Genomic DNA, 72089 nt, shown 5'->3' with positions numbered 1-72089 from the left:
GCAAAAGCAATTCTTGAGTTTTTGAGCTCGATAAGAAAATAGTTAGATCTCAAAATGTGCAAAGACTTGAATGCAAGTGCAAGTGTTGAAACTACCCTATTAGAGGTACTAGCTCTAATTTTCTTAGGAGGCAAGGGGACCAACTTGATTTTTTTCCCATTGTGCTTAGAAAAATTTTCTAAAATTTCTTAGATATCAAGGAGTAGCTTGGTTTGAGATTAAAGGGGAGCCTCTCTAGCTACTAAGGCAAAAGCAATTCTTGAAACTTTTCACTCGATAAGAAAAGTGTTAAACCTCAAAATGTACAAAGACTTGAATATATGTGTAAGTGTTAAAACTATTCTCTTAGAGGTACTAGCCTAATCTCCTTAGAAGGCGAGGGGACCAACTTGTTCTTCTTCCCATTGTACTCAGTAGTAGGTCTTGACTTTGCTATAATAAGTGACATTCATGTTGTGTAACCAACTCATACCAAGTAAGTAATGTATAGGAAATATATCCATGGAAAGCACGTCACACCAAATTTGATCCTTATATATAGCTAAATTAATTAGAAGCAAACATCTCTCGATAATAGGTATATTGGTTTTGCTACCCAAATTATATTGTAAGGTTGTTGATGTGGTTCAAGTTTGAGGCCAAATTTGATTATGGTTGTTTAGGATATTACATTACAGCTACTTCCCCCATCTATGATAATCTTATAATTATCATCATTACACTTAGCGTATATGTGAAAGATGCTAGTGTGATGCCAATCTTCAAAAGTCTTGGGTAGAACCAAGATAACGCACAACTAGAATAGTGTATTGGGTGGTGTCATGTGGTCCCTCATTATCACTTGTGTGTCATTCAGTAGAATCATGCTTAGCAAAATTATTCCTTTAGTCATCATAATCTTGCTCTACATAATTATCTATGAGTCCATTCTCATCTAGGTGTCAGGTTCTATATGAATACTCTTAGCCATAGTGACCATACTTGTGACATTTGAAACGCTATAGTCTATCTCGAGTGTTATCAATAATAACAACCTTACCCTTGTTATCTTGCTTAGGTGGAGTGACACTAGGCTATGTGAAAGTATTTGTGCAAGTGCATGTAAGTGAGTTTAAGGATTTTCAGGTTATATTCCTAAAGTATTATTCAGCTTCAAGAGATCTTTGGAGGATAAGCTCTAAGAAGTCTAGGTTAAAGTGGGACATTTCATATTGAATGTCTTATCCTAGGTCAGTAAAAAATTTAGCTACCATAAAAGTGAGTTCTTTATAAATATTACACATCATGAGTTCGTGAAAATGAGTAATGTAATATGTGGAGACTTGGCGTATGATTAATTACTTCAAGAATTGGTTCCTAAAATAAGGATATACATATTTTTGTTTAAGTTTAAACTTCATCTTATCTAACTGATCTATAAGAACTATGCCAATGCACTTTAGGTGATACTCTTTACCAATCAAATATAGTCGGGCTAGACAAGTTAACATCATATGAGCAAACCTAACTCTATAGTTCTTTAGTATCTAACACCAATCAAAATATTAGTCCATAGCCACTATTGAGTCCAAGAATGCTTGAGAATCGAGATTCCCATCAAAGTAACATAGATTTAACTTAATCCTTTGGGTTATGTCATCCTCATCATTTTAGTACCTAGGTTTAGGTGCATTTTATGGGTGTCTTAAACTAAGTTATTTGTTATCAGTTATGTGTCTCAACATTTGTCTAAATTAAAATTTTTTATGTGTCTAAATTAAAATTTTGTTATCAGTTATCAGTTATTTGTCTAAATTCATCCTTCAATCTCAGTTATGTGTCTCAACATTTTTAAGACACATAAAATGCACCCATAAAATGAAGGATGAATTTAGACAAAAAATGTTATCTTTATCGAACCAAATTAGGCTCAATTGAAGTTGCTGTAATATTAAAATTATATTAATAAAAGAAGGAAAAAAAAACTTAAAATGAGGCCTAATGGAATTGAGCTCTAAACCTCAAGGTAACCTCTTAAACACCTCTACCCTATTTTGGCCTCATCATTCTTACTCGTCTAATAACCCATGACTCTTTCTCTACTTATTTAGTAAGTCTTTTCACTTTTCTCATGAGAATCATCCAACCTTAACTCTAAGAGAGATTGAAGTAAGAAAATTTTAATTCTTCCCTTGCTATACCTAGGATTTCAGTTTTACAAATTATATATTAAAATTTTTAATTACTTTTGAGTAACCTAAATTTTAAATTAATCTTTAAATTTTTGACATATTTTGTATGAATCTCTTATTATTCTAAAACCTTTAGTAGGATTTTTATTTGAGATTGGTACATAGAGTTATGAGTATCCTAATCTAAGGTATTTAGAATCTCCTATTTTCTGAGAAAGAATTCTATTTAAGCTAAATTGACCCCCTTAGGATATGATTAGATATTATCCTTTTGATATATTTTAAAAGATTCTCTTAGGCTTTTAGATTTGATATTGAGTGAATATCACCTCTATGCACTAAAATATGAGATATATAAATTTAGATAATCCCAACCCAATTTCAATAGAATAGAATAGATGTTGATAGTTAAATTAGGAGAGTAATTCAACCTCTAAATAATTCTATTTTAAGTTAAAATTTAGTGTCTATTTATTTTTTATGTCTCCTTTTTTTTTATAAAATTTTATAATAATTTAAGATTATTTATTATAAAATAATGAAGTAAAATTTCTTTACCAAATTATGTGATGGTTTGATTGATACTAACAAGTTCATTTAATTATGGAGTGAACTATTAGAAAATTAGTGATGGAATTTAGATGAAATTTTATGTTGAGTATAGTCTACTTTATTAGGGATTTTATTAAAAAAATTTCATGAATTATTGCTTTGAATTATTAGAAATCAATAATTCACGAGGTAGGATTCTTAATTAAGGCATCTTATGACTCTATGATCTTAATTTGATAGGTGTACCACTCTCTAGTCCACTTGATCATTAAAGAACATGATCTTGTACTAACATGTTCATTTTTAAGTTAAATTAAGTAAGTATAAGTTTAATTCACTATAAAATAGTAGTTGTATAAATTATCATATTCATAATATATTCTAAAAAGTATGTTCCGAATGATATGATTGTCATAAGATAAGCATGAGCTAAATGTGAATATATATATATATATATATATATATATGATGACGTGCGATGTGGGAGTGCATAGATATGTTACAACGTACGATGAACGCATATGTTATGACGTACAATGTGAGAGCAAACGTATATATTAAGATGTGTAGTGTGAGAGTGCACATATATATTAAGACATGTATATATTATGACATGCAGTATAGAAGTATATATATATATATATATATATATATATATATATATATATATATATATATATATATATATATATATATATATATATATATATTACAATGATATATGGTGTAGAAGTGCACATATATGTTATGATATGGGTTCTAAAAATCCATGAATGTTCTATGTTTCCTACACATGCATATAAGCATTTTGAATTATTTCGACTTAAAAATTTTTCCTCTTTATTTTATATATGCTATATTGTAGGGCTATATTTGCTAAAGAAGCCATAGGATAAAGTGTTTATTATTAAATATCTTATGCTAATGATTTTATAATATTATATACATGAGATGATACATGCTCGTCAAAATGAAACTATAAAGGCTTATACTTAGTGATTACTTACTATAGACCTTATTTTATAATTAAAGATATTAGTACTCACCCAAATGATTGGATAGGGAAGTGAGCACATGCGAGCCTATGCTAGTGCAGATATGGACAATGACCTATGTGCATTTTTACATGTATAACTTTTGGACATATTGTATGGGGTTTTTTTTTGTTATAGGTTATAATTATGTATAAGTGCTAAAATCATTATGTACAGGAAAAACTCTATCATTTTGTTTAGTAAACTAGTATGTTTTAAGATTTCCTACTTTTTCGTTACACTCATATTGATAACAGTAATTAAACTAAAAGTGGTACCATACTTTAATCATGTATGTAGAGTATGGGTATGATTAGGAGTAAAGTGTTATAGATTATCATCAAGATGATCCATTTGCCTCGATAGCAATCGAGTGGCCTTAAGAGCTATCAAGCGCTCTTCAAATGTTTGATAGTGTTCTCTATAATAAACTAGGTGGGCTTCCATAGCCTCAAATTTATTATTGATTTAAACTAATACTTATGTAAACTAATTTAAATTCATCATAGGTTGTCCTAGGTTATGAGCTCATTGGGATGGTATGAGATTTCACTATGGGTTTTTATATAGGTAACATGTGTGCAATCTGGTTACCATGACAACTAAGGCGTTTAAGGAGACTATAGGTAGTATTTTTGGCTATATTTTTTAAGGATAGTTCTCGACTTAAAGGGCTACAAGTAAGCCAAATTTAGATACATTTGAAGATGTGTAGGTATGAAACATAAATAGAACAATACCGACAACGAAAGTTAAAAACCGTTGAAAGTAAATAATGATGCAAGGAAGTAAAATAAGTTATAAAGTACAAAAATGATTGGGGTAAGTGGTGTGGTGTGTGAAGAGTAAAAAATAAAGGGTGTATTGAGAGATAATATAGTCAAAGTGCTTGAGAAAAATAAATAGTAGTAGTGAGAATGTTAGCTCATCTTCTAAACTATGACTTAATTAATTTTTTAATTAGTTTAAATAATATTTTAATAAATTTAAGAAAATAAGTATAAAATAATTAAATAAATAAATAAAAGGGGTTAGAATACTCACTTTGGGTGGAAGGATAAAAAATAAAGTATGCCAAGAGTTAATCCTAAACAAGATATAATCAAGGGGCTGGATTAATCTTATTCCCTAAGTTAATACATCAATTAAGCTTTGACTATAGGAAATATTTCTTTCATAAATAACTCTTAATATAACTTAAAAAAGATATAATACTCTTGGCCTTAGATGATGAAACAATAGTTGAGCGAATGACCTAGTAGAATAGGTGGTGTATAGGGTGGTGGTTGTCGGGGCACATTAATAGTGATCAGTGGTTGATGTTGTTGCTTTGTTTGGTAGTGGTGGTGTTATTGTGATAGTGATCGTGCTGCTACGATGATTGAAGACAAAGAATAAGGGAAAAGGAAGGAAAAGGAAAGAATAAATAGGGTTGAGCCTCTCACGCATGCCAACTCTCTCCTCACTTAAATATCTCACGTAAGATTCTTAGGAGCTATAAGCACTTAACTCTTTATTCATTCATTAATTCTAAAATATGGGATTTACAATACTTTTATAAGGATAGATGTCTCTTGGATAAGTACCACATGCATCCTTTTAAAAGAGAAATGGATAGAGATCCATAATAAAAATAAGAGCATACCATTAGATGAGTACCGCATATCTCCTTCTAGAGGAGTGGTGAGTAGGGATCCATAAGATAGGGACGAGAGTAAACACTTACACATAAATGCCGCATGCCCCTTTTAGAAGAGAGAGGGTTAGAGATTCATAGGATGAAGTAATATGCCCACTCTAAAATCTTCTACCACATGCACTTTAAAATGTGTGCATGATATCACCTATGATGATTCAGCTCAAGCCTAAAGCCCAATATAATGTGTTCTATACCCAAATTCTACTATATATATATATATATATATATATATATATATATATATATATATATATATATATATATATATATATATATATATATATATATATGGGTCCGATGTAATTATCCAAAATTTTTCACATCCTCTTAGACCATTGTAATGATATGATGGTATTCTGATCCTTCGTCAGCTCTTTGCTAACTCTAATTTTTGGGAAAGAAAAAAAAAAAGATGGCAAAAGTGGATGAGTGACACGATGTTGATTCGAAGATATTTACTTTTCTAAAATAATTTAGTGAACCAGTTTAGAGAATCTTGAAAAAAAAAATTAGAATATAATAACAAAACTGAAATTTAAGCCCAAGTTAATTTTTTAAATAAAATAGAACCACCGAAATATGTGGACTAACTGGAAAAATATCATCAGTTCATGGTTAATAATCAACTTTGTAGTTGCTGTTCTATTATATTGACCGAATGGGTCAATATAAACCATATCAGTGATTAGAGGCCTTTGATGATTAGCTATAGTCGATACTTTACATGAAAAATAAATAGCGATATTAACGAGCAATAAAATGGCACTTCCTCGATAAGCGATCGCTGCATATTGCTGCGTAAATTCATGCATTCAAGATTCGTTATAAACAAAAATATTGTATACATACGAAAGAGGAATCATATCATCATATTTAGCAGTGAATACACGCTTTCCTTATCATCCTTTTCTGAGGCAGCAGCAGCAGCACATAAGCAAATCCATGCAGATCTCTCCTGTGGCCACCTTCAAACCCTAGCAGAAGAGAAAAACCCCACTCGAGTCAGCACTGCCCATGAGATCCCCTCTTCTCTTCCGTGTTGCCCTCCTCCTCCTCCTCTTCTTCTTCACCTCTCAAGCTGTGGCCCAGCGAAAGCTGCTGCAATTGGAATGGGAGCCGATCAGAGACCTAAACGATCCATCCATCCATCGTTAAGGTCATACACTTCGCGGTGTCGGAGCAGAGCAGGACGCACCGGGGGCTCGCCTGCACGCTCATCAGCGCGGAGAGCGGCGAGCAGCTCTCGGGGCCTGAGGGGGCGTACTACCTCATCAAGCTCAAGGTGAAGCCCCAAGACGAAGATGTTGGGATCTTCCAGGCCTCGGTGTATGAGTCTAAGACGCAGAACTACTTGCAGCTCATATTCTTCATGCGGCTTTAAGGCTGCCGAGGGAAATGATGGTAGATGATGATGTCCGGTCCGGAAATAACAATGGATAAGGTAGCCATATCTCTCTGATCCAATGCTACAACAGTGTTATCAGCAGCAGCTAGTTTGAAGGCATTAACATCAATTACATGGCACGATGATCATACGTATAGTTTTTGAGGATTTGTAAGGATTATATGCTGAAAGTAGATTAAATATAGGATAAATATAAGAAACAATTGCTTCACAGAAACCAACTAATCATGATTAACTACAATGATATATGTGGATCACTCGTGGTCATTCAATCGTATTTTATGATTGAATTGGAGTATATCATTTGTATAGCACTCCTTCATCATTTCGACTTGCATCATAAACTTGGGTTTTGCTCATATGTCAAAGTTTAATTGACTTGCTCGTAAAAGATGATACTAAAATATATATTGAATTTTTTTCTGATAACTTAAGATCTTAAGTTTTATAATAATCCAATCATATTTTTTTAAAAAATATTTAAAATCTATGTTGCTCATCACTCGACGGTGTTATTGATAATCGAGGACAAAGGTCAGGCAACGAGCATGATGGCAAGGTTACAACGCTGTTGGGCATCATGGCCCTATGCTATGTCATATGATGGATTTATTATTCGGTTGTCGACATCAACAGAGGTAATTGAGATTAACTTTTCTCCTCAAATATCTAGCAAGGGAAAGGTAAAATAAAAGAACTTGTCAAATAATCTTGTCTGTCTTAGTTTTTTTTTTTACCAAAGTGAATATGTATTTCACTTTGCTCAAAATAAATATGCATTTAACTTTTTGGTAAAAAAATAGTCTAACCATTTATCTTGAATCTTGTAATTAGGTAGGGAAGGACATATGCATGTCACATGCGGCCACCAAAGCTATCCTCAAACTTAAATCTTATTATTAGAAGCATTGTAGACTTATATAAGGAATTTGAGTTTCCAAATTTCTCATATTTTTAGCAAAAGAAATCATGTCACAAATTGGTTGGCTAAGTTTTTTAAGGTAAACGAATGTTTTTATTGGTGGGTTATTGGAGTTAGATTTATTTCTTGGTTCGCTTTGATGTAAATGGTGATATTTTCGCTCCTTTCAATAAATTTTAATTCTCAAAAAATAAAATAATCTCTAACATCATCTCCGTTCAATAAATATTAATTCTTCTTTCTAAAAAAAAAAATACTTATCTCAAAATAGTTATTGCCGTGGTTGAAGACGAAAAGATAAAAATTCTATAGGAGTTTGCATCATCAGTGTTTAGGCTTTGACCAAAGTTACCAAATTATCCTTAGAATTTGATAATAATTATATCTCTTTTTTTTAAAAGAATAAATAGTAATGGTGGTTGAGTCTCGAATTTTGATGATGAAATTAATTGATGAGTTTGATGAACTAATATACTTTTAAGATAAGTGACGTAGAAAATAACTTTATCATAGACCTGAATCACCAAATGATCAAATATCAAGCTGAAGAGTTGAACGTTATGTCGAAAGATTATCATGTCGAAATTGGATATTGAGTTGAAGGGTTGATTGACATATTAGATATTAGACTTTGTGTTATAGTTCTAAGCATCATACCATAAGGATTAGATATTATGTCGAGAGATCAGATGTCGTGGGAAAATAGACATGTCAAATGAATGGGCAATATATCGAAAGATAGGACCATGTATATAAATGATTAATGAGTCAACGTCTTAATTAAGGTCATTTTGGATCGATATTAGGTTGAGATATAGCTCACTTGTTATGAAAGTCATTGGGCTTAAAGTAAGGTCGAATTGGGGCCATTAGAATGTCAAACTAATAGCCTAAAACAATCTTGAATAGTGATGCTATTAGGCCTAAGCGGTGGTATTGCTTGAGTTATCTGACAAACGCAAACAATACTTTGTCAACTTTTCCGATGGTAGTATCACCTAGAATAGTGGTGGTACTATCCAAAATTTAAATTTTATGATAGTATGACCATCGAAGTTCAATTGGTGTCAAAAGTTTTGATAGTAATACTACCGAATATAGTCAATAGTATTGCTCATACCTTAAAATTTTTTGAATTTAAATTTGTGACTCCATTTTGAAATCTTTTAGGAACCATAAATATCTCAATTGAGCTTAGTTGATGAAGTATCTATTTCTAAGTTCGTGAATTACTATAGCTTTCTCTTTGGCCATTATTTGGGTCTCTTCCTCCCTCTTGAGTTTATTCATGATACTAAATTGTAGGAGGTGAGAGTTTATAAAAGAGTGAGTATGAAGGTTCTCTCCCAAGTTTGGAAAAGAAAAAATATTATAAAGGGTTATTGATCTTTATCTGTTGAAATAATATTAGTAACGAAAATTGATTACCTTGAGGGAAGAGGAATCGGGAGTAGACATAGGTCAAAAAGACTGAACCACTATAAATCAGCTTGCTTCCTTTTCTTATGGATTTTATTTGTGATTGCTCACTTATTAACATTTACACTAACTTGCACTCAATACTTGATTAATTATATTTTTGATATGTATTAGTTTTTGATCAAAATTTAAAATCAATTAAAAATACATAGCACTAACTCAACCTCTCCTCTTAGTGCCATTAAAATCCTAACAATTAGTATCAAAGTCTAGTTCTCTCATTTGAATTAACATCCAAAAGAGAGTTAATGATATTTGTAGATAACCAAAAGAATCACTCTATCACACGTCCTTCTATGTTTAATAGAATGACTTACACTTATTGAAAAAATAGAATGAAGATTTTATTGTTTTCTATAGATTATGATTTATGAAATATAATTAAATTTGATTTTTAAAAATTTATTAAACAGATAAATGAATAGAATGATCTTGAAAAAAGGATAATTTTCTTAAAGACTAAAGATATTAATACTTTATTTTATGATTTAGATAAAAATAAATTCAACCAAGTTTTTACTTGTGATACTACACATGACATATGACACATACTTATAGTCACACATGAGGGAACCAATAGAGTAAAAGAATCCAAAATTAATCTTTTAGTTTATAGTTATGAGTTATTTAAAATGAAGTCAAGTGAATCTATTAATGATGTATATATCTGTTTTACGGATGTTGTTAATGAATTAAAAAATTTTAATAAAAATTATATTAATTTTGAATTAATAATAAAAAATTTAAGGTATTTTTTATATAATTAGGATCCAAATATAATTGGAAGCTAAAGACTTGAACAACCTTTCATTTAAACAATATATAAGATTTTTAGTAACCTATTAAATAACATGTAAAGCTCATGATAAAGAAAGGAAAACATAAAAAAAAAAAAAGGGAACAATATTTCTCTCAAATCCAAGCGAGATTGCTTAGGTGAAAGTGATAAATCTAGTGTAAAGAGAAGGAAAGATTAAAAGTGAGCACAAGAAAAATACATTCATATGCTATGAATACGAAAGAGTAGGTATTTCAAAAATAAATACCCATAATTAAAGAAGAAGCCATCATCCCAAAAAAGAGAACCCATTCAAAACAATATGGGATAGAAGTAAAAAAACAAATCAACGAAGAAGTAATACATTATACCTTAATAACTTTTGATAATGAGGTGACAAATTTTGTTGAAACCTCTTTATCATATGATAAACTACTTGAAACATTTGTTAATTTATATGATAAATTCAAAAAGATTAATAAAAAATATAGTTTACTCAAAAGGATCATGCCTCACTTGCTAATCAATTTAATGTATTGAAAAATAAGCATGACTATCACAACTTTTATTCCTTGTACTAAATGTGAAAATTTAGAATTATCTTATCTTGAACTTAAATAGGAGTTATTCCAAATATCAATAGATTTGCATACTTTAAAAAAATAAAAAAGGACTTATTTATCATGAAAGAAAAATTAAAAAAATACTTGAAAGATTGAACTCATAGTAATGATATAATAGAATCACTTAAAAAGAAAAATATATTTTTACGATAAACCTTAAAGAAATTTAAAGTAGGAAATGAGTCCCTTGATATAATTCTTACTAAACAAGATAGTGTATTTAGAAAAGAATGAATTTACTTTATGCATAATAGCAATAATGGTACTCATAAGATCACCAAGTTTGTTAATGGACCAACTTCACATATCTCAATAGCACACACCCCATTTAAATGCATATATAATATTTAAGGAAAACATGATCATTATGTTTACTCATGTTCTTTTAAGGGATATAATCCTTCTAAAATTGTTTGAATTTCTTAGGAATCATTTAAATCCAAAGCCTAAAGGTAATAAAGATAATTCTAACCTTAAAGAACCAAAAGTTAAATGAATATTAATATCAATCTTTTTTTTCTTATAGGTTTATACTCTAAGCCAAAACTAGAAGTATAAGAGAACACCTTGAAAACGGACACTCAAGACATAATATGATTGAAGATCTTATATATGTTTCAAATATTATTAGCCAAGATAAATGATATATCACTTTTGGTAAAAACTATAAAGGAAAAATCATTAGTATGAGAAACACATCCAACTTTATGACATAGAATACTGACATACAAGAATCAATTATGTTGTGTGGAGATTTATGTAAGTGTAAGTTCACAAAAATAATTAACAATACATCATTAAAATATTTATTAGTTCATACAACATAAATAATTTGATTTAAAAAATGACATACACTTGTCATAGACAAATACAACAAATATTCTAGCATCCATTTTTCACTAAATATGAGAACAAATTATTTTATCAATTTTTGTAAATATTTTAAAAGATATTCTACATTGAAAATGTTTCTGGGTATAAAAAGTTGCTAATATTACTTTTGATGGATTTACCCAACATAATTTCTTTATTTTAAGGATTTTCAAATATATCATACCGTAATGTATTTGAATATTTTATGCTTATGATTGTATTGAAAATTAATATGCTTGATTTTAAGAAATTTATGGTTGTAAAGGGATAATTCATATTTTTGAGATATCTATTTTTGTGGCATAAGAATATTTTTGATGATGAAATAAATGATAATTATAATATGAAAAAATTGTCTCTCAAAGTCTATGATTTAGTGGGAGTATAATGTTGAAATAGTATGATGATCATTTTATATTTTGTTTCATATTTTTCTTGTTTCTAATGACAAAAAGGGAAAGGATCTTGAGAATGATTTAATTCACGTCTTGAGTTTCCTTGATGTCTTATTGAGTTGACTATTTTGGTTTCATTGATACCTTACTTATAACTATTGAGTCTTTTGATATATTTCATAATACTTTAAAAAGTAAATATCATATTTGGATGACCTATTAGTTTGTCTTACTTGAGTTGATTACTTTGGCTTTATTGATATCTTATATGCAATTGTATTTTAGAAAGTAAATATCATATCTAGAAACATATGAAAATGACTTATCACATAATGAAATAAAAGTTAAAAAATTTGAATTATTTGTGTGCTCCTCCTTTTGCTAATGATAAGGGGGAGAAATATGTGAAGACTTATGACTTGTGAATTTTTTTTTTATGTTAATGACTTATGTTGGATTTTATGATTTCTCTTACTTATGACTTCTTAATTTTCATGGCTTGTAACTTATGTTTCTTTCAACTTTATGATTTCAAGACTTGTGACTTATGAAAGTCTTTTGTGCTTATAACTTATGTTGGATTATATGACTTACCTTATTCGTGATTTTTCGATGTTCGCTTGTGACTTATGTTTTCTTTTTTATTTTATGATTTCAATAACTTATGAATTATGACTTATGTTTCTCTTGAATTTATGATGCTTATAGCTTGTGATTCATGACTTATCTCTCAAATTTTGATATTCATGACTTATAACTTTTATGAATTCATAATCATCATATTTTGAATTTATCTTTGATAACTTAATATTAAAATCCTTCATTTACCATGATATCAGATTAATTTTTATTTTCATACAATTGGATCACTTATATACTCCCTTTTATTTGCTTATGACAAGAGGAGAGAAGATATATGACTAAATGTAATAAAGAGCAAATAAAAAATACTTGTAAAATATTTACTTAATACAATTTGAGACTCATGATGCCATCAAATTAAATCTCATATTTTTATGGTATATAAACAAGTAGAATCTTGTTAAAACCTATCATAATACTATAATATCATAATTTTGAAGTTTTAAATTATCATGATTCTTGTAAAGTTATATTTCAACTTGATATATTTTGATACTCATGATGCAATTATATACTTATGGTATATATATAGGGGGAATTTTGCTAAGTCTCTAACATTATTTTATTATCAAAAGGAAAAAAATATTGAATTTTAGATTTTGATAATGGAATTAATTGATAAGTTTGATGAACTAATATGTTTTCGAGATAAATAATGCAGGAAATATTTTGATCATAACATAGGCCACTAAATAGCCAAATATCAAATTAAAGAGTAAAATATTATGTCGGGAGGTTATCATGTCGGAATTTAATATTAAGTCAGAAGATTGGTCAACGTGCCAAAGATATTACTTCATACTATAGGTTCGAGCATCATGTTAGAAAGATCGGATATTGCATCAGGAGATCGGATATTATGGGAAAGTCAACATGCTAGAGGAATACACGATATGTGAATGATACGAAGTGCGAGAAGATCAATCGATATGCTGAAAGAATAGATAACGTGTCAAAACCTTTAAAGATATGTCAGATGAATGGTTGATAAGTTAAGATCTTAATTAAGGTTATTTTGGATCGGTATTAGGCTAAAATAGAGCTCATTTATTATGAAAGTCATTAGGCTTAAAGCAAGGTCGAATTAGGATTGTTAGAATACCAAATTAATGGTCTAAACCAAGCCTAGGTAGTGATATAGCCAAGCTCAAATGGTAGTTAACCTTTTCGACGACAGTATTACCTAGGGTGATAGTAGTAGTATCGCCTATGACGATGGTAGTATCGTCGAAAATTTATAATGGTAAGACCATTGGAGTCTAGATTTGCAGCTCTTGTCAAAAGTTGTGATGATATGATGTAATCAATAGTATCATTCATACCTTAAAATTTTGAATACTTAAATTTTTGGCTCTATTTTATAGCCTTTTGAGGTCTACAAATACCTCACTCAAGCTTGGTTGATAGAGCATTTATTTTCGAATTTGTAAAGTGTTGTAGCTTTCTCTTTGAGCATTATTTGAGACTCTTCCCCCTCTTGAGTTTAATTATGATACTAAGTTATAGAATATGAGAAGTCTCTTGTAATAGAGTGAGTGTGAGAATTCTCTCTTAAGTTAAAAAAAAAGGTATTGTAAAGGGTTGTTTATCTTAATTTATTAGAAATAAAATCAGTAGTGAAAACTGATGATGGAAGGAAAATGAATCGAGAGTGAGTGTAGATCGTAAATATCATACCATTGTAAATAGATTTACATTCTTTTTCTTACTTATGAATTTTATTCATGATTGTTTACTTATTATCATTCACTTTGACTTATATTTAATAAGTGATTAATCATATTTTTGATACATATTATTTTTAGATTAAATTTAAAAATATTAAAAATATTACAGCAGCAATTCGCTCTTTCTCTTACTACCATTAATCTTCTAATAATGATGACCCATAAATTGTCGAATACAAGCTGAAAGTAAACTATCCATGTTCAATATTTGATAAGCTATTACTAGCTCACGATTCTTCTAAAATTTCAGTGAAAATGACAATTGTAGTTTTAAAGATGGGGTAAAGGTAAAACATTTGTGATTCGATGAAAAAAGAAAAAAAGAAAAAAATATGTGATATATCATAATCTATATGAGTGTTTCTTAAACTAAAAATAAATAGATATTAAAATTCTTTATTGCTTTAGACTTTCATGATTTTATGTTTTGAAGAGATGCACAGTCCATGTATATACTTACTTTGGTCATGATCGTGATATTGACATTTTGGTTTTCTTTTATTAGGACACAGATATGCGTTGATCATTGTGATCACATCGAGCACTACGGGCACTAAAAATATTTTATATATTTTTATATCAATTATTACAGTTTTGAAAGTGTAGTGGTAAGTAAGGGTGATAACATATTCAAGATTAAAAGGGTGTGGGCCCAACCATGTTTGTGACTCAAGATGGACTGGTATGGGAGTGGGGCCCGTGCTTGGAGTGCGGCTCAAGATGGTCCAAATCATTAGCTAGTTAGGCTCGCGTTAGACCTGTGGTTGACTTGATTCGAGTTAGGCTCGGGTCGAACTCTCCATACATACACAGAAACAAGGAAAATTCTCGCTATAATAACACAATGGTTAAGCAGAAAATTAACCGAGAAAAATTAAAGGAAAAAAAGCATAAGAGGCCATCCAATTTCTCTGTTCCAACAAATAAATTAATATGTGGCTACAAAACAGATATCCAAGTGATGCCCTACATAACAAGCCTCGGCATCATCTACACTACCTGGTGTTGCCTCACACCATATCCATTTGCACCATTAACACCATGGTGGGACTTCTCCGAGCTCCTCGACCTCCGCCTTAGAACTATAGGCCATGTCACAGCTTCCAGAACCAGTGCGACGCCGCCGAGCGTCGCGATGACACCGATGTAGGCGTGCTTCCACTTCTTTGCAGGATCCAAGATGTCAAATCCTTCGAATATGTTCACAATACTCAAGATTATGATGCAGTATCCAACCGAGTGGTGGTACACATTCCAGTATATCCTGTACTTGTGCTCCTTGTTCGGCCTCAGAAGCAATGCAAACACCTGCGCAACCAAACGATCTTGAGTTGCAAAGAGATCTACGGTGTAACTGTTTAACGAGAGGATTGATCACCTGTACTGTTGCTAGGCAGAAGAGGGCAATTGCGATGTCTCTGTGCTTGTGGTACGTGATTCCAACGGACTCGCTGCCGAGCTTGAGGCCAAGGCCCCATCCTGAGATCCCAATTATGTATGCCGAGCATTGGCAAGCAACATGGAGATAGAACCAGGCAGGGTCTGCTGCTTTGAACACCTTCACGTGCCTCGCCATGATGGCTCCAATGGGCATCAGAATTCCCCAGCCGATTGCATTCAACACGCCGTGGATCTGCAACCCGACCCAAGTGCATGAAATATACATGATACAGAGAACGATCATAAATGAATTGCTCAAAAGATCCTACAAATTAGCTGTGCAACTTACGTTCTTGCGGCGCAGCCTCGAATTGCCTCCGGCGGAACCCGCCTCGCCGGAGAGGAAATCCAGGTTGTTCTTAGACAACAAGTTGTCGCCGGCCGGGTGGCCGTTGGGCACGCCGTTCTGCAATTGCGTCGACGCCTGCCACGCCGTGTTCAGCTTCGTGCTGTTGTTGGGTAGCTCCAGCGTGGCGAAGATGGTGTAGTACCCGTTCGCGTACTCCGCCTGCTTGCTGTACACCGGGAAGCTCAGGTTCTCGTCCTTCACGTCGCTCGCCTCCACGTTGTAGCCAGAGAACTTGGTGGTGTACACCGTGACGGCGCCGTTGGAGCCCGGAAAGGCGAGGAAGGCGTTGGCTCCGATCATGCCGCTGCCGGTGGGATTGACGGCCCACGCGACCCAGCCGGAGGATGACTCCGGCGCGCGGTAGGCGACGTCTACCGTTCCATTGGAAGAGTGGTAGTTCCAGTGGAGGGAGGCACCAAGGTAGGGGAGGGAGTTGCAGGAGGAGTAGAGCCTGTTGCCGGAGAAGGTCTCGCTGACACAGCTCTGGGCTGTCGAATAGTGCAGTAGAGACAAGAAGAGGCATAGGGAGATGATGGCTGGCTTCATGGTTGGAGCTCAATTGCTTCTGCTTTCTGTTGATGTGTTGCAGTGGGCTGCTTGTGGAACGGGGAAAGAGGAGGTTGGAGTGTTTATATAAAGGATAAGGAAGAAGGAAAAGGGTGAGGGGAGGTGGGGGTTGTTGGGTAGTGTAGAAGTTTCTTGCTTCCACTACATGTTTTCTATATTCATGTTAGGGTATTAATGGTGGATGCATGCGATTGGTCCCACGATAGTGGAAGATTATATGAAGTAATAAATCAATGTAATTGCCTGTGCACCTCTCTCTCTCTCTCTCTCTCTGTACTTTTTCTTTATCCTGCTCTAAAACCTACCTCATTGAACAAGTATGAGGATCGAGTCATGTATAGCTGCAACCTCCATGGCCTACCCATTCAAAGCTGGTGCAGTAAGCAGGCAGGCAAACGCCAAGTGAAAGCTGATGAAGAACAGTAACAAATCTAATGCAACAAAAAATACTATATTATGACTCTTTTTCTTCTTTCTTTGTTGCTGTCCCAATCTCTTTTGATCAGTGCTGCTGCTGAAGCTTATTCAAAGTTCTGGATAACTTTTCGTACAGTGTTCTCATACTTGGAAATATATAAGAACAGTTGATGTTTTCAACAGGTGAGTGTTTCGCCTACCCACACTTTGCCATCGCGTGTTGTTCTCCACCTGCCATCGCCAACCCTGCACTTAAGGATTTGACCTAATCTCCCATAAATTGAAAGCGTCCTAAGTCACGACAACCGTTAGACGAGAATTCGACGGTGATGGGGGCTTTGCTACAAACATTGCTTCCAAGAGTAGGTCAACAACCCCACCACAGAAAAGACAGGCCTGCCACGAAGCATCGGGGGCGTGAGTCCTGCACTCACCTAAGACATGGGATTCGTCCTCCCCAGTGGGGTCCAATTGCTTAGCCGATCAATACCAAATTGATAGGGTTTTAACCTCAATTATATTAAACTATTAATGCTTATCTAAAAAGGAGGTTTAAGATCGAACTGGTTGAACCAGCAGATGACAACATGAAGAAGAGTGGACTGACTTAGCCCATGCATGCTACAATGTTCTACATGGATGTGGTAATTGAAGGCGGCTAAGTTGGAGCAAGTCAAACCAGATAGTCCAACCCTACACTTTCACAAGCACTTGGTCCAACCTTAGTTGCATGTAATCTTAGTAAATGCATGCTGGCTAAGTCGATTAAACCAACGAGGTGTTGGATGAGATCATCTAAATTTGCTTCCATTTCATTCTCATCTTTGAATGAATAAGTTCCACGTGCCAGTGTTCCATGATGAATCATCTCAAGTCCATTCGCTTACGATGTAGTTGACTTTTTCATAGTTGATAAGATTTGTCTAGGATCCAACTTGGTCTCCCTAGACCCATTAAGCATCAAGTGATCTAAACATCATGTGCAAGAGATGAAGTTTGAGCTGGTTCTATAGACATGTGGTCTAATAATAGTTTGAAGGTCAACTTTTTTTCCTTGAAACTTACGAATTGAATTTTCTAGATTTTTGGGACTATAAACAAACTTTAAAGTAAAAAAGATAAAAGATACATACATAAAGCTAAGAATGACATAATTATGGATTCATTAATCTTATACACGAACTAAAATGCAATTTGAACTATGTTATAATCAGTATGAGCCTATGGCATTCACATGTCTAAGGTGACAATTGACAACCTACCAAACTAAAAATAAGGAATTATTGAGTACACAACTTAAAGAGTACCCTAGATCTAAAGAAATACATTTAAGCTATATATATATATATATATATATATATATATATATATATATATATATATATATATATATATATATATATATATATATATATATATATATATATATATAAGTGTTACTTTGGATTGCTTTTGTATGCATATGTTTTGTTTTTTTTTATTTTTACATTCTTCTTGTTTCTTCTCAAATTTGTTTATAGTTTTCCAATTCAGCAAATGTCATTAATTATTTGCAGTCAACATATGTGATGTATGTGATGTTTACTTCAATACCTAGCCTAAATTGGATATGGTGTGGGTCCAATATTTCGTGAGAAGGAACACTGGAAATACTTGTTATGATCTGTGTTCTTGAAGATGTCATCCAAAGCATGGAAGTTGACCCAGCAATGGTTGCTTGCAGATGTTTTTGACTCCATGTTCTTTGCTGAAAATGAAATGTGGTGCGACCAAGCCAATCCCGCAGCTTTGGAAGCAGCAAGACGAGTCTTAAGAAATGTAGAAGCGAACCATGAGCAACAAAAAGGTTGTATTTAAGAAACAAATAATGTTCATTAGTAGATCCATGCCAATGGGTCTCACACGCATATAAATAAAACTAATTACATATTAATACCTATAATTAATCTCTTTTAGCATCTTGATTCTTATGCTTTCAAAAGTTATATTGAAATCCTCGTACTTACGAAAGTGAAACATTAAGATCTTATACAAGGTTAAAAAGATAATTTTATAAGGTTAAAAATTTAAAGTAATGAATTAAATATTTTACTTTCATAAGTATAGAAATCTTAATATAACTTTTAAAAATATAAAGACTGAGATACTAAAAATAACTAATTATGAATGATAATATATAATTAGATTATATAAACACTCTCAATCTTCTATTTTCAAAATAATTCGACTAAACATTAAATTTTCATTTCATCTATATGTCCCATGTTTAAAGGACTCCAATCAAAAATAATTTTTCTGTATCCCACTCATATGTACCTCATGCTTGAAATCTAACAAAATATTGGCTCAAAATAGAAAAAAAAACCTGTAAACTGATGAAGTCAATTGTAATTTGATCCGACATTCTATCCGAATCATCAATAAGCATGTTTGAGACATTATGATGCTCAGAAAACTCTGGAATATGATGAGATCATGCATGAAGACATTAGCAGTTAATGCGGAAATGACGCAGGCCATATAGCATCCTTGATTAGGTAAAGAAGCTGTGTTGAAATCTCGTGTCCTCGAAAAAGAGAGTTGCTTAACTTCAATACCTACTACCACCATTGCGGCAGTCCATTTGCCTGCCTTTTACTTGTTCTTATCATAACAAGAAAAAGCCGAAAGTGTAGGTTTTAAGAAACCTTAGGAATCACTAACCCTGCACCAGCTACTACTACTATCACTTTCATGATTGTTCTACTCCTCTACACCCGAGTGCTTCTTCCATACTCCTCTTATGAGAGCTGTAAGGTGGCCATTTCTGCAGCAAAGATGACTCAGAAGGACGATTAAAAATACCAACTCTATCAGTGATAGTTGCACAAAAAAGCAATGTTTATATTTCATCAACAGCAGTAATTACTTGACAAACACACAGAATATCTTCGTCAAATTGAAATAAAGGCAAAATCACAATAAACATATTGCTACTGACCATTTTCCTCCTTATAAAAGCTACAGACATTGTGTGAGAGCAATTTCTGTATTTGCTGGTAAGATGGTTATTGTTCACCTTGCCTGCTTATACTGGAAGGACAAAAGATATAACCTGTTGGCCAATCTCAATTACTCCTTTTTGTGGCTAATCAACCATAATGTCGTCAAAAAATTCATTGAAATACCACAATATAGATAGTTCACATATCAAATTGGCTGGTTTCAATTGTATTATTGTCATGATAATGGTGAAATAAGTTGCATAACATTAATAATCAAACAAAATAGTTTTATTAGTCACATTGGAGGAGGTTACCTCAAAATTTTTTCATTGTCTAGTCTATATATAGGCCTACAGCTATCGATTAAGGCATAGACATCCATGAAGTTCCATAAGACAGATTATAAGACACCAATTATTCTTGAGTGTTCTTCATCCAAAAGCTTGTTCTTGGACAACTATAGTTGGAGGAAATTTTATATTACACTACATATTCAACGAATTATTTTCTAATTTATCCATATCCTTTTTGGAGTGAAACACTAAAAGACCATTGTATATATCTTAAACAAGATTCTATCTAAAATTGTTTCTAAGACTCCTTTGAGTTATTGAAATGGTAAAAACCAAAGTCTAAGTCATTTAGATTTCTGAAGTTGTCTTGTTAAAGTAAAGACTTATGATCATCATATAAAGAAACTAGACTCTGATCAATGATTTTTTTATTAATTATGCTATTAACTCTAAAAGATAAAGATTTTATTATTCCTCTCAGACATCTATAATTCATAAGGCAAGAAATTTTAAATTTCTTGAAGATCTTCAACTCTATGAAAGCATTTTTTCTCAAATACAATTTAAGAAAATAAAGATACAGCATAAGGAATCAAATGATAATGTTGGTTTGCTTCCAATTAGCCAACTTTATCACGTTGAGAAATAAATTCATACAAAACAAGTTCATACAAAGCTTAATACTTCCTAATTTACAAAATGAAAGGGATATTATGATATTGAGGAGATCTTCAAAGTTAAGATTTTCATCCGAATTTAATGTTAGACTTAAGGATGATCTTTGGTTGTTTTCATAAGCCATGAGTAAAGATAGACTCTAAACTTGTGTATGGTATCATGAAAGAGGAATTAGAGTTTATGGCCAGAAATCAAATTTGAAATTTTATCGAATTACTAAAAGGGGCTATACTCATTAGTTGTAAATGGGTATATAAGACCAAAAGGAATGCCTCTAGAAATATCGAGAGATATAAAATTTGACTTGTAGCCTAAGGTTTCACAAAAAATGAAGGCGTTGATTATCATGACATATTCTCCCTTATTTCTAAGGACTCATTTAGAATAATCACGACTCTTATAGCTTATCTTAATAGAGTTACATCAGATAAATATAAAAATAATATTTTTAAATGAGGATATTGAGGAAGAAGTATATATGGACTAGCCTAAAGGTTTTTGTGATAAAAATCAATTAGTTTGTAAGTTAAATAAGTTAATACATAGACTAAAATAGGCTTTCCAATAATGGTACACTAAATTTTATCATGTTATCATCTCTTTTCGTCTTATTAAAAATATTATGAATTATGTTAAGGTCAATGGGAGCAAAATAATTTTCTTAGCCCTATACATTGATAACAACTTATCTGCAAGTAATGATTTTGTTATACTGTATAAAACAAAGTATTTCCTTTCTCAAAATTTTGAGATAAATATTTAGGTGAAAACTGTTATATGAATGATATAGAGATTCATAAAAATAGATCTAAAAGGTTAAGACTATCTCAAAAAGTCATATTAAAAAGATTTTACAAAGATTTATAACATAATAATGTTCCCCTTCAATAGTGCCTATTGTGAAAGGAGATAAATTTAATTAAAATAACATCTACAAAATCATTTAGAAAAGAAGCAAATGAAAAATGACCCATATGCATCCAAAGTTTAATAGATAGATAGGTCTTCACATAACATTATATAGCATATGTAGTAGGGATGCTGGGCTAGACATAAAATTAGTCTAGGAATGACTCATTAAAAAGCTATAAAGATGGTCATGAAGTATTTGTAACGAACTAAGGATTATATGGTGACTTATAAACATTTTGATTAGTTTAATATGATCAAATATTCATATTTAGATTTTGATGGATGTGCAATATATTTTTCTATTAGCTCGAGGTGCAATAACTTTGAGAAGCAACAAGCAAATAGTTGCTTCATCCACTATGCAAGTTTAATTTCTTCGTTGCTATGAAGCTACTACACAGACTTTGTGATTGTGTAACTTCATCTCGTAATTAAATATTATCGTTTTAATTACTCAACCTATAAAGATGTATTATGAAAACTCAGCCACTGTATTCTTTTCTAAGAACAATAAAAGTATACAAGTCATAGCAAACACATCAATATAAAGTATCACATAAAGAAACATGAAGTAGATAAATGATTGTTGATCCTATGACCAAAGGTTTACCGGCAACACAATATAATTGTCATGTGGAGCATATAAGGATTATTAGTTCATTTAGTATTTGATGTGATACATTACTTTTAAATTCTTATAAATAAAATATTTTTGTGCACATAACGTATGCATAAATTGACTCATTAAGTGTTCATTTATACATTGCAATACATGAAAGGAAACACAACTGCTATAATTCATGGATTATTTTGCTAACAAAGCAAACATCACAAAACAATCCGACATTCCAAGATTTTTTTTTCAAAAAAATAAGATATATATATCGGATGAGGTCTTGAAATCTTAACCTTTGATAAATAAATCTAGTACATTATATTTTCATTAAATTTAAAATCTTTCTAGGTGTATATATCCCTTGAGTTCTTCCTTTCAAGCCAATTCCTTTCTTTAACAGCTCATGTAACATCATCAGTCATTTAATTATTATGTATTGATTTAGAAAGATGCAAAAGAGAGAAAATGAAGGCTACAATAATAAAGACTGAAGAAGTTTTTAGGTTCCCATTATCATCCTGTATGATGAGAAGAAACAGAGCCTTTCTGTTGTCAATAATGATAAAAGATACATCCAGTTATTTGAATCAAGATAAAGGTCATCACCGATTACTGTGGTCGAGCTCACCACCACAAAATGTGTGTGGGATATATTTCAACTATGACTATAATTCAGCAAAAAAGAGTTTCAGATTTAAGCTCATAGGCAACCATTTGTTTCATTCCATAAAGTCAACACCCATCGAAGCTTTGAAATTGAGTCACAAGGTAATCTAAGTGTTAGATTAACAAAATTTTGGTCAGAAAGATGTATACTCCCCCCCCACACACACACAAAGACAATAAATTGTGATTTGTTAATCATGAGAACATTCAAAATCATCAAGGTATTATATTATAGATCTTAATAGAAAGCCAACTCACTCCTTTCTCATTATTTCGGAATTGTAAGACAATATGTGCACCTTAGCACCCTAATAAAGGAGTCGTAACCGTGAATCTTCTCCATCTTGATGTCTCACACAGCAGTCCAGATTCATTTTTGCTGGAGCTTCCAAGACATCAGTGACCACAGCATAGGGATAAAGGTCTTTGTCCACAGAAATGTTGCAGATGCAAGAGTTCTAAAACAAACAGTCAGCTACAATAGAAGGTTTAACATAGTAAGAACTTACAAACGATGAAATCCATACCATGTATGCATATCAAGTTGGTCACCGCTAAAGAAGGTTTAACATAACACATATTTGATAACTAATAACATCAAGTAGAAGTTGAGAAAGGACAAGGAACAATTAAACCCAATATGATTCTGTCTTGACATAAGAGAATCATATGAGCACTATACAAGTTCAAATAACTCGTTGAACAGCAAGAAAACTTCCAAATTAGTTGATCTTGCCCAATGAAGGAGTCTATAAAGCTGTTTGGATGGTTGTATTTATGGACGTGCTGCATTAGCTGATACCTGGATCTACAACAATAAAAAAGAATGGCGGAAAGTAAGAGCCTGCCTTACATTTATGAATTTGCTGTGTTACAGATGCAAGTCTTTGCAACTGCAGGGTCACTCGTTTGGATCCCTGCATTTTTGCAATGGCAGGCTGATATCAATTTCTGCATAGCGAAATGAAAGGATGTGTGAAGGAAAAAAGAAGATGCTTTCTCATGCAAACATGTTGCTGCATGATTAAAATTTGTGACCCAACTGCATTTTAAGAGGAACGTTCTTCTGGAAAACGCAACCATCCAAGAATTTCCTGCATCCGAAAGTCCTGTACCACTTGATGGAATGCAGGGGAAAGCACTCATCCAAACAGCTTCTATGTAAATCTACCTAGGTGTTGATATGGCTGGTGGAAATTGGCCTGAGCGGGTGGGGTTTGGTGTCATGATAAGATTGCTCCTCGGTGATCAGCGTGACCTCAAGTCTCCCCAGAACCCTGCGGGAACTTTGTGCCCTATGCTGGCCTTGGTATATGAATTTAATCAACGAAAAAATTATAGAAAAGGATTAAACTCGATAAAAAAATCATTTTTTTCATATATAAAACCGTCATTCATTTCAATTATGCTCGATCTATAAGTCGATACACACTGACAAAAACATTTGATCATGCATAGAAGATAGCAAGCATAACTGTGTTTAGTTTAGTAGAGGCAACCAATATGTTGGACGAATTGAACAAAGATGCAAATTTGCCAGAAGAACAACTATCCAAAAGGTAAATGTTTCAATACCTCAAAAGACGAGGTCATCAGATGCAATTGGGCCACCTGCAGCATGAACCAAATCAACAACATCAACTCATTTCACGAGTCATTCAATTCCCAGAAGCACAATGACCGAAAGGGAAAGAAAGATAGGAAGGGGGAGAGGGGACTAGGGTTAACTACGGAGGAGGTGCACCTGGTACTTCCGGTAGAGGGTGAGGGTTCCTGCATCCACCGGTAGGGAACCTGGATCTCACTTCCTCCCCACCGCCACCCTTCCTCTCTCCCCTTGTCGCTCGCAAGCCTAGACACCTCCGCTTTCCGTGCAGATGCCGCATCGTATTGAGATGGGAAATGGGATTTGCATAAATGGGCTAATCAAACCCAATCGATCGAACCAAATTAGAACGATCGACCACGAGCCGGAGGTAAAATTATCCTATGTAATCGATAAATAGCTTTTCTCTAAGAGAAATTAATATTCGGTTCTATTTCAATGCGAAAGGAGAGTAGTAGATGCAGATGAAATGGGAGTTTTGACGAGTAAAAACAATTGGAGAGAGAGAGAGAGAGAGAGAGAGAGAGAGAGAATGCACTCAACATATAGTCAACGACAAGTGTTGGGTATAAGAGAGTTGTTTAGGCCGATCCATAGACGATGGATGGTCTTATAGTCAACGACAAGTGATGGCACTCAACATAGAGTCAACCACAAAGCCTGTTGGTGAATGCACGTGGTTTGCATTCCATTTGCCCCTCGGATATTTTCTTCTTCTTCTTCTTTAGGTAGTATATGCCTCTCCCCACTTGACTGTAGACCATTTGATACCAGAGCTTGCGCCGTAGAGAGGCAGATGAAGTGCTACCAACCATTGATTCTGCAAGTCAAGTGGATGACAACCCACTATTCTTGGCAGCTTTTGCCTCTCCCATGCCTAACTCCCCACAATACACTAGCCACCATCAGCCTCACTGACCTTTCTGTTTTGGAAATTTTGTATTAGATTGTATTGACAAGAGCCAGCTGCTACTCAATGATGGAGATAGCAAACCTGGAGCTTGGACTTTTTGCCTTTGGAGCCCAGACCCCACCAAGGAAGCACAATCTTGATTCTGGATCATTCCTCTCGAGTAGATCGACTGATTCGCTTGAAGAAAGGACTCGATGTGTTGATGTTTCTAATTGAAATTTGCTGACTTTTGGGAGAAAGAGGAAGACCTGGTTCCGCCTTTGAGGTCATCCTTTTGCCCCTTTGTCCCCTTGGGAGTCTGCCGCGATTTGAGTTCCGCTTGAAGCCTTTCGGTGCGCATTCGTCCCGTTCCGCCTCGGATTCCGGTGCTGGTGCTCGCTCTCGATTAAAGGTGGGGTTTTGGTGTTTGTGCTGTGGGTCGCTTTTACTGTTGGTTGTTGATTGGTCCCTCTTGAATTCAACATGCGCTAAAGTTTTCTCCTTTTCTCGGGGCTTCTCCGTCCAAAGTTTGGATTTTGGGACTCGATTTCTGTGTGACGTTTGGATTTTTTAGGCTCGAAGGGCTCTTCTGAGGTACAGAACAATCTGGTCCCGAGGGCTTGACGATGCTTTGTCATCTGGGTTGGATTTGCTCCGAAGATCTCGGAGTAGATCGCTATTACCACTCCAACTGCCAAGTTCTTATTTTTCCCAGTGTTTTGCAATCCTCAATTCTTATATCAGTTCTCTCACTGCAGTCTTGGTTCTTGTGCTTCGATTTCTTGAGCGAGAAGAGATATTAGCTTCATCCTCAATTTTTCTGTACTGTATTTTGCTAGTGTTTCTGTTCCCAAACATTCCAATCTTAGTTCTTGTTCCAGTTCTGATCGCAGTTCTTGATCTGACTTCTTCAGCTTAATTCTTCTGGTGTCCTTGCAGGCACTGCTTCAATCGATGGACTCCTACCAACTCTTCTCAGCGACCTCCGACTCCCCCACTGCCGCTGCTGAGCCCGGGAAGTCGAAATCGGCGGCCGTCGTCCAGGACTCCACCACTTTCGACGGCGAATTCGATCCCCAAGTGTTCATTGGGTTTCTCGAGGTCTTCATTTACCAGGCTCGCGACATTCACAACATCTGCATCTACCATAAGCAAGATGTTTATGCCAAGCTCTGTCTCACCAGCGACCCCGACGTCGCTGTCTCCACCCGGATCATCAACGGCGGGGGGCGGAATCCGGTCTTCAACGAGAATCTCCGGCTCAGTGTCCGAACGATCGAGTCATCGCTGAAATGTGAGATATGGATGCTTAGTAGGGTGAAGAACTACCTCGAGGACCAGCTGCTGGGTTTCGCGCTGGTGCACCTTTCGGATGTCCTCTTAGCTAAAGCCAAGTTGGTGCAGGAGTTCTCCCTCTCATCTACCGATCTCTTCCATTCTCCTGCGGGCTTCGTTCAGTTGTCGCTCTCTTACGTTGGTGCTTCCCCGGATGTTATGGCAATCACGTCAGTGCCAAAAACTGTGATTACTGAGGCTAATTTGCCGGATGCAGAAACTGACGACTCGATTCCCTGTGAGTATGAGAAGATTGAATTCCCCGACCTGAAGGTGGCTAATGAAAATCAACAGATGGTTTCTGAGTACTTCGGGCTACAGAGCACTGATATGGAGACACAAAGTTCAGAGAGCTTGGTGACTTCAGAGAGTGGCAACTGTGTCGACGATGATGCAGGGGTGCGCCTTGTGGAAAGCTTCTCATCCACCAAGAGACTTGGATCTCTTGATTCTGATAATGCACTGAAAAATGACACTACCATAAGCAGTGTTTCCATGGCTGAATATTCTCCTGTAACACTTCCAGTTGCATCTCAATCCATCTCTGATGTGTTGTCAGTCACAGCATCTCCAAGCAGAAAAGATAAGAGCTCAGAGGTCACAGATGGTGAAGCTGATTCATCTGCGCCATCAAAGGTTGAATTCATGAGACCAATCATCAGCATAAACATTGAGCCAGAGCAGACAGTGGTTCAGCAGGATATTGTTGATATGTACATGAAAAGCATGCAAGAGTTTACAGAGTCATTGGCTAAGATGAAGCTTCCCATGGATATGGAGACCAGCAGCAGCCCGAGTGTGGAGAATGGTAGTCCTGATAGTGAGAGGAAGGTGACAACACCAAAAGGAATTGGCTCCAAAGTTTTCTATGGAAGTAGGGCATTCTTCTGAAAGTATTCCTCTCGAGGTATACAAGTTCCTCTGCAATTGTCAATTAAATAATCAATTTGCTGTCAGATATGTGCACATTGTCTATGTGGTTTAGTCCTATCAGAAATATTAGATGGCATGGCCATTACAGACTCTGTTTACTATGCTTGTCATGCTCTGTTTGGTGGTGTTATGATTAATATATTATTGTTTCTGTTGATCCTTTTGTGGTTGTTATCTTCACCATGCTATTTACTTTGGAAATTGAATGAATATACAGAGATGCTATATTAATTAATGTCTTCTATATGATATCAAAGTAGCAAGGTGCTACTAATTAATTATCCATCATTGATGGAAATACTTCTCTATATGCCACTTGTATAGGTCACAGAAAATGCAAGTTATAAATTCCATGTCATAAATTTCAGTTCTTGGGACAAAATTGAGATCACTATGATTCTTCGGATGCTTAATTTCTCTTAACTTGGTTATGGAACCAATTAGGTGGTAATTTTCTCTTAATTTTCCTCGTTTTGCATATGTTATAATCTGTAGATACATCTCATGATTAGTATGCGCTGTGTTGAGTTCTTTGAGTTAAGAGTTGTTTGTATCTGCTCTTTTACTTCTTTAACCTGGACATCCTTTTGTCAGTATCCAATTGTCTGATCACTATCAAACAGTTATGATTCTTGTTAGTCAATTTTGATTTTTGGATGTTCCTTTTACACCAAGAAAGCTAGGGTAAGTTGATGATGTCATCTTCAGCTTCTTTGTGCTCTGTATTACTATCCTGATATCGTAAAAATCCAAGTCAAAGTTGAGAAGAACAATATGATTTTCTATAACCATCACGAGTGCTACTTTATCCAAATTTCTATTTCACAATCTGATCTGTATAATAATTTACTAGAACTTTTATTGATCTAAGTGATTTTCCACAAACAAATAACAAGGACTGATCTGCGTTATGGTGCAAATGATTTTGGTTGCTTAAAAAAGTATCAACCAAATAATGTAAAATGACACAGATTCCATCGATCAGGAAAACAATATGTACTCCCTTAAGTCAGTTGATTATGGTAAATATTTTAATTGAGCTCTAATCATGTTGGAAATTTGTCACCAACACATCTCTAATACATGGAGAAAATCAAATTTTATCTTGTAATATGTTTTCTTGAAAGAAAATTTAGGATATATATATTTTTTTGTTTTTCGATGATGGCCCTGCTGACTCTTTTCCACAAAAGAAATAACAGGAATATAACATCATTAACAGCAGGTCTTATAGGACCTGTAACTAATGCAAGCCCTGCATGATATCATCTATCCTTGGAAGATCCTCGGATTCTTTTTCACAGATTCTGAGAACACCAAATTAAAAATGTTGTAACTCTCAGGCCCCAACCTATAGTTCCAAATTCTTGTATTTATTTAAGTTCCTTTCTTACTAAATCTGAATATATATGAGAATAACAACATTAAATTACTTGTTTCAGATCCTATTATATTTTCTTTCCCATTTATGCAGAAGCAGAAAACAATACTGTGATTCATGGCTCCATTTTATGCTTATTGTGAATTACTTTGCCATGGTCCCTTATCTTTTCCAAATAGTAAAGAACTTACTGGGATTCAAGTTCCACAATAGGTTATATCGCATGCTAGTCATGTACATATCATTGAATTAATTCACAAATGGTTCTGCCATCTTTGCTGTAACCACAAGTCTGAAAGATTGAAGATACATCAAAGCATCATTCTTTTTCTAGAAATCTAGATGACCAGTTGAAAGAATTTTATTCGTTAATTTATGTTAACTTACCTGGTTGTTTTGCAGAAACCGCTGAAGATCTCTTCGGGTGGCACAGTTATTGGATTTGCCTGTGTGTACTGCAGCTGCTGGCAACTGCTCCTCAAATTTCATGTTCTACTTATTTGATCAAATCAGAAACAGGAGTCTTATTTTTCTTGTTTTTGGGTTGGACCAGTTCTCTTTTTTCCTTGTCAAATACGAGGCTTCGTATCCGCGGTATAATTTTCTGATGCTTGTTTAAGAACTTCTAAGCATGAATTATACAACTCTTGTATCTCTTTACTAAGTACTAAGCTCTCAAACATCAGAATCTAATGTGCACTTGTTTCTCGAAATCTAACATGTCATGCAAATGTCGATATGGTTTGCGGAGGAGAAAAGAATTCAAAATGATCAGATATTGTATTTGCCATGTGGCAAATTCATGGATTCACATGTGGAAGATCGAAATAAGAAAGGAAACCTTTTTTCATTTATTATAAATTGGTAGTTAATATTGAACTTGTTTTCATTTGTCAATTTAATTCCATGATCTCCCTTCTCCTATCCTCCTGTAAAATAAAAATGCGTTATATGAACTTATTTTAATCATGTCTATAAACCCTTGTTTTAAAGGAGACATAAGAACAAGAAAACAAAAACAACTTTCTCTCCTTGCAAACTGTTCATATCATAAAAGTCATTGTTATCCTTAACAAGACACTGAGAAAAATGGTTGCATCTCGATCATCTGAAGAAAAAATGGCAACCATATTTGATCTAAACCTGCACAACAAGAACATCCTATTGTTATTCTCATAGCGTACTCAAGCAACATTATGAGTAGCTGCACGCAAAATACTTGTACAAGTGCTCATTATGCTAATGACTCTTGTTGAAAGACCATGCTTTAAGTTCGATAGTGAGAATAATGTGAGCTATAAATTCTTTGGTTTGATTTCTTGATTGCACGTATTATTCTTGAATGGTTTGATCATCAAGTTTGCAGAATCAATTTCTGAAATGTACAGGCAACAAAATATAGTGACTAAAAATTGCCATGTCCCATACAAGAAACCCAAGACAAGGAGAAAAGCCAAAAAGCCCAAAAAAATATGCACCATGAACATAGACATTATAATTTGGAGAGATTTCTTAAATAGAAAAGGATCTTTGAAAATTAAATATTGATTCCCATATAAATACCTTATGTATCACAAAGTTTTGACATAAGAGTGAAAGAAAAATACTTTTAGGTGCTCCTAAATTTTTTCTTTAATATATTTAGAGAGATTTTAAATGAGAAATTATACAAGAGACACTATTTTTTATAGAAGATGATGATCATGATAAGATTTACATAACTGACTTTAGAAAATCTCTCCTAACGGATAGATCATACAAGAAAAAATATTTTCCTCTAAATCTATATAAATACTACTCACTTCTATCAAATTTTAATTTATCAGTTTTGACCTTAAGATAAGTCAAGAGGAATTTCTTATCTTTTATTATTCTCAAACAATGAGAAATTTGAGTTTATCTCCATAATTATAAACAAAGGGTATGGAACTGCATATATCTATCTTATGTTCATTATTTCTAAATATTTGCTTTATTTTTTATTCTCTGTACTATTCCTTTGACATCAGTCTATTTTCTCCATACTCATCATGGTGCTGGCACTCATGGAAGTTTAATACATTTTTCAATGAAATCAAGTTTATTTTTCATTATCCCTTCTTAAAATTAATTTTTTATAAAAAAATTATAAAAATACTATATTCTGATTGACCCTCATTTTCTTTAAAAATAATATAATCTTCTATCTCTCTTATTTTACATTCATCTCTTATTTCTTTACCACTATAGCCACAATGTGGAAAATAAAGATGCCAATGGTGGAATGTCCATATGAAATTTCACAATGTGGAGTCGTAAACATCCTTATACAATATCAGAAGAAATCCAATCCAATCCAATGGAGATGTTTGGTGAGAGGACATCAATATGATAATGATATCTCATTCATCCTTTTTTTTTGGTTTCCCCCTACAGCTATTGTCACAACTAAAGGCTTTTATCCAATGATATGTGGTGCAACTTGTTTGGTCTATGCAATTGAGAAACAAATACATATAGGTTATAGAGAAGGCAGGAATGAGTGAATGGGTCTCAAGAATTAAAATTTGTGATATAAAAAAGAAAAAACCGAAGAGAAGATGAATTATAAAATAGATATAAGCTGTGGAGAATTTGTATGTATTATATACATTTAACATTATTTTTTTAATAAAAACTCATAATTTTTGTTATACTATTATTTCCATACTATTAAGTACAAGGAAGCTTCAAATGTTGTTTCTTATTCCTCTTATATAAGGTTCTAAAAGGTTATCGTTTTAAAGTCTTCTTATACCTTGTTTATCTTAATTGTACTTGTTAAGATTCAACAGAAATTATGTAATGGGGACTCAGAAATATGCCATAATCATTAGTTCTAAGCATCCTTGTTTAGAACATTATTCATAAAATGTGCAAAACATCCTTGTTTACTCTCAAGAAGGCAAGCCAAACGATCATTAGTTCTAAACATGTCTACTTATTCAAGCTTAACAAGAAATAATAAAGCTAAAAGTCTCTCCATGCAAATTATTCATGAAAGGTGAAAAGCACCCTTGTTTATTCTCAAGAAGGAATGCACTGAGAGGCATTGCCGAGATCCGAGAAATGTTTTGATCCTCCTATAGCGAAATGGAATGGTCACCTTATTTGTGATCCACCTGCATTACAATTTAATAATATTAATTGTCATAATCTCCATAGCATACTCGAGCCATATTGTAAGAAACTTCAATAATAATAATAATAATAATAAGACTTTGATTTCGGTATATCACCTCATGGGACCTAAGAATCCTTCGGCTTGATTTCATACTCACAAATCTTGTGCTTGATACATTTGATCATCATATTGGCAGAATCAATCCCTGAGCAGTTGTTCAATCATCAAACTGTTGATGTTGGAATCTACGATATGTATTAGATGAAAGAACCAAAACAAACCTGCAAGATATGCACCATGGACATAGCCATTGTAGTGCTCGCTTGTGTGTTCACCAGTGAAATAAACCTTTCCAATTGGTGCCTTCACAACATATTTTTTCGCATTACTCATTGCAATCACTGATATCTACTTATGAGAATGATATGTGACAAGTAAGTAAATTTACCCTGATCTGATCATACTCATAACGGTTGACACCAAGTGGCCAATTGGAGAAGGCGCCCTTGAAGAACCTATCAGACCACCACCTGGGAACAAGTATATCTGTGGCCTCGGGAATATGTTTCCCGAACATGTTCCTCAAGACCTCCATAGCTTCTGCCTTGGTTTGGGAGTCTGGCTGCTGCTCTATCCTCCTTGATTCCTCATCTGTTACCGTGACCAGTAGAACATTGGCTCCTGGGTATTGCTTCTCGAATTGCTGCAGCATGCAAACATGATTCATGCATGGTGTGGCTAATATATATCTACACTAGCTTCGCTAGATATTGCTTCTCGAATTGCTGCTGCATGGAAGCATGATTCATGCATGGTGAGGCTAATATATATCTACACTAGCTTCACTAGATTGTGTTCATTATTCTCAGGAAAAAGTAGCTTATCCTTTGTTCTTATCTATGTTTCTAAATGTAAAAGAAGTATAAGATCATTAGTACCTGCCACACTGGATAATATCCTCTTCTTTCATTAGCATAGAGAAAGAATTCTGTCCCATTTCCCTCAGGCCAAAACTTGTAAGGAAATTTGAGAAAGATCTTGGTGTATACCGCCATATCGAACTGGTACATTGCAAGGATCTTCCATTGCTATATTTCAGAAGATGATGTTGAAGGTCATATTATCCCAAAACAAACAATGATAACTAAAACATTTAGCTTCTATAAACTCCAAGAAAGGAAAATTACAAACATATTATTATGTACAGTATCGAAAAAAACTTACAGGCAAGTCTGGCTCAAACTTGATGAGTTTGGTTTGAAGAACACCAATGCTAACTGAAACAATTACATAATCTGCTTTGTAAACTGATCCATCCTCTGTGACAACAACTACACCACTTTGAAAATGTCGTATACGTCTCACTACCTGTAATTGTTAAGCAAATAGAATTTTGTAAGACATAAATATTTTATAATAATAAAATCTAACTTCTATTGTGAAAATTTTGAAAAAGAAATCCTAATTTACTTCTTTTTTTTTGCTTAGTGTCTCTTGTTTCTTACTTTCCGAGGATATTTTTTACCATATATAACAAAAATAATTTTTTTAATTATCTCTTCCTTCCAATAGAATTGCTTGAAGTCGTGATTCAAGACCAGTTCAAAATAATACTATACCTTATAATTTAATAAAATATATATTACAAAATAGATAGTTTTATTAAAATTTAAAATAATTATATAAAATAATATAAGAATACATATGAAAAAAATGGTAAATGCATATAGTCAATCAAATAAAATGAGGAACCATATGAGTAACTACAATAAAAAAATAATACTAACTGTATATTTAAAACAATTTTAGTCAATATTCTAAATGTTAATAAAAAAATATAAAATTGTAATATTATCTAATTATCATATACACCATAATAAAGATTTGCATCTTATAATATCAATTAAATTTTTAGTTGGGCTTTCACTTTTAGTAATTTAACATGATTTTAATTAAAATATATCAAAATTAATAAAGATATGATAACAATCAAATTATTTGTAATGTTTCTAAAATATTAACCTAAGAAATCTTTATAAACAGCTAAAGTTATGTTGTTCTTAACATAATGTTATGTTATTTTGTCATAATTTTTTAAAAAATACAACTCTATTTTAAAATATATAGTGTCGCGAGTATTCTTAAACTCCAAATATCAACCACTCTTATATATAACTTTTCTAAATGTCCTGCAGGCTACTTCTTTGTCAGCTTATTCTCCTAGTTTCCTGCTGCATATTCTCTTGGTTTTATGATATCAATGTTTAATATATGACTAGATAGGTAAATAAACGATATATATATATACAGAACAAATAAGATAGTAGCATATGATAAACAATTTGAAAAAGGAGAAGCTGCTGATGCTCCTTTGACTTGAATAGATGATTGATATGGTGATGGATTCGTAAACTGTAGATGGGAACATCGTCATGCTTCAACCTAATCATAGTGCATCAGCGTGGCGACCAAGAGAGATGTCAAACAATGCATATAAAACACTTGTGATAAGATAAGAAAAGACTGGTTCTATGGAAGTACGCACTCTCCATGGAAGAATGTAGAGATAATAGATTTGATCTGAAAAGTCGACAATGGTCAGGGAAACCTTTACTTATGGGACCAGAATTTTATGAGTTCACCGCAGGATTCTAGTCTATTGCATGGTAGCCATGACAATAAAATAAGTACAAGATAAGTCCATGACAGTGGAAGAGTGAAGGCGCTTCCACGCTGTTCCAACAAGATAAAGGACAAGATAAGTACAAGTTAATGGTAGCCATGACGTTCCAACAACAGTTGCATTTAAATACGCAAGTAGAAGAAGTGAAGCCTCAAACGGAACCTAAAACCCGTAGCCGAGGTGTTAATATACCATTAAGTTGCAGATCGCAAAGCTATTTGACAATAAGATAATAATGAATCATAAATATGACAGCTGTGTTGGTAGAAAGATAAGTCTAAGAAACATGGAATAGTCATTATATTCTAAAAACTGATGCATTAAATGAGAATTCCCTTCAAAAAATTTAGTTCACTAGTAATGTTTAATACAGTGATAGATTATTTTCCTAATCCTTCAATGAACCTGCAGAGAGGCACCAATGGGTATTGATAACATTTCAGTACTTTTATATACTATTACAGTCTTATTTTTTCCCCACTCTTACACTATTAAGATTCCTCCTCTACATTTTAAATGTTATTTCCACAATGAGTTGCAGCATAAACATATCTTATTTAAGATAATATAGATCAATATATACTATAAAATATAATATAATCTAGTTTATTTATCATCTAGAATGATCTTCTAAGGTCATATATATATATATATATATATATATATATATATATATATATAGAGTGTGTGATTATAGATCTGTCAAGAAACGAGTACTGTGGAGTATTTACCTTTCCAAGGAGGAGACGAGGATCTACAATGGTGCCGTTCTTGGCCGTCCTTAGGAACTGGCCGGCCAAGTCGTACACCAGACTCTCGTAGCCTCGTTGGTCCGCCACAAAGTAGACGTCCTCCCCAAAGTTGGCGAACGTGGGCAAGGGAACAGTATTCTGGAGACTCGTCACCCTCGGTGGCTCCGCGAACTCGTAGTCGTAGGTGTAGTAATCCACCACCATTTCCAACGCGGTGGAAGGAACACTGCACGCATGCAAAACCACACAGTCATGCGTGCGGTTTAAACGACAGAACGGCATGCATGTGTTGGCAGAGCGATAGATTTACTGGTTCTTCAGGCGTTGAGACGTCAAAATGGAGACGTCCTCGCGGCCGCTGGGAGGTAAGGATGCGGAGAGCTTCTCTCCAAAGCTATTGACCTTGGCGGCCTCCTCGATGACCTCGTCAACTTCGGAGCTCTGGTAAAGCCCACCACTGAGTACATAGAAATTAAGCAGATGGCACGATGTTAGGGAAATGGTGAACAGAAGAATTAAGAGCATGAAATATATGGCTAGATTTGGTTACATCTCATTGTAGGTGTTGGAGGAGAGGTTGCTGTAGTCTGAGAAGAAGTTCCTCAGGTGGAGCTTATTGGCCATCTTCCAAATGGGGTTCAACTCAGGGCCGTTCACTCCTTCCACCCAGTTGGCTCCCATCTCCACGTTCATCCCTGCGAAGTTGACTTTGCGCATGCGGCCACCGATGCGGTCCGTGGCCTCCAGGATCAGTATGTCCTTTATGCCGGCGTCCGACAGCGTCTTCGCGGCAGAGATCCCTGCGTAAACCGGCATCAAGTTCATTAGATGCTTGAAGTACATGCATCGACTGCACCAAATGCTATGATGCGAACGCTGATTAATATTTTACCAGACATGCCGGCTCCGACGACGATGACTTTTGGGCCGGCCGCCGCGACAGCTCCGGCGAATACATTGGAAACGAGCAGCAGAGCCACGATAGCATCAAGGGCTCCCATCTCTGTCGCTCTCTGTGCGACCTCTCCCTGGCTTTAGTTGTACAAGATAAGGATGCGGATTGTGCAGCAGATAATTGGACTTATATGGAGGGAGATGCTCATCATGTGACAGCTCTGGCTACGTATTCTTTACTGTGACATGGTGCCTTCCATAATTAGATCAGGAGATGTTGCTGCTACCAGCTTAAAGACACTCCCACTCCGTTCACTCGAAGTCAGATCTCGATGTCTGCAGCACTTGTTTTCACCTTTCATTTTTCCCTTTTCCCAAGTGAAAAACTTGTATTGCTTCAAAGTGCATGCGAATACAAAGTTGTCATCCATGTCACGAGTTAGAAGATAGTTTCATATCTTCCTTCCTAAGGCATCTCATGAGAACTCTATTTAACTAGGTCATTGTTGAGCTTATTTTCTAAGAATAACATGGTCATCATCCCCCATTCATTACTGTATTGCAGCCTTTCCTTGGTTTCAGCTGAATCAGAATCTCGGGAAGATGTTCATACCGTGAGATGATAGGTCAAGCAACATTTTTCTTTGTTTAATATATTTAAATAAACGTGCACATCACATGGTTTGTTTATAGATTATTCTTTATTCAATATATTTAAAGTACATGCATATCACATGGTTGGTTTACAGGTTACGTTATAAGAGACTTGAGGATACTTCCAAGGCAAATACATTTCATATCATATACAATATTACATCCATCCTTTATTTATCTAAACGACCTCGATGTTATTTAGATGTCTATCATATTCTAATAAATATAATTAATTAATCAAGTACATTTTACCATAAAAATCTTTACTATTGGACCCCTATTTATTTTTACCTTGCGCGTATTTTTTTCGCTTAGATGAAAGCACACTTAGACTTTTGGACTTAGTCAGAATACATGAATCGATTGCGGTTCGATCTAATTTAATAAAATCTTATTTAATCAAGTCACTCATGAAATTAAACTAAGTTACACTCAATCATCAAACCTATTGAAATAACTGCAATTTCGATAATTAACTATCATAAAATTCTCAAAACATTGATATCTTTGAATATGTCATAGTAATTCTTTGGAAGTTTGGATTGATTTAATAGAAGTTGACTAAGTTACACTCGAAATTAAATTAAGTTATACTCAATTACGATTTTAAAAATCTCATATTTTAATAATTAATTATCATAAAATTCTTAAAATCGTAAACACAATAATAAAACCTATTCAAAAAAACATCAATTTTTTGGTTAATTTATTATTATAAAATCTTATAAAAATAGAAAAGTGATAATAATGGCCTTAGAATCACGGCTAAATTGTTTGGTAGAAGTTTAATTTAGTTTAGTGAAAATCGATCAAGTTACATTTGATATTGAACTAAATTACACTCGATCACAAAACCTATTAAAAAAATCTTTAGTTCAAGTAAAGAAGAGGATACTATCTCCTTACATTTCAAGCATATCCTAATGATGCTATAATGTGTTAGCTACTATAATGATTCTATCAACACACATCTCCTTACATTTAGAAAAATAGACCAACAAAGGGTTAGCTCCACTTTTGCTATGAATTAAACTTAAAACTATCTAATTTAACTCAAAAATAAAGATGCTAATGAAAGATCATATTATTTAATGATCGAATATCCTAAGGAGTAATAAAACTATCAAGTTTGGATCATAGAGTCATGAGATACCATAATTAAAAACCATACCTCTTGGAGTGCTGATCTATAATAATTCATAGAAATTTTTTTTGAAAAAATCTGTTCTAAAATAGACTAACCTAAAATTCATCTAAATTCTACTATTAATTTTTCAACAGTAAACTCTATAATCAAATGAATTAGTTAGTATCAATCAAATTATTAGACAATTCTGTGAAGCAATCTTATATCATTATTCTAGCTGATCAAACGATATTAAATTATCATAAAATTTTATAAAAAACTAGGAGATATATAAAACTAAATATATTCTAAATTTTAGTTTAGAATAGAATCATTTAGAGGCTAAACTATCATCCCTATTTAACTACTATCATTTATCCTATTATATGAAAAATGGGTTAAAACTTTATGAACTTCTATACCTCATATCTTGATGCACATAAGCCATATTCACTCAATTCCATACTTGTAAAACCCTTCAAGAATCCTTTTAAGAGATATGAAAAGATCATGATCCAGTCTTATCCCTAAAAGGATCAATTTAGCTTGAACAAAACCCCTCACAAGAAATAAAAGATTCTACATGCTAAAGAGTGATAGATCTATAACTTAAATCACAAAACTTAGATTTAAGTTGTTCTAGAAGCCATAGAATTCAAACTTAACTATACAAAACATATAAACAAATTAGATCTTAATTTGAACCCTAGATCAACCACAATCAATAAAAAAAATAGCTTACAAATTATAAAATTAAAATCTTAGGTATAGCAAGGGAAGAATTAAGTTTTCTTAACTCAATCCACGTTAAAACCAAAGTTCTTAAGCTTGAATGAAGAAAAGACTCAGATTTGAGAGAGAATAAGTGAAGAATTAAAGAAAGAGGTCGAGATAGTGAGGTGGATGATGCCAAAATAAGGTCTGTTGTTTAGAGCTGTTTAAGATGTATCCTAATGGTTATGGGTTCAATCTCATAAGCATCCTTTAATGTTTTCTTTTATTTTTTTTCTTTTCTTCTTCTTTTGGTATAGTTGTAGGATTAACATAGCTTAATATGAGTTTAATTTAAATTGATATAAATAAAGGGTTTTCACTCTTAAATTATATTTTTATCTCACTTTTTGATATCAACATTTTTCCGGCAGCACTCCTCTTTAATTTCTCATTTTACTTATGCATATGTAATTAAAGTTGTCATCCCTTAGATGTTTAAATCTCAAAGTCACTTATTTTAATTATGGTTAAACTAATTCAAACCTTAACATTCACTTAAGTCATATGACAATTCAACCGTCACTTCTAATCATTATATGCATGATTATTACTATAATTTAACCTCAAGTTTATTAGTATACTTATACTTATTGTACCAAAGGATAATGCATTTTTGCTATAAAATATGCTTACGATAGACATTGATGTTTATAGAAACTCAACCAATATTTTGTAGAATACAGTGAATAATATTTTTGGAAAGTATATACTTCAACTTTAAAAGCTAAAAATATAAACATATTATTTATCATATTTATGAAGTATATATATCATAAATCATATCACTAAATAAGGATTATATATATATATATATTATTTGTGTTTTTATTGACTTGCTAATTGTGATTTAATATATATAAGACTCGGACACTGTATGCTAAGAATAATAAGCACTATCTAGTAAAGCTTGCGTAGATATATGTTAGCCTCACCATGCATGAATCATGGTTGCATGCAGCATTGTTCTTCTAGTCAGAATAACAGATGAGGAATCAAAGGAGGATAGAGCAACTGTGAGACTCCCCAACAAAGGTAGAAGCTACGGAGGTCTTGAGGAACATGTTCAGCAAACAAAGATAGTTGGTAATTTGATAGGTTTCTCAAAGGAGGCTTCTCCCATTAGCCACTTGGTGTCGACTGATAGAGTATGATCAGATTAGAATAATCTATATATCATATATCATTCTTATAAGTAAATATCGATAATTACAGTGTGTAAGGTTAACAAATACGTTGTGAAGGCACAAATTGGAAGATTCACAAGTGAGAGCACACAAGCAAGCATTATAATGGTTGCATCCATCGTGCATATCTTGTAGGTGAGTTTTGTTTCTTTCTCCTGCTACACTTATCTTGATTTCTTACCTAAAAAATAGTTTAGATTTAAAGATCAATAGTTTGATGATTGAACAACTTCTCAGGGATCTTAGTGTATCAAGTACGAGACCTACGAATACGAAATCAAACCTAAGGATTCACTACAATAAAATATATTTCTACCTACGGTTCTTACCTGTGTATATCGCTGTTGATTGTGACTATAGAAAGATATATTCCTGTCGTTGAGAATCATGGAAATAAGTGACATCACGTAAAGATATAATTTATGAATTTTATAATTGTAAGTAAATATCCACAAGTTATTGTGGTAACTCAGTTGCAGTAAGATGTTTTTTTCCCTATAAATGACAATCACAATATATATTTATATATTATTGTAATTACTCAATTATAATAATAGATAGTCTTATCGTGTGAAATCCACAATAATGGTTCACTTATTAGTGTGATTGTTTAACTATAGTAATTAATACATACTCTTACCGTATGAAACATAATCATAGTAACAATCTACATATTACTACTCTTATTCAACCAGATTAATAGATACTTGCTGTCGCAGTATGAAAGATAATAGTATCTATCCACACATTAATTGATACTACTATGAAAGATAACATAGGAATTATCCATACTTCTTTCACGATAACAGCACCCAAATGACTACTTTTGAATTCTTTGACATAAGAAGATGAAATTCTTCCATCAACTATATTAATTTATATAAAAAACATAGTACTTACATTCAACTATATCTAATTTCATACACAAATTCAAATAAGATATCATTTATTGGTAAATTTTGAGTAACACAATAAAAAAATAAAATAAAAATAAAAACAGGGTTTCTAGAGCTCCTCTTAGAGTCTAGCACCTGCATGGAGTGAATAATAACAATTAGATAACTCTTTTATAATATAATATAATATAAATAAAAATAATATATTATATAATAAAATTTAAAATTTTACTTCGAGAAGCTCTTTTATTGAGAAGTATTTATAATTAAACTTGCATTTCTTCCATTATCTCGAGTATTTTCTTCGAGATTCAACAACAACACTGAGCTTGTGGTTTTCAAAAATATATCATAAATCACATAAATTGATATTTTCAGTAAACATTTTATATGATTTAAACCTAATTGACAACATTAAATAGTAAAGGAAAGCATGAAATATAGTCATATATATCCTAATCCCATGACACCATAGTAAAATTTCATGATACAACAAATACAAGATAAAAACAAAAGCAAGTACAACACCGTATGAAGCACCTTACCCATTCAAGACATTATGCCTTTAAATTCTTCATTTTCTGCCTTTAAGAATATGTTCAGCACATACTCTTAGCTTACCTAAGGCAATATATATATATACTGGCAATCATAATTCATTCTCATGATCAAATAAAAAATGGGAAGGCCAATGACAAATTCGATCTTTCCAATGACTTAATTAGCCTGTCTATGAGTTACGTTGTTGAAATAATATGGAAATTATAACACCTAGTAGTATTATTTACCTATAATGCTGTGGGTGGATTACAAATAAGGCGAACGAACTTTGTAAAGGGCGGATCAAAATATTTTTAGCATCTTGCCAATGCATCTATCTCATTTTTTTATATTTTATATTAAAACAAAAAATTTATTTCTCAAGTTTATCTTTTAAATATTTTTAATGCTATAGCCAATTTGAATTTATTTGAGCCCATTTAAATTTTATCAAACCAAACTTTGAGCCAAATCAAGAAAAAGATAAGAAGGCGAATCTTTCCTCCTTTCAGGGTAAAATCGAAAGCAAAAAAGAAAAAAAAAATACAATCAAAAGGTTGAAAAAAAATCACTATATCCAAAAAATAAAAAAATGAGGCGTTCTTTGTCAGTGGTTTTTTTCTATGAGAATTCACCTATTATATTCATGATTATTTATGATAACATTGTTATTTATGTGTTGTCACAGAACATTCATTGTTAATCTTTTGTGTCTTTTCAACGTGACCTTCGTCTATATTGAATCTTATCCTCCCTCTATTCTTCTGCACATTCTTTCATGCTTACCAAAAAATGTTTTTTTTTATCATATTACAAGTGTTTTTTATTCATAGGTGAGAGGATAAATATTCGTATCCAACGAGATGGAATATTGTATTTATTTCATTGCCATGGTTACCGTGCATTATTATCTTATTGGCACACTGCAGATCCAGAAGATTGGATTAGAATTTTGCGATGAAATAGAAAGAAAAAACGTTTGTCAGACTATTGTTGATCTTTTGTGTCTCTTCAACGTGACCTTCCAGATTAAATCAATCTATCTATTCCACCCTCTATTCTTTCATGCTTACCTCATTATAATAATGCTTTTTATTCACAAGAGATAGGATAAATATTTATATCCAATTAAATCTCGACATGGAATATTATATTTATTTATTTCATTGCCATGGTTACGATGTATTATTTATTACCTTATTGACAAACTGCAACTCCAGATTGGATTAGAATTTTGTGGTGAGGTAGAAAAAAAGATCATGATCCAATAGATAAAATGTTTGTCAGACCATTGTTAATCTTTTGTGCCTCTTCAACGTGACCTTTCAGATTAAATCTATTCCTCCCTTTATTCTTCGGGACCATAAAATCTTTCTTGTTTATCTTATTCAAAGTGTTCTTTATTCACAGTTGAGAGGAGAAATATTTGTATCCAATAAAATCTCGACACCAAATATTATATTCATTTCATTCTCATGGTTACTGTGAATTATTATCTTATTGGCAAACCACATCTGCAGATTCGATTATAATTTTGTGGTGAAATAGAAAAAAAATTATGATCCATTAGATAAATTGTTTGTTAGACAATTGTTGATCTTTTGTATCATTTAACGTGACCTTCCAGATTAAATAAATCTTTTGATACATTCTTTCGTACTTACCACAATATCTTTCTTGGTTTTAACGATCAACCATCATGTCAACAAAAATTAAATAAAAAATATCTAAAAATTATTTTTTATTAAAACAAATTTTCCCTGGCGACAGTCTATAAAAGGATAATTTGAGTATAATTATCAAGATTTGACTCTTTTCACTTGTGCCTTTGTATGATCTCATTAGAAGTCTAACCTAATCTGATATTGATTTGAGTATGGATTGACATCATATCACATCTAAAAGTATATAATCAATATCTCCATAATACAAATTAGATTAAAACTAAATTAGACTAGTCAATCCCTCCTAATCTATCATTGACATCATCCTTCAACAGATTCACTAATCTAAAGGTATCAGGTAAATGCACTTTGATTAGGTTGGAAGATGTTGAAGTTACCATCACTAATAAACAGATTCACTAATAAATAGTCTTTGGCTTTATTTTTTTAAAAATAAAATAACATTAACATTAGATCATATAACGTATCACTTTTGTGAAGAATATATATATTAACCCATTCCGACTTCTTTGACTTTTTTTATTTAATTCAACCCGATAGACAACGTTGAGTTTTTCATCCTTGCGGGAATGAAGGGATACAAGTATTAAAATTACAAGATAAGATCATACCTCATGTGTCCAATAACTCTCCTTCTCATGTGAGAGAGAGTCTTGTCACACTTCACACAATTGTTGTTCCTCCATGAGTAAACCATGCTTACACCAAGAATTATAGGGTCCATGTTGTTAAATAAAAAACAAAGAATTAAACGCTCGATGCTAAACCTTGTAACCTAACTCCATACGAATCAAGCGTTGCAAATGTGCTTTTCACGGACTAAACATAACTCCAGCTTCTTGCATGCATCACATTACCTTCTTCAGATAAAGTCAAGGGAGAGGTTCCAACAAGAGTGAGAAATGGCCAAGGTTGGTGTCGATGGGTATTTTATACGAAAAAAAATCTCTATTATTATTATTTTACCTAATAACATCCCCATATTAGTTTTTATTCAAGGGCATCATTTTAAATAATAAAAAAATTATGAACCAAACCAATTAAACTAATGGTATATGAACTATTCAAAATTGAATTGATTTTTAATCAATTTCCATTAAAATCACCCCACCATTAACCTTTCTGTAACTACAGCAAAGGGTGGACAGCGATCTCTCGTCGGCTTTCCTTCCTCATCATTGGCATCTCTTCTGTTTTTCTATCTGCTGTGATGACATCTCTCAATAATAATATCTCTTCCGTAATAATGTTTCCTGGAACCCATCATCTAGCTTAAGTCACCCTCGTCGAAGCAAGGACTCAAAGCAATCATTCTTGACAAAGTTTCATCCTTGTTGACGTCTCCTCGGTATACTTTCTCCGTGAAGCCCGATGGAACCTCCTCGGCCTTAAGAGTTCTCGTTTAACCTAAGGTCAATTTCAACTGAATTAACTTAAACTTCTATAAAACTATTTTATCATGATGCTAAGATGATGATATTTTTTATCTTTTGATGATATGATCGAGTGTAACTTAGTTTAATTTTGTTTATAACTAAAACAACTATAACAAAATCAATCCAAACATCCATTAAACTATATGGCTATGATGCTAATATGATTATTTTTTTTATTTTTAAAATATTTTATGTAATTTAATTATCAAATTTTAGATTTTTTTATAGATACTATGATCAACTATAATTTTGTTTAATTACAAGTGTAATTGGATCAACTTTAATTAAAGTAACTCAAACTTCCATGAAACTATTTGGCCATGATACCAATATGATTAGTACTATTTTCTTACTTTTAAAATTTTAATAAAATTTAATTTTGGAATAATTTTTTTTTTGAATAGGTATTATGATCGAGTGTAACATAATTCAATTTCAGTATAACTAACTTTTATACTGAATTCTAAAATACTAAACCAATCCAAACTTTTATAAAAATACTAGAACATAATTATAAAATGATTAGTATAACTTTTATTTTTTTTAATAATTTACGATGATTAATTATCAAATTTTAATATATTTTTAATAATTAAATATAATTTAGTTTAATTTCAAGCATAACTATTATTATTTTTTATTTTTAAAAATTTATAATAATTATTTATCAATACTAAAACTACTATAACATTTACAAGAGAAGAAAATGAAACATATTATTTTCTAAAATAACAAAAAACACTTTTACTCGATGTGCATTGCTGAATCGTAAGCCAATCCATCCTGATGATGGTTACACCACTTTTCTCTTATATTTCTCACTACCAGTAATTATTAACCAAGTAGAATTTAGTAAAACATAAATATTTTGTAATAAAAAGATCTAATTTCTAATGAAAAATTTTTGTGACAAAACATTCTATTTTTCCTTTTTTATTTGCAGAGTGCCTCCTATTTCTTTTCTTTCCACTTAGGGTTTTTTCCACATACGATGAAACTCCTTAAAAAATAGACGACACTTTTTCCTCTTTTTCAATTTTCTATTCCTTGTAATAGAATCGGTTTAAGTCATGATTTTAGACCATTCAAAACAATAAAAATCATTTTAAATATACATAAAGTATTAAAATCGAAATAATTCTTTAAAATAATTTTAAAAAATATATAATTGGAAATATTTAGTATGAAAATAAAATATGAAAATAATACTAATTACACATATCTGTAAAATAAAAATAAAAAATAATTTAATAAATTAAAGATAAATAACAAAAAATAATATAATTATAGTGATATGTCAAATAACAAAACAATTTTGATCAATATTTTATATGATAATAAAATATAAAAATTATATTATTATGCACCTTAATAAAGATTTTCATCTTAGAATATCAATTTAGTTCATATCTAGGCTCTCACTTTCTCTACTTTACCATAATTTTAATTAAGGTATCAAAATCAATAAAAATATAATAAAAGGTTAAATATATAACCTAAGAAATATTTATAAAACTATACGATTCTATTTAAAATATAGTGTAAATAGTATTCTTAAACTCCAAATCTCAACCACCCTTATAGATTAAAAGAAAACCACTCTTATGGATTGGGGGAACAGCATCATGCTTTAAACAAATGATAGTGCATTGGTGTGGCGGTCAAGGGCGAGTTTTCCTATTGGAGAAAAACCCATTTTCAATAAGATAAGAAAAGACTGGGCTCTTCTATCGAAGAATGCACTCTCCTTGAAAGGATGGAGAGATAGTTGATTTGATCTGAAAGGTCACCACGAAGAGACGCAAAAGGTCACCATTGGTCTAAGATATATATTTTTTATTGGACAAGAATTTCTTGATTTCACCGTACCATTCTAATCTGCAATAAAATATTAATGCATGGTAATGATGACCGTGGAAGAGTAATGGTGTTCCGACAACGCGTGCATTTAAAGACGAGGGTGTGTGATGAATGATATTTGCAAAGAGACAAGTGACAGCTCAAGCTTTGGAAGACGACAATTGCCAATGGCCAATTATGCGCTGCATGCAGTAATGCTACTAGTCAAGACGATAATAATGAATCGTAGACATGACAGCTAAGTTGGTAGAAAGATAAGTCTTAAGAAAGATAGAAGAGTCACCACCAGGTACATTTAAATACTCAGATCCCTTTGCAAATAGAATTCCACGAGTAAGGTATACATAAAGTGAAGTGAGCGTCCACTGCAGGTGAGGCGAATATAATGGAATTTTTTGGAAAATTTATATATATCTGTGTGTCAAATTGCTAATGCTTATATTAAATTCCTTAAAAAATACTTTCTATTCAATCTTTCTATTCTTCAAAATATTTAAAATCTTATTAATATAGTTAAATAAAATTTTGATTGTCCTATACATTAGGGACTAAAATCAAACATGGGTCTAACTTTCGAACTCATGATAAGCCTAGTGTTGGAAAGCAAGGGATTTGGGAGAGTCATCCTTAAAAAAAAAAAAAGGTATAATGCTTCTATAATTTCTAAACAATTAGAGATTTTGAGGATTAAAGAGTAGGAACAGAATATTTTGTTTTTCATAGAGGTTCAAGAATGCACCATGAGGGGTTCATTTATAATGAATTGAGGTGATCATTGAATTGGTGTAAGAGTTAATATGAGGGGCAATTATGTGAAACAGTCGATCATTATTGACTTACGAAATCATGTGATAAATCATCAGAAATATAGAATATATGGGTAATGTTCATGATGACATCAAGGACAACCACCTATCATGTAAGGTTGAGCGAACCTTCGTGCTGGCAACGAGTTGTTGTATAATGGTCATTCGATCAATGTATGACCTTCGAGCTTAGAGTGCTTAACTTGATAATCATGTTGGGGTTCTTTTAACATATCAAATATGGATCAAATAATTATTTTATAGAATCAAAACCGAATAGATCCAAAATAAGAGATTAAGAATGTTTCCATAAAACTTATCAAATCCATTATAATATGCATGAAATCCTACAATAATTAAGAAACAGATTAATACGGAAGTGTACCTGATGAATCCATTAGAGTATTTTCTGAATTGATTGGTGATTTAGTCTTCCAATTGCAGAGTAGCTTTTGAACTTTAGATTTCTCCTTGACGGGTGAAGAGAAACTTCATTCGATACTGCAACCGGGGATCATAACCTTATTTATAGTCATAACTGATGAATCTACAATTATGATTGTATTCATAATTGATGAATCTACAATTATGCCTCAAGAGTTTCATATTCCTAACTTATCTCGTCATTAAGTTAGGAACATGATGGTATCCACACAATTAATTTTCATAACAATTATGTCCCTTAGCCAAATAACTTTACTTTAATTGGATCACTTTAATTTTGGCTAATCAAAATAATGGCTTAACGCATTTAATTATACATGTGTGACCCTTAAAATTCCAACAATCTCCCACTGAGTCACATATGTATCATTATAAATGTGCTATACTTTATGAGCTCAAAACTGTTGCCATTATTAAACAAGACATACAAAACAATCTCGTCCATTGGCCATATTAATATAGGACCAAAGCGGTCTTCGCTATATCAATCATAGCTAAACCCATCAATGATCACTAATATTAACATAACCAAATGACATAGATCAATTATGAAATGTGTAGCATGAAAATTACATGAATGTGATCTGTACATGTCAATTTTCAACTGGTCCATCTTTATCTATATGAGATCATTAATAACTTTAATAGCCATAATGTACAAAGTATAATAAACTGAAGCTTTATTTCTGATCAGAAAATGTCTGTACAAATACAGAATCTGGCATAGAACATACAACAAACATATGACAGGCTCCCACTAAACTGAAGTTTCCTCAAATTCTGATATACCCATATGAGCAGTATGCTCATGAAAAAACCTTGAGTGGTACATCTTTTGTGAGAGGATCTGCCAACATAAAGTTTGTTCCTAAGTGTTCTATAGAAATTTATTTACTTTGTACCTTTTCTTTCACAACTAGGAACTTGATGTCAATGTGCTTTGACTTAGTCGAGCTCCTATTGTTATTAGAGTATAAAACAACTGATTTATTGTCACAGTATATCTTTAGTGGTCTTTCAATCCCTTATACTATTTGCAGCTCTGTGACAAAATTTCTCAGCCAAATTCCATGATTGGATGCCTCAAAACATGCTACAAATTCTGCTGCCATAGTGGAAGAAGCAATAAGAGATTGCTTGGCACTACGCCAAGAAATCGCCCCACCAGCCAACATATAAATGTAGCCCGAAGTGGATTTCCTACTGTCTTGGCATCCAACAAAATAGGAGTCAGAATACCCAATGATCTCCAAATGGTCTGATCTCCTATATGTGAGCATATGATCTTTTATCCTCTTTAAATATCTCATGACTCTTTTAGCTGCCTTCCAATGATCCATTCTAGGATTGCTTAAGTATCTGCATAACACTCCAACAATGTACGCTATATCCGGATGCGTACAAATCTGTGCATATATTAGATTTCCTACAGTTGATGTATAGGGAATCTTATGCATTTCTTAAGTTTCCAAATTTCTTTTAGGACACTAATTGAGATTTTTCATGTATTAGATACATGTATCCATATCTAGAGTAATCATCTATGAATGATATGAAGTATTGTTGACCATTCCATGAAGGTGTAGGAAATGGTCCACAAATATCTGTATGTATCAATTCTAAGACGTCTATAGCTCTATATACACCTGATCTCCTAGGTTTGGTTTATTTACCTTTAATGCATTCAACACAAACATCTAGACCTGATAAGTCAATGGGATCAAGAATCCCATCTGACACAAGTCTTTCAACTCTATTTCTAGAGATATGACCCAAACGTTTATGCCATAATATACCAGAATTTTCAATTTTACATTTAGTACCTCGCAATTCCGCATTCAAGGTTTCATGATAGGATGCTATAGTATCAAGTAAATATAGATTGTCATAAGTCATAAGTGAACCAGTTCCAATCATATTTGAATCTAAAGACAAAGTAAACTGATTGTTTCTAAATGAACAAGAATAACCAGATTTGTCCAAATAAGAAACAGAAATGAAGTTCCGTCTAACCAACAATATAACAAAAGTGTCTTTCAAATTCAAATAATATCCAGTACACAATAACAATCTAAATGTGCCTATAGCTTCCACATCTACCGATTTTCCGTCCCCCACATAAATGCTTCTCTCAGCATTATTAGGCCTTCGGTAGCTTAGGCAACCTTGCATTGATACACTGATGTTAGTTGTTGCACCGGAGTCTAACCACCAAGTGTTTCTAGGTACTGAAGTTAAATTGATTTCTAAACAAACCAAAGTAAGGAATGTTCCCTTTTTAGCATGCGAAGCATGATATTTAGCACAGTCCTTCTTTAAATGCCCAGATTTCTTGCAAAAGAAACAAGTATCATCCTTATTTTGTTTCTTCTGTACTGGGTCCTTATCAGCCTCATTCTTTCCATATTTGTATTTTCTTTTCTTGCCCTTAAAGTTGGTTTCGTTTAAAACCAGTACTAAATTGAGGTTAGCAGATATTTTATAAGAGAACCTAAATAAGAGAACAATAGATAACCAGAAATTATGCTCATATTTATTACCATAAACTTAAGTAAATTCAAATAATGATTTAACCCATCTCAAGATACCAAGTGCAACATTAATATCTTGTCTTTGGACTTCAATATTAATTGCCAGTGATAGTCTTGTTGTAATGATCAAATACTGATAATAAGGCATGTCAAATGAAAAACTCATCTTTGGATTGATTTATCATTTACATGTATAACTTTATAATTATCACGTATTTACCATTACATGTATAAAATCCTGCCAGTTATTAACCTTCTTTTGGGCCGGATAATTACCGCATGGATGTAAATACACACTACATTTAATATTTTCATGAGAAATGTTATATATGAGAGGTCACTTTGGCGACTTCATATATTAAATTACTCAATCTAATATTAAACAATCACTAATTGAATTTAGACCATATTAGTCAAATTGGCTTGATCTTAATTTGTTAGCTAAAATATTTAAAGCATGTAAATCATTCAATTTATGTCAACAAACAACTTTATAGAACCAATACTATGTTTAATCCAACATAATATTGCAACAATATTATTAAACCAACATAATATTACAACAATATCTAATTAATTAAATTCATATTAATTAGATAAAATCCAAAAACAATATTATTAAACCAACATAATATTGCAACAATATTATTAAACCAACATAATATTACAACAATATCTAATTAATTAAATTCATATTAATTAGATAAAATCCAAAAACAATATTATTAAACCAACATAATATTGCAACAATATCTAATTAATTAAATTCATATTAATTAGATAAAATCCAAAAACAATATTATTAAACCAACATAATATTGCAACAATATCTAATTAATTAAATTCATATTAATTAGATAAAATCCAAAAAGAATTTGGAAAATTTATGCCTTATAGTGCAAAAATGAATTTTTTTGCATATTGATGAATAGGAAAAGACACGAAGTGGAAAAGATAATCCAAAATTAAACTGATATCATATCAGAAAAAGGCATTGAATTGAATGTGAAGCATGCTGTAGCATGATTACATAAAACCATAATCTTTTCCAACGATAGAACCAAATCACTTCAAAATAGCATGATTACATAAAACTATCATCTTTTTCAACGATAATAGAACCAAATCACTTCAAAATATTGATGAAAACATCATTAAAATATATGAGAAAATAAGCTTAAATGTTCATCAATCATTGTAGGATGGCTCTAATACCACTTGTTGGGGTTCTTTTAACATATCAAATATGGATCAAATAATTGTTTTATAGAATCAAAACCGAATAAATCCAAAATAAGAGATTAAGAATGTTTCCATAAAACTTATCAAATCCATTATAATATGCATGAAATCCTACAACAATTAAGAAACAGATTAATACGGAAGCGTACCTGATGAATCCATTAGAGTATTTTCTAAATTGATTGGTGATTTGGTCTTCCAATTGCAGAGTACCTTTTGAACTTTAGATTTCTCCTTGACGGGTGAAGAGAAACTTCATTCGATACTGCAACCGGGGACCATTACCTTATTTATAGTCATAACTGATGAATCTACAATTATGATTGTATTCATAATTGATGAATCTACAATTATACCTCAAGAGTTTCATATTCCTAACTTATCTCGTCATTAAGTTAGGAACATGATGGTATCCACACAATTAATTTTCATAATAATTATGTCCCTTAGTCAAATAACTTTCCTTTAATTGGATCACTTTAATTTTGGCTAATCAAAATAATGGCTTAACACATTTAATTATACATGTGTGACCCTTAAAATTCCAACAAATCAACCTTATATACTAATTCACTAGTTTTGAACTTACAAAAATGCTATGGAATCGAGACTCAATTCCCTTTCTACCGTTTCTTCATCGAGTCTTACTTGTGTTGAAGATCTTGTCTAACCAAATGACAATGAATTTGTGATATTATCTTATAGTATTTGCTGAGAAGTGACAGAAGAAGTCGAGAGACTCTTCTATGGATTAGCACGTTAGATTACGTAATCTAATATAATAGGCAAGATATATTATAGATATGATTATAGTTATCAACTAATACAAAGAAAGTTCTTTTATGATAGGATTTCTCTAGAGATGATTTTGATAGGATAGAGACTTATAATTATTTATTCTAGACCTTTGATTCTTGTTTATAAATAGATATGATCTCTTAGGAACTCAATACGTGATGTGACAAAATATGACGTTAAGTTATACATTGAAAAATTATAGATCTTCCCTCGTTCTATCACTTATCACTATACTATAAATATAGGAAGAGAGTAGAAAATGAGTTTAGATCTCTTAGTAGATTGACATTATTGCTTCTTTTAGATTTGATAATGGTGTGCTTATAGTTCATATAAAAAGTTTTTTGAATGACATCTAATCATTATCTTTGGTCTATAATTATTTAATTTTAGTTTCTAATATTAAAATTTATTATATAATAGTATAATTATATTTTTTATACTTATAATTGGTATCAAAATCATATTGTAAAATCAAATACCTTATATTATAAAAATATGTCAGGTTTATTTTATATTTAAATTTATTTATTAACACATTATTCCTCGGGTAGACTATATTTGTTTGTCGGACTATTTAGAGTGGTTGCCACCGTGGGCAACAACTACCTTGGGTGGTGTTGCTGTTGCCTAAGACGGTAGGATTTGGCCAGAGGCGATGTGTGCGTGGCAATGTTGGCTACATACAGTGGCACAAGAAGTGCTGATGTCAGCTGTTGTGTGTGGCGGTTACCATCATGAGCGACGACTGTATCTTATGTGCAACGGTGCTACCGTGTGTGACGACGAGCTATGTGTGCAGTAGTCGTGACTTCTAGTCGCGGTTGGTCATCGCGCATCAAATGACTATAGTGGACAGAGCATCACAGCGTCGCGATACGATGACCAAACCGAAGCCTGGGCAGTGGTCACGCAAGGCTAATGGCGTTGCCAGCGGGCTGCGTCACGTGGCTTGCGGCTGTGCTATGTTGATGGAATGATGCACAGTCTGTGACCATAGGGCAATGGGGCCACTAATAAAGACCAATGAATGTGTGAGCACAACCACGTGTTGTGGTGACCGTGTGGGTTTCTCCGCACTGTCGCTGGAGGACATGCGACATCTGCGGTGGGATGGGGATGGAGATGAAGATGTCACCAAGGTCGTCGGTCAGCCGAGTGAGAAGGGGCGTCCGCTACGGTCGTAGACGATTGGCGTGGTGGAACGCAACAATGACGGTATGAGAGTTTCTTTTTTATTAAATAAAAGGATATCTTTCACCCTTCAAAAATTAGATAATTCTAATCAGCATCTTTTTTCTTTTTTTTTACCTTTTAGAAATCGAATAGTTCTAATTTATATCCTCTGCTACAAAATTGTTATTATACCTTCATGAAATTGATTATTTTTGGTTGATATCTTTTATTTATAATTTTGCCTTTCTAATTTGGTAATATTATCTTAGTAAATAATAAATTATATCATAAAATATGATTAATATTTCTATTAGAATTAAATTTTAAAAAAATAAATTATAGATATTTCATTATTATCCATGTGATATAATTTATTATTTTTAAATTTAATTACTTATGTTATTTAGAAATTCTAATTTTTGTTGGATATTTATGTGGTTAATAAATACATGAGAATGAAAGAAAATTATGAAATGATATCTATTTTTCACATAAAAGGCACAGGTCATGTTTGTCATAATTATAGCTATCATTTGAGTTTTTTTTTAATGTTGATTATAATTCAATAATTATTACGGTTATTATTTTATTATTATTAAAATATTTTGACATAAATTAGATTAAAATTTTTTAGTGAATATTATTTGTAACTTACATCCCTAAGTTTTATCTTATTAGTTGTCAAAATTATCTAGAATGGTATAATTATGAGATGTAAATTAAATAAATATTTTATTATTTATTAGATATTTTTTAAATTATATTTTAAATTATTGTATTTATCTTACAATCATCAAAGTGACTCTTTAAAATTTGGTAACATAATTTGTGTGTCGAATGATCAGGAGTTAAAAAAAGAGATAATGAAGGAAGGATCTAAGAGAACTTGTGGTGGAACGATATGAAAAGAGAAATTGTAGAATATATTTCACAATGTATTCTTTGTCAGCAAGCTAAATTTGAGAGCCATTGCTCATATCTAAATGGAAATGGATGGATTTTGTAATAGCTTACCAAAAACTCATAAAGGAAATGATACTGTTTGGGTGATCGTGGATTGTCTAACCAAGTCAGCACATTAGCCAAGATATATATGGATGAGGTCGTCAGATTGCATAGTGTAGCATGGACTATTTATTGTATTAGATACAGATCTCAGGTTTATCTATCACTTTGGAGAAGCTTGTATAAATCTTTGGGGAATAATTTGAATTTCAGCACAATCTTTCATCTACAAACAGATAGTTAATCATAAAGAACTATACAAATTCTTGAGGACATGCTTAGATCCAGATCTTGTGTGATGGATTTTGACATATTTTGAGATGCAAGATTATCTTTAGGAGAATTTGTCTATAAAATTTTTTAAGAAAGACTAAATTGCAAAGGGATAAATTTTCTTTATCCTTCAGCACCGCCTCTTGCCACCATCTTAAACCAGCCACCATCGCATCAGAGATCAGAAAACTAAGGTATGATTTCGAATTCTCACGTTTTTCCTACTAATTAGATTGATATATAGGATTATTAATTAACTAATTTGAACTTTTTAAGTTAGTAGGATCCTTAATGACCTTAATTAACATTAGCTTATTATTAAAGTTGATGTTTAAATTAAAAAAAATAAAGTTAATTTGTGCTTTAGGCTTAAGTTGTAATTGTAATATGTAAAGTTAATTACTTGAAGTTTGCTGTACTTTAAGTTTCTGATAAAGAAAAAGGAAACAAAGTTAACCTGTAATTGTACTTTAAGCTGCTATTTGTGTTTACAAAAAGAATCTCAGGTAGTGATACCTAAGAATAAAAGAGAGATAAAGGCAAGCTGGACCTGTGCTTATGGTTTAATTAGGAATTTTTAGAATAATTAGAAATGGTAACAGTAAAAAATGAAGAAGAAAATAGAGTAAAATCAAAATAATTTATAGATGATATTTTTTTTAATATTTAATGGGTGATCAGTGTATAATATTTTGTGTGTAATGGGTGATTAGTTTTAAATGTTATATAAATTGTTAGATTTGAAATAAAAGAAAAAAATTTACTCAAATATTAGTTTTCTAAATATATTTAATACGTTATATTGCATAATTAGTATGGCTACAATTTGGACCTACCAATGAGGGTTATATATTAGTTTTTGTTATGAAACTAATTTCTTTTGGGCGAAGGATATGTGTTACCTATATCATGAGAGTTAAATATGAATTTTGGGCTTTGTCGTGATGATGCAATATAATCGTAACCGTTAGTTTTCTGACTGTGTTTTTGACATGTACTCTTAGTTAGTGATATTAATTATGAATTTAGATATGCTTCATTAGATATATCATTTAAATTATGAATAATTGATCATTGTCGACGACGATGCAGAGGTATGCCTTGTCGAAAGCTTTTCATCTGCCAAGAGACTTGGATCTCTTGATTCCGATAATGCACTGTGAAATGACACTAGTGTTTCGACGGCAGAATCTTCTCCCGTAACAACTGCAGTGGCAGCTCAATCTATCTCAGATACGTTGTCGGTCACAGCATCTCCGAGCAGAAAAGATAAGAGCTCAGACAGAGGTCACAGATGGTGAGGCTGATTCATCTGGGCCATCAAAGGATAAAGTCATGAGAACCAATCATCAGCATAAAACATTGAGCCAGAGCAGACAGTGGTTCAGCAGGATGTGATGTAGATATGTACGTGAAAAGCATGCAGGAGTTTACAGAGTCATTGGCTAAGATGAAGCTTCTCATGGATATGGAGACCAGCAGCAGCCCGAGTGTGAAGAAAGTAGGGCTTTCTTCTGAACTGATTCCTCTCAAGGGATGCAAGTTCCTCTACAACTTCCAATTAGATGATCAATTTACTACAAGATTGTCAGATAATATATACATGTTCTATGTGGTTTACTACTGTCAGAAATATTAGATGGCATGATCATGACAAACACTCTTGTGTTTTTTTCTTTTTTGATAGAGGTAAATATGTATTGATGCAAACTATGAGGAAAACACAGACCTAACAGCTACATCAGTAGCTGAATCACAAAAAAATGGAGATACACAATTTCTCCCAAAACTGGCAGCCCTATCTGCCATGCAAGTGCTCTCTCTAGGGATAAACTCGATACTGCTTACAGACAACCTATTACAAAACATAACAATGTCTCTTAAAAGAGACCGAAGGAATCAGGGAACTGGAAGTGTTCCTTGGGACAAAATGCACTTGACTCTGGGAGTCGGTTCTGATTCGGAGCAGTGAAAGATTCAGCTCCTTGCTTTCCTTAACCCGGCCAGTAGAGCACTGCGAGGGCATCCTCCAACACCAATCGGTCAACCCTACTTAATGATAAGTCTAGAATTGAGTTAAACATCAATTTAATTAAATTATAAAAAAATTAAATTTGATCAAAATCAGAACTTAGATCAAAATTTAAGTTTTCTCAAATTGGATCAAAACCTAATTGATTGAATTTCAATCCAATTAGGCAATCAAAACAAAGTCATGATAAAATCTGATCAAAGTATTTGATTAAAATAAATAAAATTAGTCAATTTTATAATTGAGGATAAAACTATAATTTTAATTAGGATATACAATAAAAATCTCTAATTTATCAAGGGCATAATTTGAAAGTAAACTTAGGAACACATATTGAAATTATTTGATTTATTATGAGTAAAATTATTCTTTTAATTAAAAACCCTAATTGTCACTCCCTTTTACGATCGCTACATGAGGTGCAGTCACCACCACCATGTGTAATCGTCGCCTATGTGCAACCTCCTCGCCCATGTGTCGTTGTGTGCATGGGCTATTGGATGACTCCCAATGTTGTCGTGGCACGACTATGCACTCACATTGCTCAGTAACCTTGTTGGCCTTCGACATCCAATGACATCGCAATAGCATTACTGCAACCGTCACAATCGCTGCAAGTAGTGGCAGTGCTGATGCAATCATCACACATAGTTGCATAGGTAGTGGCATTGCTATTGCCATCACATGACTGTCGCACCTCATAGTGCTTGCACTAGGTACATAACTACTGCCTTCAACTGGGTTGATAACCACCAAAGGTCACTACACTTAATAGTATTATTATCGATAAAAAAATGTTGATAATGGTCCATTGATTAAACATGAGTAATCTTGCATCGCTCGCAAGTAGGTGATAAGATAGACTAGATAAAAAAGTAATTTGATAACACAAACAAATCATTCATATATCGTAAATCAAAACTGAATAACACATTTTCACACGCGAAAGGTACTATTAAATAGATCTAAAATACTTAATTTCATAAAATGACTTTGATACCAATTATTACTATAAAAATCATCATTATACTTCTATTATGTGAAAAATTATAGTGTCAAATAACAATAGATCAAATTTACGATGTGTACATTTTGATACCATTCAGAAATTTTTTATCTAATCCATGGACGCACCATCATCGGATTTAAAGGTTATAATGATGTTAATATGCAAAGAGAACTAGATTTGACTTCTTCTTTCTTTTTATCTTTTATAGAATCACTATAAATAATAAATTAAGAAAAAAATAATAAGAAAAAAATTATAATATCTTATATCTCCCGTTATAGGTTTCACTTGATGTCACATGTCTGGAGTACATGCTTTCACCTTTCATTTATTTCTTTTCCCGGCAATAAAAAATTGCATTACTTGAAAGTGCATGCGAATACAAAGTTGTCATCCATGTCAGGAGTTGGAAGATAATTTCATGTCTTCCTTCCTAAGGCATCACATAAAAGCTCTATTTAATTATGTCATCGTTAAGCTTATTCACTAACAATAACATCATCATCATCGCCCATTCTCACTGTGTTCCACATGTTTTAACAATAATTTCATGTCTTCCTTCCTAACGCATCATATAAAAGCTCTATTTAATTAGGTCACTGTCACATGTTTAACCTTTAGCTGACAAGAATCTAGGGAAGACACGATGCTCATCCTGTGAGGGGTCAAGCTACCTTTTCTTTGTGTAATCTATTTAAAGTGCATGCATATCACATGATCTGTTTATAGTTTAGGGTATACGAGACTAGAGGATAATTCCAAGGCAAATATATTTAATATCGTATACAATATTACATCCATACTCTTATTTTTCTAAGTGGTCTCGAAGTAATCTAGATGACTATTATATTCTAATAAAAATAATTAATTAATCAATCATATTTTCTGATAACGACACCAACCTCTGCCATTTCTCACTTTTCTTGTAACCACTTGCATGGCTTTAGGTGAAGAAGGTGATGATGCATGCCGGAAGCTGGACTTACGTAACCTAGAGAAGATGTTCATATTGCCAGAGCCCTCAGATTCTTTTTCATTGTTTAGTCTGTGTAAAGTACATGCGCAATGCATGATTCGTTTGGAGTTAGTTTACAAGGTTTTGTACTGTACTACACCCATGATTCTTGTCATTACATTGCCATCCTTTTTAATCTCTCTTCTGTTGGGAATAATTTTGTTTTTACTCTGATCAGGAGTCTTATTTTGGGTTAGAAGTTCGAGATTTATTATGAATAAAATACATTTATCTATTGCGCGGTAGCTAAGAGAGAGAGAGAGAGAGAGAGAGAGAGGGTTTCTTATGAATAAAAACACTTGTCATAAACACTTGTGGTAAGATAAACAAGAAAGATTCTGTGGTAAGCATGAAGGAATGTACCCAAGTATAGAGGGAGGAATATATTTAATCTTGAAGGTCATGTTAAAGAGACAGAAAAGGTCAACAGTGGTCTGACAAACATTTTATCTATTGGATCATAATCTTTTCTTTTTTTTTATGTCACCACAAAATTGTAATCCAATCTGGAGATGCCGTTTGTCTATAAGATAATAATGCATGGTAACCATGGCAATGAAATAAATAAAATTTTTCATTAACCTTAATTCCCATTTTTTATTTGATCATGAGAATGAATTAATGATTGTCAGTATATATATTACCTTATATAAGCTAAGAATTTGTTCTAAACATATGGATAAGGTGCTTCTTATCATGACTTTTACTATGAGATTAGGGTATATAAGTATATTACATGTTTTCTTTACTATTTATTATTGTTGTCACTTAGGTTTAAATCATATAAATTATTATTGAAAATATTAATTGTATGTGATTTATGATATATATGTAAACCTCAAGCTCAAAGTTGTAATTCTTGTTGTTGAAGAAATGTATGTTTAACTATAAATATTTATAAATGAAAGAGCTTCTCGGACAGATAATTTTACTAAATAAAAGAGTCATCTACTTTGAGAGGAACTCTAGGAATCCTATTTTTATTTTTTTTTCTATTATTATGCCACTCAAAATTCGTAAAAAAATTATCTCGTTTGAATTTCATATATGAAACTATATATATACTTCAATATCGGTATTATATTTTTTTATATAAATTGATATGGTTGATGGAAGAATATCATATTCTTTTGTGAAGAAAGAATTGTGAGCTATCACAGTGATTGTTAAGTGTGACGATTGATCAATTATTACAATGTAAAAGCATTATGGTGGTTATTCAATCATAGGAAATATGGATATTATTACTGTGATAAAAGTATCGTTTGAATAATAGTAGTATTATGATTATCTATGGTAGGGTAAAAATATCTACTAATATAATTAAATAACCACAATAATAAGTGTAACTATTATTGTGGATAAATAAAAATAGCTATTGATATAGCTAGAAAAGTTTATTGTGATTGAAAAAACATGCATTATCATAATTGAATTACCACAACAATATATAGACATTTACCTGTAGTTAAAAAATCTGTAATTATTTCTTTTCACGATGTGACTTATTTCCAAGGTTTTTAACCTTAGGGCTATATGTTACTACAGTTACAAACAACAGGGACATACAGGTGAGGAGCAAATATAGGAATATGTTTTGTTGTAGTGAATCCTTGGGCTTGATTTTGTACTCGCAGGTCTTGTACTTGACACACTTGATCATCATATTGGCACAATCAATCCCTGAGAAGTTGTTCAATCATCAAACTATTGTTCTTTAAATCCAAACTATTTTTAAGGTAAATGTAGAAGAAGCAAAACTCACCTGCAAGATATGCACCATGGACGTAACCATTATAATGCTGGCTTGTGTGCTCACCAGTGAAATAAACCCTTCCAATTGGTGCCTTCACAATATATTTGTCAACATTTACACACTATAATTACCGGATATCTATTTATAAGAATGATATGTGATATATATATATATATATATAGATTACCCTGATCTGATCATACTCGTATCGGTTGACACCAAGTGGCCAGTTGGAGAAGGATCCCTTGAAGAACCTATCAGACCACCATCTGGGAACGAGGATATCTGTGGCCTCAGGAATGTGTTTGCCGAACATGTTCCTTAAGATCTCCATGGCTTCTGCCTTTGTTCGGGAGTCTGGCTGCTGCTCTATCCTCCTTGATTCCTCATCTGTTACTGTGACCAATAGAACATTGGCTCCTGGGTATTGCTTCTCGAAATGCTGCATGCAGCCATGATTCATGCTTTGTGAGGCTAACATATATCGACACAAGCTTCGCTAGATTGTGCTCATTGTTCTCAATAAAAGTAGGGTTAACTCTTTGTTGGTCTACGTTTCTAAATGCAAATAGATGTGTTGATAGCATCGTCATAGCACCTGCCACACTGGATAGTATCCTCTCCTTTCACTGGCATACAGAAAGTGTTCCGTCCCTTCTCCATCGGGCCAAAACTTATGAGGGAACTTGAGAAAGATCTTGGTAAACACAGACATACCGAACTGGCATATCGCGAGGTTCTTCCATTGCTACAATTAAAAAGATGATGTATAAGGTCACATTATCCCAAAGCAAGCAATAGTAGTAACTACTACAAAATCTACAGGAGAAGAAAATAAAAAATATATTATTTTTTAAATAGCTAAAAGGAAAAAAAACTTACGGGCAGGTCTGGCTTAAACTTGATGAGCTTGCTCTGAAGAACACCAATACTGACTGAAACGATTACATAATCTGCATTGTAAAATGATCCATCCTCGGTGGTAACAGTTACACCACTCGTAGAGTGTCTTATATCTCTCACTACCTGTAATTATTAATTAAGTAAAATTTAATTAAACAAAAATATTTATAATAATATTATGAAAAATTTTATGAAAAAAACTCCCTAATTTCTTCGTTTTTTGCATAGTGTCTTTTATTTCTTTTCTTTCTATATAGGTTTTTTTCCATATGCAATAAAATTACTTCAAAAATAGAGGATATTTGTCACTCTTTCAGTTATTTGTTCCTTCTAATACAATTGGTTCGAGTCATGATTTTAGACCAGCTCAAAATAATAATTTAGTTTAAAAATCAATATAATTTATAGTTGAAAATATACAAATTATCAAAATTAAAATAATTATTTAAAATAAGTTTAAATAAAAATAGAAATATTTAATATGATAAATGCTTGCAAAATAATAAGATAAATTGAGTAACCATATGAACGACTATAATAAAATATGGTATAATGTAAAACTAATTATATATTTAAATTAAAAATAATTTTATAAAAAAAACATAAATAAAAATAATTCATAGTGACATTTTAAATAAAATAATTTTAATCAATATTTTAAAAATAATAAAATTTAAATTATAATATTATCTATATTTTCATCTTAAAATATTAAAAATTAAATATTCATGATGAGTTTAAATTAAAGTAGTCAAAGTTAATATATATCAGGTCAAACACCAATTCGACCTAAAAACTTAAATTATTAGATTGTGAGTCAAATTTAATAGATGTCACTTGACTGTCTCAATATTTTTCAATGTAAGACTATTTTTTTAGTTAATCTCTACTCACACATTAATATTTTTTGATATAGAATATCAATTTAGTTCATATCCAAGTTCCTAATTTCATTATTAATTAATTAAAATATGATTAAAAAATCAAATTATTTGTAAGTTGTAAAATATATAAGCTAATAAATATTTACTGATTCAAAAAAAAAAACACACACACACACACAGAGTTATGGATGGGAACATCATCATGCTTCAACCTAATCATAGTGCACTAGTGTGGTGCCATGGAAGAATGGAGAGATAATAGAATTGATCTGAAAGGTCAACATTGGTCTGAGAAACCTTTATTTATCGGACCAGACTTTTTTTATTTCACCGCAGGATTCTAATCTGTTGCAGTTTGGCATAAGATAATAATGCATGGTAACCATGACAATAAAATAAGTACAAGATACGTTCATGACACTGGAAGAGTAATGGTGTTCCAACAACAGGTGCATTTAAATACGAGGGTATGTAATGATGTTTGCAAAGAGACAAGTGAAAGCTCAAGCTTTGGAAGCGGACAATTGCCAATGAACAATTATACTTGCAGCTCACTGTGCTACTTGGCAATAAAATAATAATGAATCATAAACATTACAGCAAAGTTGGTAGAAAGATAGGTCTAGGAAATATGGAAGAGTCATCAGATCCATACATACATACATATATATACATGTATGTATATATATATATATACATGTATGTATATATATATATACATGTATATATATATATAATATGTATATATACATGTATATATGTATATATGTATATATATATATACATATATACATGTATATATACATATATCCCTTTCTCTCAAATTGATATTTTTTGTATTAATTCCTTAGAAAATAACTTTCTATTCAATCTTTTAATTCTTTAAAATATTAAAAAATTATCAAAAATAATTAAATAAGATTTTGATTGTCTGCTTATTCACGGATCTAAATCAAACATGAGTTTAGCTTTCAAACTTGTGATAGGCTTGGTGTCGAGAATAAAGAGATTTAAGAGTTATCTTACAATAAAAGCTCTTATGATTCTTAAGTAGGGATTCAAAGGATAAGAGTAGGAGTAGAGTTCTTTTTTACTTTTAGAGAGTTTTGAAGACACATCTACAGAGGACCTTTTATAATGGATTGAGATGATCATTAATTTAAAGTAAGAGTTAATATGAGTGGTGATTATGCGAAATAGTTGACCAATCATGGAGTTATTTGTTGAATAGTCAGACATTACAATTATGGGAGTAATGTTCATATTGACTTCTAAGATGACCACTTATCATGCAAGGCTAAGTGGACCTTCATGCTAGCGTAGATTCGACGTCATTATAGGATGGTCATTCAATGGACGTAGGACCTTCAAACTTATAGATCTTCAACTTGGTTATCCACCCTATATATCAACATTAGAGTCGAGACTTGGTTCCCTTTCCACCATTTCTTTGTCCTGATATGCATCAAAGATCTCGTCTGCTTAAATGGCACCAAATCTATGATAGTATCTTGCATCATTTGTTGAGGAGTGTCATGGTTGACATTATATTGACATTGAGCTTATTTTATGTGTGTTATAACATATGCTTCAGGAGGTTTATCTTATTTCCTTCCAATCTAAAGTGTTGCAAGATCCAAGGGGCTCCGAGCTCCAATAAGAAATAGAAAGAATTTTTTTTAATATGTTTTCAAGGAGGGGGTGGTCTTTTAGTCTTGATTAGATTACTCAAATATTTGTTGATACTCACTTGATGATGGCCATAGTAGACAATTTACTTGAATATATTGAGCTTGTTTGATTCACTTGAATATCTTAAGCGTTATCTGAATTCACCACCATTGTCAAGATGAGAGAGAAATGACTCATAGTAGTTAAACTTAGTCCTAGTAGCTCTATTAGAATGCTTAGGAATTCAACAATCTATGTCTCTTTAGCTCCAATTAGTCTCTTCCTCAAGTCCTCTAAGATATCTCAATCAGTGACCTTAATCTGGCTATTTGATTGAGGATTTCTTTATCATTATTTGACTTTAGATGTTGGGTAGGCTCTTGACGCTAATTTTAGGAGCACCCCTATATTTTCTTCATAGGGCACTTGCTCAATCTAGAAAGAAAGACAAGTATGCAATTAGCAGCTTGGCCTTAAGGAGGTATTTTGCCATGGTAGAAATGCAAGCTTCATATCTCCTATTGATATGGTTTACTACTAGCTAAGAGACACTATATAATTTTTAAGTATTCTATAGATATGTATTTGCATCAATATAACGAAAGCCTCGTATTTGGCTTCATTATTAGTTACTTTGATTACAAATCGGAATGCATACTCATGTATCCCCACTCTACGAGATCAAGTCAACCCCTCCCTTATTGTTGTTGTTAAATTATCGATATGAAGCATCTAGGGCTTACTTAGCATCTAGTATCAACTCTAATGAGTAAGTCATCTCAACGATGAGGTTGATTAGTGCCTGGGTTTTTATGCTAATTTGGGGACAATAGGATGTATCGAACCCTCCTAACTTAATTGACTATTTTATGAGTCAATTCAACTTCGATAAAATATAGTGGAGAGGTTGATTTATTATTATATAATATAGTGCCTAGAAGTAGGAATAGAACTTTTGAGCAGCTAATAACAAAACAAATGCTATTTTCTTATAAGTGGGGTAGCATTGCTCTATATACTTTAAGATGTGCTTGACGTAGTGAATTAATATTCAAACCTTATCCTTTTCCTAAATCAATTTAGAGCTTATTATTGACTAAGTTACCAACATGTAAATGTATAACTCATCGTCAGAGTTAGGGCTCTAAAGTTATGGAGAATTTGAGATGAATTGAGATATATCTTCAATTTATCAAATGTCATCTAACCAATCCAATAAAAAAATTTAGGATGTCTAAGTGCCTCAAAAAGGGTAGGCATCTATCGCTAGTTTAAAATGAGAAGTGATTCAAGATGACAATGCTTCTAATTAATTGTTGAATCTTTATTACTAAAAATTCAAGACTTCATATCAAGGATAGTCTTGACCTTCTTTGAGCTAATATCGATTCCTCTATTCCTCTCTAATAGATTATGAACTCTAGAAATTTGCTTGATCCAATGCCAAAACTATACTTTAGAGGGCCTAATCACATTCAAAACTAACGGTGATGAAAGTTCCTTCAATGTTAGTCAAATGGTGTCGACCTCTTTAGTTTTTGACCAACATATCATCAACATGGATCTTCATGTTACATTCAATTTTGAATATTTTATTGATGATTCTTTAATAAGTAGCATCCACATTTTTTAGTCGAAAGGGCATAACTTTATAACAACTTATTGAGTCTATCGTGCATCTACTTCCTTAGCTTCTATCAAATTAGGTGATGTTCTGATCAATATTGAGTCGGTATGCCAATATAGTTCAGTCAATGGATGGTCTGATCTAATAGAGCTGGATATAGAGGCACTTCAATCCTAAAGTCTACGACTTTAGGATGACTCTACTAACCCACCCCTCAACATGTTATGACCCAAAGAAGGTCAAAGCTATCCCGGATATAGTGACAACTCTAGTAAACCTACTCCACTTCATACTTGTGTCGACTTATTCCATCTTATGGAGATAATAATTCACTATAGTGGTCCTTGTTGCTCCATTTCTGCACTAAACTGAAACAAGAATTGCATATGCATCATTCTCCCCAACTTGTAAGTTTCCCACATATATAACATGAGGAATACAGAAATTAACAAGTTTTTTATTAGTTGTTGAATCAAAAGCACAGAACGAAACATCGTGGCTTAGTTCATGTAGGTGATAGGTTGACATGAACTAGCCTAAATCTTTCTGCTACCCACTTGAACACTGATAGCAAGATTCATCCATCAGCAGTTGCCCTGACTTCCTTGAGCAGGAGATCATAATGTGACTGCACACTTAGCCTTATAAGATCCAGTTCCCACATCTTCAAACTAGGGTTGCAGAGCCTCAAACTCTCTACTGGTGGATTCATCTTGCCATAAGTGTTTAAGAGGGTATCATAAAGATTAAGATAGGTTAATACTATGTATCATCTGCATGAATATGAATTGTGGTAGCTGCAGTAATTTCTCCTATACTTTTGATTCAACAACTCATTAGACATTTATAGAAGATGAAACAAGCTTCAGAATAATATGTGTAAGGTTAGAATAATGACATTGGTTTTATTGTTCATGTGTCTCATGTCAACAAGTAAATGCCATTAAGTTTCTTATGTCAAGCAGATGGATATGAGATCAAAAGAGAATTATACCATATTTTGCGCATAAAATAAGAACCTAAATTCCCGACAATGGTCGACCGTAATATAATGTAAAAAAAACTAAAAAGTTCCCTTGTCTTATTTTTTTTTTTCCAAGAATTTAATTCCCATGTTTAATACAATGGTAAATTATTTTCCTTAATACTTCAAAAGAAAATGATATAGAAAATATCACATCACTACCCTATATTGTGCCCACTCTTATACACTTTTAAGTTGTTTCCTCTATATTTTTAATATTATTTTCCACAAGGAGCTGCAATGTAAAAATATATAGTCTGAGATAATTTAGGTCAAAGAATATTATAGAAAATATTTTCTAGTATTTTTATCAGTATTTCCTAGGACCTTATTTTCTATCTTAAATTAGAAAGAATAAAAGGTTACTTAAACTATATCATCTACAAAATTTTCTTATCACTTAAAATAAGAAAAAAGCTTGTTTTGATAATTGGACATAAAATTGGAGATATATATGAAGCATGACATGAAAGTGTGTGCTGACTACATATTATCAATCAATGTGAAGCATTTACCTTTCCTAGGAGGAGACGAGGATCGACAATGGAGCTGTTCTTGGTCGTCCTTAGGAACTGGCCGGCCAAGTCATACACCAAACTCTCAAACCCTCGTTGGTCTGCCACAAAGTAGGCTTCCTTACCGAAGTTGGCAAAGGTGGGCAAAGGAATAGTATTCTGTAGACTCGTCACCCGTGGTGGCTCCGCGAACTCGTAATCGCAGTTGAAGTAGTCCATTAGCATTTCCAACGCAGTAGAGGGAACCCTGCATGCATGCAAAACCACATGTCAACGCATGCGCTTGCATGTTGTTTAAACAACGGATGGAAGAATGTGCTAGCAGAGTGATAGATTTACTGGTCCTTCAAGCGTTGAGATGCCAAAATGGAGATGTCCTCATGACCGCTGGGAGGTAAGGATTTGGAGAGCTTCTCCCCAAAGCTCTTGACCTTGTCTGCCTCCTCGATAACCTTGTCGACTTTGGACCTTGGGTAAAGCCCACCACTAGATAGGTACAAATGAGATAGTTAAAAACCAAGATGGAGAAAGAAAGGAGATAGAAAGCTTATCACATGGAATACCTACAATAAATAAAAATAAAAAAATATTTTATTAATAAAAAATTAATTATAAACCCCTGCTATGCATTGGTTCTATTATTCCTCTCTTGATTTATCCTTGTACACTTATGAGAGGAGATGATAACTCTAATTATTAAGGCAACTATTTCTAAAACGATTCAAACTCCTAACTAGTTCAAGACTCATACTTTTACCTTAATATAGATTTGGACTTCCTGTTTATGTAAACTAGGATTATTAGCATTATCTTAGCACTCTTGTATAATGCTAATATCTCTAATTTCAATTTTATCCCTTTAAAATAATAAAAATAGACAAAGGCTCAATGAAAATATTTGTAGGATAGTATCTTTTGTCATAGCATCTAAGTTTTTATACTTCAAACATCTGTGATAGACTGATTACCTGAGAGTGATAGTTAGAGTCTTGTAAAAAAAAAAAAAAAAAAACTTAATTCGTCTAAAATTATTGTCAAAGTGTAAAATGAATCCATTAATATCTCTTATCAGAAAATAAGAATCAGTCTTGATCTCCTGTTTTGCTTTCTTCTTAAGATTAGCAAGTTCTTTTAACTTAAACAAATGTACATCTTTCAAAAGTATCAACTAAAGATTGTATTTTACTTGTTGGAGCTTCTTCTAAAGAACTTAGTAAAGTCTGAGATGATGAATGACTGCTACTTTCAATGCTTATAGAACTTCCTTTAGAAACATTTTGACATTGAAGTTGCAAAATTTACATTCTTTAATTTGAAGTCTGACCCAATAATAGTATTGGATTTCAATTGAACATTGATTTTGAGAAGATTCATACATTGGTTAAAAACTACATCATGCATCTCGTCATCTTTATCTAATGTTATAATATCACCATCTTAATCAACATAAATAAGAATAATGTCAGCTTCGAAGTTAAAAATATCAATAATCATTTTTCTCAATCTAGTCATATTATGATTTTACGTCTTTATAGGCATTAAACCACTTAAATAAATTATCATACTTTTCCTTGATCACAAAGTCACACTTGTTTGGTGCACAATTAATAGATTGACATGTAAAAAAAATAAACTTTCATATTCCTTATCTCCCCTACAAAATTAACTTATTTATACTATCTTTTTAAATACCAAAAATTTTCAATAAATCGATACTTCTTACAATAATAATATTAAGTATTATTTGATAAGAAGTTTGATTATTACCATTAGTCTACTTGCCCCACAACCATGGCCACTAAAATTTTGTCTATTTAGTTTTTCTACATCATTATTTTCTTTTTTCCTTCTCCTTCTAAATATTCAATTTACTTTGCAAAGCATGTTCAATATTAGTATTTCAAGTTCTACTCAATATACACTCATGTGATTGTAAAAAACTAAGCAATCCACAAACATATAAGTTAGATCGATCTTTTGATTCTTCAATAATAGTAAATATATATATGACTATATTTATCTCAAGGACCTCTTAAAATTCTTTTACTAATTTTTTGATTAGAAATTAATTGTTTGTATCTTCTCATTTGATTAACTATATCCATATCTCTTGAAAAGTAAACTTGCATTGTTTCACTTTCATATACAAATAATTCTTTTAATATATCTTCAAAGAGTTTGGAGTCCAACAATCAATACCTTAGAGCATGGCACTCTTGCTCCAAAATCATCTAAGCCTCCTTAGAATTTATTGTAGTAGAAATTCAAAAAAATATACATCTCATCAACTATTTGTTGAAGCAAATAGAGGGTGTGCAGATGGTTTCTTTGATCTTCAGCTACATCATGATATTCTAAAACAGTCTCCCATAATTCATCTTCGTATTAATATTAAATAATTAACTCTTCTGAAAATCGAGACCGACTATAAAAGTCCCATGGTGGCACTTATGCTACTGCTCACCGTCACAAATAAAAATATCATAGTTTTGATATCATTTTATTGAAAATCGATAGAGGAGATAGAAGGCCAATGATGCCGAAGAACTAGAATAAATCAAAAAAATAAAAGACTATTTGATAAATAAAATAAACCTAAGCATAATTGTTCTACCAATACTCTACAACTCGTTAGAACTCTTGAATAGTTTTAGGGTAACAAGGATGATTCATTAAGAAAAATAGGAGTTTGGGTCATCTTACAAGTGGGATTATTAGCATTATCTTAACATAGATGGAAATGAATAGTATTAAAAGAACTATGAGTGTAAGAATGTGGATTACACGGAAAGCTTTGATTACTTCTCTTTGTAGGTGTTGGAGGAGATGTTGCGAAAGTCTGAGATGAATTTTCTCATGTGGAGCTTATTGGCCATTTCCCAAATGGGGTTCATCTCGAGGCCACTCACTCCTTGTACCCAATTGGCTCCCACCTCCACGTTCAACCCTGTGAAGCTAGCCTTGCGCATACGGCCACCGATGCGGTCCGTGGCCTCGAGGATCAATATATCCTTTACGCCGGCATCTGATAGCGTCTTCGCAGCAGAGATCCCTTCGTAAATTGGCTTCATGTTCATTAGAGGCTTGAAGTACATGCATCGATTGCACTTAAGGTTGTCGGGAGAAACTTATTTAAAATGTTACCAGACATGCCGGCTCCGACGATGATGACTTTTGGGCCAGCGACCGCAAAACCTCCGACGATGACATCAGAAATGAGCAATAGAGCTACTATAACATCAATGGCTCCCATCTCACTTTGCCACCTCTCCGTGACTTTAACTGCAGATGTGAAGGATGCCCGTCCTATGGTAGGTAATCGGACTTATATAAACTAGGGAGGAGGGAGGGAGACGTTCGGGCAAAAGATAAAAAGTAAACATAGTCTGATTAATAAAACTTTAAAGGATAAGATTTAGATATCATTTGAAAGTACATATTTGTTAACTCAAATAATGTTTCTATCGAGCTAATTATAAATTATCTCCTTACTTGAACCCTATTAATATTTTCATCCTTATACTTAAAAAATTTATATTAGGATCACTATAATTTTAAAAATAAAATAAATAACCTTATTTATCCTAAAATTATTAATTATATTGATAAAAAATATAACACGTGATATCACGTGCTGCAATAATACAATAGTGATGGGTAAAAAAATAATTTTAATATCTCTTTCATTTCTAACAACTTTACCGATAAAAGGATAATTTTAATAGCCCACATGCCGGAAACAAAATGATGTTGAAATTCTTTTTTTACCCATCACTTTCGTACCGATCCAATACATGGTGTCACATATTATGTTTTCTCTTGTGACGGATAAATAATATTATCTTTTTTACTTTTAGAACTATAAGGATTTTAATATAAATTTTTTTAAGTATAAGGACGATGATACTAATATAGTTTAAATAAAAAAAGTAATATATAATTAGTCCATTTTATAGTTCAAATAAAAAAAGTAATATATAATTAGTTCGTTTTGATCCCTTTGATCTAAGTATATCATTAAATTCATTCCCCTATGATATCACCATGAACGTAAAGATTTCTCACAATTTAAAGAAACCAGTAGATATATCACTATATAGGGAGTGAATCTGTAACTAGTAATAATAATCCAAACAATGGATTTTGAATGTACTCTCTCTCTAACTTTCTAGAGAGAGAAGTGCTGGGTGTTTCTCACCATGGTGGTGTGAAACCCCATCCCCATGTCTCCTTCAACAACTCGTCCCCCTTCTTCCTCTGTGTGCACTGGAGGAGATCTGATAGACACATGGCTCCAAAGATGCTGAAGCGTGATAAGGGCAAGGCGATCATGGTTGACTCCTCACCACCGTCGGCTTCATGTGTTGGGAAGTCTCTGGCCCC

The 72089-nt window shown here is 32.5% G+C and overlaps 4 protein-coding genes and 1 long non-coding RNA gene across 11 annotated transcripts; 1 reads left to right on the top strand and 4 right to left on the bottom strand.

The window, feature by feature from the left end:
• Positions 1-15174: 15174 nt before the first annotated feature.
• Positions 15175-16689, bottom strand: LOC135676806 (cytochrome b561 and DOMON domain-containing protein At5g47530-like). Its single transcript, XM_065188395.1, has 3 exons — positions 16030-16689; positions 15679-15933; positions 15175-15608 (listed from the first exon to the last, which is right to left on the bottom strand). Exons 1-3 carry the CDS (start codon positions 16633-16635, stop codon positions 15291-15293), a joined length of 1179 nt encoding a protein of 392 aa, XP_065044467.1. The 5' UTR covers positions 16636-16689; the 3' UTR covers positions 15175-15290.
• A 2765-nt stretch (positions 16690-19454) lies between these two features.
• Positions 19455-25569, bottom strand: LOC103989025 (uncharacterized). Of its 3 annotated transcripts, XR_010514432.1 has the most exons (4): positions 24967-25569; positions 24798-24833; positions 24076-24139; positions 19455-23697 (listed from the first exon to the last, which is right to left on the bottom strand). It is a non-coding gene; the product is annotated as an uncharacterized LOC103989025 (long non-coding RNA). The 3 variants fall into 3 exon arrangements; XR_010514430.1 differs by lacking the exon at positions 24076-24139; XR_010514431.1 differs by lacking the exon at positions 24076-24139 and having other exon boundaries at positions 19455-23680.
• A 34-nt stretch (positions 25570-25603) lies between these two features.
• Positions 25604-30082, top strand: LOC103989024 (uncharacterized). Of its 5 annotated transcripts, none has more exons than XM_018828016.2 (4): positions 26296-26314; positions 26479-26542; positions 26660-27962; positions 29772-30082. In XM_018828016.2, exon 3 carries the CDS (start codon positions 26675-26677, stop codon positions 27944-27946), a length of 1272 nt encoding a protein of 423 aa, XP_018683561.2. In that variant the 5' UTR covers positions 26296-26314; positions 26479-26542; positions 26660-26674; the 3' UTR covers positions 27947-27962; positions 29772-30082. The 5 variants fall into 5 exon arrangements, with proteins under 5 accessions (XP_009406029.2, XP_009406032.2, XP_018683561.2 ...); XM_018828015.2 differs by lacking the exon at positions 26296-26314 and adding an exon at positions 26333-26388; XM_009407754.3 differs by lacking the exons at positions 26296-26314; positions 26479-26542 and adding an exon at positions 25604-26132.
• A 2138-nt stretch (positions 30083-32220) lies between these two features.
• LOC135676805 (polyamine oxidase 1-like) lies at positions 32221-36998 on the bottom strand. The gene is made up of 10 exons (XM_065188394.1): positions 36839-36998; positions 36497-36746; positions 36257-36403; positions 35926-36172; positions 33736-33879; positions 33450-33599; positions 32960-33214; positions 32793-32874; positions 32627-32716; positions 32221-32509 (listed from the first exon to the last, which is right to left on the bottom strand). The coding sequence occupies exons 1-9, from the start codon at positions 36945-36947 to the stop codon at positions 32637-32639; spliced, it is 1464 nt and encodes a 487-aa protein (XP_065044466.1). The 5' UTR covers positions 36948-36998; the 3' UTR covers positions 32221-32509; positions 32627-32636.
• A 23811-nt stretch (positions 36999-60809) lies between these two features.
• Positions 60810-70959, bottom strand: LOC135677518 (polyamine oxidase 1-like). Its single transcript, XM_065189875.1, has 9 exons — positions 70851-70959; positions 70509-70758; positions 68046-68192; positions 67707-67953; positions 61965-62108; positions 61681-61830; positions 61270-61524; positions 61092-61173; positions 60810-61009 (listed from the first exon to the last, which is right to left on the bottom strand). Exons 1-9 carry the CDS (start codon positions 70957-70959, stop codon positions 60810-60812), a joined length of 1584 nt encoding a protein of 527 aa, XP_065045947.1.
• Between the last annotated feature and the right edge of the window lie 1130 nt (positions 70960-72089).

This window comes from Musa acuminata, chromosome BXJ1-6 (genome assembly GCF_036884655.1).
Source record: "Musa acuminata AAA Group cultivar baxijiao chromosome BXJ1-6, Cavendish_Baxijiao_AAA, whole genome shotgun sequence".
NCBI classification, from domain to species: Eukaryota; Viridiplantae; Streptophyta; class Magnoliopsida; order Zingiberales; family Musaceae; genus Musa; species Musa acuminata.
This window is presented reverse-complemented; position numbering and strand designations above follow the sequence as displayed.

What these genes read in the sequence shown, in the direction of transcription:
- LOC135676806 (XM_065188395.1), bottom strand. Translation starts at nt 16,635, where the DNA reads ATGAAGCCAGCCATCATCTCCCTATGCCTCTTCTTGTCTCTACTGCAC. An exon ending in CGAGGCTGCGCCGCAAGAAC is followed by an intron (nt 15,934 to 16,029) that starts GTAAGTTGCACA and finishes GTCGGGTTGCAG; the next exon opens with ATCCACGGCGTGTTGAATGC. An exon ending in TCTGCCTAGCAACAGTACAG is followed by an intron (nt 15,609 to 15,678) that starts GTGATCAATCCT and finishes TTGGTTGCGCAG; the next exon opens with GTGTTTGCATTGCTTCTGAG.
- LOC135677518 (XM_065189875.1), bottom strand. Translation starts at nt 70,959, where the DNA reads ATGGGAGCCATTGATGTTATAGTAGCTCTATTGCTCATTTCTGATGTC. An exon ending in CGTCGGAGCCGGCATGTCTG is followed by an intron (nt 70,759 to 70,850) that starts GTAACATTTTAA and finishes CAATTTACGAAG; the next exon opens with GGATCTCTGCTGCGAAGACG. An exon ending in TCCAACACCTACAAAGAGAA is followed by an intron (nt 68,193 to 70,508) that starts GTAATCAAAGCT and finishes GTACCTATCTAG; the next exon opens with TGGTGGGCTTTACCCAAGGT.
- LOC103989024 (XM_009407754.3), top strand. Translation starts at nt 26,675, where the DNA reads ATGGACTCCTACCAACTCTTCTCAGCGACCTCCGACTCCCCCACTGCC.
- LOC135676805 (XM_065188394.1), bottom strand. Translation starts at nt 36,947, where the DNA reads ATGGGAGCCCTTGATGCTATCGTGGCTCTGCTGCTCGTTTCCAATGTA. An exon ending in CTCGTCTCCTCCTTGGAAAG is followed by an intron (nt 33,880 to 35,925) that starts GTAAATACTCCA and finishes TAACAATTACAG; the next exon opens with GTAGTGAGACGTATACGACA. An exon ending in AGTTTGAGCCAGACTTGCCT is followed by an intron (nt 33,600 to 33,735) that starts GTAAGTTTTTTT and finishes TCTGAAATATAG; the next exon opens with CAATGGAAGATCCTTGCAAT.